Genomic DNA, 72,089 nt, shown 5'->3' with positions numbered 1-72,089 from the left:
CCTAGCACAAATTTCCAAGCGACTGCATAAAAGCGTGACTCCTGTGTATCAGAAGGGTAAATTACAGACTAGTATCTTTAACATCGGATTGCTGCAGAATTCTGGAACACTCAGTTCGATTATTATAACGTTTCCTCAGAAGGAAGAGCTCCTGTCCACAGATCAGTACAGCTTTAGAAAGCACCGCTCGTGCGAAACTCGGCTTGCGTTATTCTCGCATTGTATTCCGCGAACTGTGGGTGAAGGGTAAGAGGCAGATTCCATATTCTTAGATTTCGGTAAAGCGTTTCACATTGTGTCCCACAGCAGAGTGTTAACAATGATACGAGCATAGTTTCCCAGTGGCAAAATTATCGATCAACACGCAAGATTACTGAGATGCTTCGTGAACTCAAATGGGAATCCCTGGAGGGAAGGCGACGTTATTTTCGAGGAAATCTGTCAGCTGACTGTAGAACTAAGTGAAATTAGGGCTTGTACAGTTGTAATCTGCCAGGAAGTTTAATGAACTTTTCGCTGGTAAAAAAGTTATACACATCAATCCATACGCATCGTACAAATAGCACCTACTTGTGTCGAACGATCTCGCAGGAGAGCTTCTGTTAAGTTTGGAAGGTAGGAGACGAGGTGCTGGCAGAGGTAAAGCTGTGAGGACGGGGCGTGAGTCGTGCGTGGGTAGCTCAATTGGTAGAGCACTTGCCCGCGAAAGTCAAAGGTCCCGAGTTCGAGTCTCGGTCCGGCACACAGTTTTACTCTGCGAGGAAGTTTCATATCAGCGCACACTCCGCTGCAGAGTGAAAATCTCACTCTGAAAAGTTTATTGCTTCTGACATATTCTCTCGAAGAATATTGACCGTGAGAAGATGCAGACACACACTATCATTCCACACTGCATCTCCGATCGATCTACGTCACGTGATATCTGAAGAATGTTTGTCAAATCTTTTATAAATTAATAAACACACACCTTCAATGCGTATTATTTTCTTGAATTTGTTTATTGTGCCATCGACTAACTAAACATTCACAATTGAGCTTCATAGCGTCGCACAACAATAGAAAAATCTCTCCAACATATAAAACGTCCGATCTCCGTAATCGCTTCACACAGTCTTCAAATATACGTATTGGTTACTTATTCCAGAAAGAAGTCCCACCGCCACACCTTCACCTGCCCAAGTTAAGCAAAATTTTCTGCCTGACTCATGTAGTACTATCACCGTCAGAGGGTGGTACGGGACTAGAAGTCCCACCGCCACACCTTCAAAGTGAATTGCAGTGACGCAGTCACTGCCCAATGGAAATTTACTGCCTCACCAACACAGTTAGACCGCAATAGACTGGTGATGCTGTATTGTAACATATCACCCCGGAAAACACGCTAACGACGCAGCATTATACACCACTGGCCGCATTACTGACGCCGTCGTCGCCCGTCTCCAGCGACAGGTGGACCCCACTATCACCCGGTGCCGGACAAACTAAATAGCTCTCAAAGCCGCCGAATTAACGGCAGTTTACTTCACGAAACTGCGCCCAGTCCTCCGCCGCAATATCTCGATTGCAGGTGTGCAGGTGCCCTGGTCACCGACAACCACTTATCTCAGGGTCCAGATGGACCACAAGTTGCTCTTCCACTGTCATGCGGAGTACGTCACCAACAACGGGCAAAAGCTAACCAGGGCTTTGTACCCGCTCTTTCGCAGTAGGGAACCTAACCTGCGTACCAAGCTCCGCATTTACCGAACAATTATCCTGCCTGCCGCCGCATATGGATCCGCTGCATGGGCCACGATTAGTGTCACCAGGATGCAGACGTTGCAGCGCCTGCAGAACAAGGTGCTCAGGTGGAGCCTGCACGCCCCGCCACTCAGGAGAATTGTCACTTTCCACGAGGAAGCGGGTATCGTCCCCCTAAAGACGACCATACGCAACAACGCGCGGCGGCTCTATGAGAAAGTGGATGCCTTGTGGGACACTGTCTATGGGTTACGCCACGTCGGGACCACACTTCCACGCCGCTGGCATCGACATCCGGTTCCCCTAACCATCCCAGAGGATTCGGATTCCGACCATGGCTAACGATAGGTCTGGCACGCCCACCACGGACGCATCATTTGGCGAGGCTAGCCCCCTTTCTACGTCCAATACTTTCCAACCACACCCGCCCACGTTAGGCTAAATTTCCCTGCCTGACTGATGTAGTTCTGTCACCGTCAGAGGGTGGTACGGGACTACAAGTCCCACCGCCACACCTCCAAAGTGAATTGCAGTGACGCAGTCCCTGCCCTGTGGATAAATTTACTGCCTCACCAACACAGTTAGACCGGTGATGCTGTATTGTAACATATCACACACAAAGAGTTCATGTTGTTGAAATATTTACAATGTAATAAGCATTGCGAATAATGTCATAACAACGAAGTTTTCGTGTGGAAAGTGGCAGAAAGATTGAAAGACTACAATACTCCGTGGTTACATACCTGTACTACGAAATGTACAATGTAGGAGGCGTTGCGAATATTGTCATAACAAGCAGGTTTTCGTGTGGAAAGTGGTAGAAAAATTGAAGGACTACAATTCTCCGTGATTATATACATGTACTATGAAATGTGACTTTCATTTCGGTACCATGGCATTAAGAATGCTTTTTCAGCATAAATATGACTTTCATTTCAGTACCGCGGCATTGACAATGCTTTTTTAGCAATAATCACTCTTCTCCCTATTGCTTCAATTTACAAGATTTGGAAAAGCGCGTTTATAGTAAGAATCAAGTTTATAATTCACTCTGCAAAAGAAAATCGATTACATCAGTAACGCGGTTTAATTATTGGAAATCATCTGTTGCGACAACTACCTAGTAACTTTTCTAATGTAGACCAAATTCATGATCAATAAATAGGTCTTTTCTTAGATGAATCGAAGTCTGTGATGCACAAACATTAAAGAAAAACTTTGAGGGAGAGCTCCCATCCATTCAACATCCGGAATTCCACGTCACTTACACCTTTTCCATTTTGCGACTGAGTTACTGTTGAAGAAAGCTATCGGAAGATGTTAATACGACGGCTGTAACGTTATTTTATAAACCGATCCAGATTATCTGCTAAGCATACTTAATTCATGACAATATACAAAAACCTTAGTTTTTTCATGAAATTTCCGTTAAGACATTTTTGAAATTCAAGTCCATTAAAATACCAGGAATGTGATATGCATCTATACAGTCACTCAATTTCCAGTTAAAAATTCTGTGGCTAAGCAAACAGCTGCATTACAAGGTAATAAATCTCGCACAATGTCATTAATGTGGAAGGACAGCAAAGAGACTTTAGTGCCTGCAAATCTTATCATCTATCTGGACTTGTGCCAGCTACTTGTAATAATTTGTGCTAACTGATATCTTATCAGTGTGAAGTGTTATATATCACCGCACGTATCTAGAACAGAACGTCGTCAATGCAGTTAACGTCTTCCGACGGTAAGAGCAACATGGCTCTGCTATTTTTCCTCTGTCTAGCCGTCTCAGTAGTGTTTGGTAAGTTTCCACATTCATTATATTGACGGCAATGAACAAGATTATTAAGTTAGCTGTTAGGAGCAACTCGGTAGGTGGTTTTAATAGTGCCCTAGTTCCTCCTCTATCCTCTTGTGGTAAAAGTTCCGGGTTAATTTCACAACAATTGTACGTTTTAAAAATATACAACTTTTCAGGGAATTGCCTTGCTCTCTGTATGGAATCTTACCTTCCACAGAATATTTTCTTAAAGACTTTTCTATCTGGTCCATCTATTACAGCCAATCCCACAGCTTAGATCGTCTGATTTTGGTCGAGGTGCCCATTGTCAAATGACCTGTCATCAGAAATATGCACATGTCGTCCTTCCAGTAAGTGCATAGTCACATAAACATATGGATTGCCCTCATGTATTTTGAATTTAACGTTGTAAACAGTAACTGTCTTTGCTCACTTACCGTAGATGAACTTAAACGTGGTTTTTGAATAGGTGATAGTCAAATAACGATAGTCCGTTATCTGAATTGTCGCCAGCAAACATCTGCATTTATTTTCGGGTACAACGACTATCTGTAGGAATGCATTTCTTTACTTTTTTATTTTTATTTTCATTTTTTTTCAATGTTGTGCGCTTCTGTATATAAACCTGATAAATACCTTACGTGTACCACATTGCACTTGATTGATTGACATTTCGAAGCTCTTAGACGAATATATGTTAGTCATTACATTACAGGGTTCTAGACGACTAGAGTTACAACATAAGTTGCGAGACAAATGTTACACCATCTCTGGTTCGAATCTGACATTTCAGTAAAGTAGCGATGATTAATTTGATTTAATTTCAAAGAATGTGAGAAGTAGATGTGAAATAGCTACGATTCTCATCTGTATAGTAACAAGTAAGTTTACTTGGAAACTGTGTGTATGGAAGAGCCTTCAATTACATTTTACAAAATACAAATGGTAAAATAGGCTGGAAACGATATGAAAATGTAACAGCTAAGTAACTGAATATTTATGAGTACTAGTCATCAGTAAACATAAGTCAGTTGCTGTTAGCGCCCTCTAACCGTCAGTTTACTAGTCCCGCTGCGTTGTATATGTGCAGCGTTCACACAGTACGAGAGAGCCTGTTACTGTGGATGGTAGCGAAGATCACTTACTATCGGTGGACGTCAGTGGCGACACGCAATAATCTTACGAAAAACGTTAAACTGCTGCTCGGCAATGTATGTCGAATTTGCTTTCTTGATAATTAATTTATAACTGGAGCATCAGTGTTACATTATATCTGCAAATGTATAAACCTGAAAAGCAATTTTTCTTTTTCTGCTGTAGATCTAATGATGGTTCTTTATCAGTCAAAACTGTTCATCGTCTACTTTTTTGCGTGTATTGTGAACAAAGATATTAAAATTAGTAGTACTCAATCACATGATATCTTAATTCACGAACAGTATGGAGGCTTAACAGAAACGACTCGTTGGAGGAGAATAATTGCTATGGGTAACGACTGAGAATAAACAGCAAACGTATATAATATTCACAACACCTCCGAAATGTCATAACCACCAGCTATAGGAATTGCATGTCACCTTCAGGAAAATCAAATGTGCTACGAAACATCCATGACCGAAAAACGGGAAATATTTATGAGTTTTGAAATGTTCTCAGGCATTCAGCCGGATGTTGTCGTCCAAATGGTGTGATATTTCGGCAAACAGAATTGTTGCCATCTTCAAGCGGTCCTGATGACTGCTTTCGGCTGGGCTGAAGACGAGGCCACGGCGAACAGTCAGTCATCAGGACCGTTTGAAGGATCTTTAGTACCAGAGGTGCACATGTTCTTTAAATACCGGTACGAGAAAACAGAAAAGAAATACAGCTTTAATAGTGATCGGAACAAATATTATTCATGAACTACGGCGTTCTTAGCGTGGCTCGTTCATAAATAAAAACTTGGCTCAGTGCAGAAGCGCCAGTCTACGGATTGTAGTACTATTGTCCGTCAATTTACACGTCTTTCACCTACGGGTTATATGAAAAATGCCGAGATTGGTATTTAACATGTCTGTGAGGATTAACCGAACCAAACTGGGGGGTATGCACCAGTGTCCATTCTTGACATTCAGAGCATACAGTGTTTTTAAATCACAACGTACCAATGCTGTTAGGTCTCTCTTGGAGACAAATGTGTATGGCTGCTCATCAACCAATACTGGAAACAGGGTGATGACCCAAGTCTTTTACCGACTCGCCATAACCAATTACATCTACATCTATGCGGTTACTCTGCAGTTCACAATAAAGAGCCTGGCAGAGGCTCCATCGAACCACCTTCAAACTATTTCTCTACCTTTCCACTCTGCAACAACACTTGAGAAACACTTGAATCTACCTGTGTGTGATTTGATATCTCTTCTTATATTAATTCAGTCCCACGCAGATGGGCGTCAACTAAGTATTTTCGCATTCGGGTGAGCAAGTCGGGCCGGCCACTGTGACCGTGCGGCTCTAGGCGCTTCAGTCTGGAACCGCGCGACCGCTACGGTCGCAGGTTCGAACCCTGCCTCGGGCATGGATGTGTGTGATGTCCTTAGGTTTAAATGGTTCAAATGGCTCTGAGGTCATCAATCCCCTAGAACTTAGAACTACTTAGACCTAACTAACCTAAGGACATCACACACATCCATTCCCAAGGCAGGATTCGAACCTGCGACCCTATCGGTAGCGCGGTTCCAGACTGAAGCGTCTAGAACCGCTCAGCCACACCGGCCGGCTAGGTTAGTTAGTTTTAAGTAGTTCTAAGTACCAGGGGACTGATGACCTCAGATGTTAAGTCCCATAGCGCTCAGAGCCATATGAACCATTTGAGCAAGTCGGCGACTGGAATTTCGTGAAAAGATTCTTAAACAAAGAAAAACGCCTCTTTTTTATGTATTGACACACCAACATGCGTATCATATCCGTGAAACTCTCTCCCCTATTTCGTAACGATACATAACAAACTGCCCTTCTATGAAGGTTTTCGATGTCCTCCGCCAATCCCATCTGATGCGGATCTCATACCGTGCCGAAATACTCTAGAAGAGGACGGACAAGCGTAGTACAGGCTGTCTCTTTAGTAGACCTGTTATATCTTCTAAGTGTTTCTGCCAATAAAACTCAGCCTTCCTTCGCTTTCCCCACAACATTATCTTTGTGACCGTTCCAATGTAAGTTATTCGTAGCTGCAATCCTTAAGTGTTTAGTTAAATTGGTGGCCTTTAGATTTGTGTGATTCAATGTGAAATAAAAATGTAACGCATTCCTTTCGGTATTCGTATGGATAATCTCAAATTTTTCATTATTTAGGGTCAATTACTAGTTTTCACAACATACCGATATCTTGTCTAAATCATTTTGCAATTGGTTTTGAGCTTCTTATAATTTTTCTAGACAGTAAATGGCAGCATCATTTCGTACAGTCTAAGCAGACTGCTCAGATTGTCTTACGTATCTTTCACATCGATTATGAGTAGCAAATGGCCAATAGCATTTCCTTGGGGAACGTCAATCGTCACTAGGGACAAATTTTAATGACAAGTAATATTATTTTATGAACTATAGGGTAAGTTTTAGAATAATTTATACACAAATCCAGGCATTTTAATGTCGAAACATGTATTTTCATTGTGCATATAAAGTCATATTTCAACAAATTTGAGTAATATTGCGGCAAACTTTTAATATAATAGGTCATATTTCCGTCAACGTTTGCCAAATATGCATATGCCGTTTTTCTCGTATCTTACGGGACACACGAATAAGAAAATGAATATGTTGCTCACGAGACAATATTTAACGTGCTACTATGAAAGATAAACAGATAAATTAGTACATAGCTTTTTTTCTCAGGACTGTAGCATAAAATCTGTGTACCACAACAGTCGCTTCGCGAACATAAAACATTGTTGTGCAGAGTCGACAGTACGTTCTCAGAGCCAACAAAGGCGGCTTCTGCCGTAATAATCATTGCAGTCGCACAGGTGTTCCCAGTAACCAGTTTGGCCTTGTTCAACATGCCTAAAGCAAAGTGCTCCGACAGCGTGAAGTTGCGAGGATATGTACGAGAATTTGGAGAGAAGTTCTTTAGTACTGATGGGAAAATATTATTTTGTAAACTGTGTGAAGTTAAAGTTAGTGCAGAAAGGCGCTTTAATGTGCAACAACACAGTAATACCGCTAAACACAGCAGCTGTATGAAACGAAGTGCTGAAAATAACAGCAGGCAAACCTGTTATTTGAACAGGCAGGTCAATCGTCAACCATGCAATCATTCTGCAAGGATTTGTGTGAGATGGTGTCCTGCAACATCCCATTGGAAAAGCTGAAGAATCCACGCTTCAGACGGTTCTTGGAGAAGCACACAACACATCCAGTTCCAGATGAATTACACTGAGAAAGAACTATTTATCCGTATGCTACAATGATGTGCTCAATAAAATACGAATTACTATTGCTGAGCAAAAGATCTGGCTGTTGATAGATGAAACTGCGGATATTAGTGGGCGACATATTGCAAATGTTGTTGTTGGTGTTCTAAAGGTTGATGGCCCTGGAGATGTTCCTACTAACGTGTGAAGGTCTCGATAGAGTAAACAATTCGACGATTGCTATTTTGTTTGACAACTCTCTCAACCTACTGTGGCTGGATGGTGTGAAAAATGACAACGTTTTGCTGCTTGTAACAGATAGTGCTTCATATATGGCTAAAGCAGCCATAGGGCTTTAGATTCTCTACTCCAGTATGGTGTGCGCCACTTGCCTTGCACATGTGTTGCCAGAGTTGCCGAAGAGGTGCGATCAAATTACCCTGACGTGGATAAATTAATTTCCTGTGGCAAGAAAGTCTATGTGAAGGCTCCGCTACGGGTGCAGGAATTCAAGGAACAAGCACCTTCAACGCCCCTCCCACCTACACCAGTTCTTACACGATGGGGTTGTTGGCTTAATGCTGCTGAGTATTACTTCACCAACTACACCCAAATAAAGACAATATTCTGTGAGCTTGATAGCGACGAATCAAGTGATATCAAAATTGTGAAAGAAGTTTTTACAGATACATTGTCTCGAAACTTGGCATACATCAACGCCAATTTTTCAGTGATATCAAAAGCCATTAAATGACTGGAAGCTGTTGGCACTCAGCTATGTGAGGCCCTGAGTATTGTGCGACTTGTGCGGAGTGAGTTGGGTCGAGCTCGTGGTCATGTGGCTGACAAAGTGAAAACCAAATTGCAGAGTGTAGCCCAACGGAATCCTGGATATTCTACGCTGTGCAAAATTAATGACAGTCTTTCAGGGAGTGCAGCAACATTCGAAGATACTGAAACAAAGCTGAACTCCAGTGGCCTGGCTGCCCTCAAATATGCTCCAGTGACGTCTTGTGAAGTGGAGAGGAGCTTTCCTAGGTACAAAACTATCCTCAGCGACAACCGTAGATCTTTGACAATGGAAAACCTGAAAATGCACCTTGTGGTCCAGTGCAACTTTGCAGATACTGAAGATTGACATACGGTATTAAATAATGTGAAACGCGTTAAATACTATGTAGAAATAAAAACATTGCTTCACTGTTTCGATAGATGACCTTTTCACTGTACTTTGTGTTTAGAAAATAAAGCATTCAGACATTCAAAAAATAGGTGCAAATTAGCCACAAACCCTACATAAAGGAAGAACTATACTCACAATATTTTGAGAAGTGAATTTTGTACTACTTTATGGTGAATAAAAATTAAATAAACAAACAGGAATGCTTTAAATAAACTTCTATTAAGTCATATTTTATTTTTTAAGGTCATATTTATGTAAGTTTTAGGTCGTAAGTGCTGGCGTATTTCACTGTTTTTTAGGTAATTAAAATCCGGGCCCGAGTTATCACATGTCTTACGCGATGACTTTCCGTCAGTTACTCTATTTCTGACTGGAAATCACGAACACAGACGAACAACTGACACAATACTCCGTAGGCATGCACTATGGTTAGAAGCCACTTGTGAGGAATTACGAGTGAGATACATACTGTCGCTCTATCTAATGCCAATTTTGTCTGGGGATTTGTTGGGCATGGTAGTACACGAGGAATGTGCGGACTGCTCGTACTGTTTCCAGATTTTAGCTTCATTTCACATATTGTCCGACGCTAGAAACCCCCGTATTTTAATGACACTGTTAATTACAATTCGTGTTATACTAAAACCACATGTTCATTGCATGTTCATTACACTTTTTACTAGTTTGCACACTAATAGGATATTATTCCTGAGTGGTCCATTATTTATATGGATTGTACATGTTGCGTAACCGTTATTTATTCTTTCTAATCTTATGAGGTGTCTTTATCAGAATGAACGGTAACACCCATGCTATTTGAAATGATTTCTTCATAGGTGAGACCTTACACACATTACTATTTTTCAAATGAAATATTCTACCACGTGGAAGATAAGGGATCGTTCTAGGAGAAAAAATTATTGCTAGTAACCATTGCTTCAGTAGATAATATCAGCCAATTATTCCTTCAATTTTTCTCCATCAGTACAATTTTCGTAGAGTAAGCTAAAATTGTACTACTTATGTAGCAGTGTGTGAATTCACATATTCAAGTGAAAAGACTACCGAGTTACTTCGCATAACAATGGCACTTACCCCCCCTCCTCGCCCTCTCCACAGATCATTACTGAAATCGAATCACTTTAATTTTACCTTCACGACCTTTCCGCGGGATATACGCAGAAAGAAACATATTCGTTACTAATCTATCAATGTACGTTCTAGTCATTTCAACAGTAAATCACACCACGGTGCATAATTCTTCCCTTGTACCGTCTGCTACTTTAGCTGGAACAATATTTCTGTGATACTTGCCAGATTGCTAAACGAACCCGTGACGACACGCGCTGTTCCTCGTTGTATCATTCCTATCTCAAACCTAGCTTGTAAGGGTCCTGCACTGAGAATCAAAGTTCAAGTATCGGTTACATTAGGAGTAGCAATCTACCGCTTTCGTAGACGGTTACACTTCCTGACGAATCTTTCAATGAATCGCAGTTTGGCATACACCATTCTTATGGTTAGTTTTGTGTGGTCGTTCCATTTTAAATTGCTCCATACACATGTCCCAGGTATTTAATTAATATGACAGCTCCTTGTGATTAATAGACAATGGCGTAACCAGGCCTTTCCGGCTATTTAGTGAAGTACGTAACATCTACACTCCTGGAAATTGAAATAAGAACACCGTGAATTCATTGTCCCAGGAAGGGGAAACTTTATTGACACATTCCTGGGGTCAGATACATCACATGATCACACTGACAGAACCACAGGTACATAGACACAGGCAACAGAGCATGCACAATGTCGGCACTAGTACAGTGTATATCCACCTTTCGCAGCAATGCAGGCTGCTATTCTCCCATGGAGACGATCGTAGAGCTGCTGGATGCAGTCCTGTGGAACGGCTTGCCATGCCATTACCACCTGGCGCCTCAGTTGGACCAGCGTTCGTGCTGGACGTGCAGACCGCGTGAGACGACGCTTCATCCAGTCCCAAACATGCTCAATGGGGGACAGATCCGGAGATCTTGCTGGCCAGGGTAGTTGACTTACACCTTCTAGAGCACGTTGGGTGGCACGGGATACATGCGGACGTGCATTGTCCTGTTGGAACAGCAAGTTCCCTTGCCGGTCTAGGAATGGTAGAACCATGGGTTCGATGACGGTTTGGATGTACCGTGCACTATTCAGTGTCCCCTCGACGATCACCAGTGGTGTACGGCCAGTGTAGGAGATCGCTCCCCACACCATGATGCCGGGTGTTGGCCCTGTGTGCCTCGGTCGTATGCAGTCCTGATTGTGGCGCTCACCTGCACGGCGCCAAACACGCATACGACCATCATTGGCACCAAGGTAGAAGCGACTCTCATCGCTGAAGACGACACGTCTCCATTCGTCCCTCCATTCACGCCTGTCGCTACACCACTGGAGGCGGGCTGCACGATGTTGGGGCGTGAGCGGAAGACGGCCTAACGGTGTGCGGGACCGTAGCCCAGCTTCATGGAGACGGTTGCGAATGGTCCTCGCCGATACCCCAGGAGCAACAGTGTCCCTAATTTGCTGGGAAGTGGCGGTGCGGTCCCCTACGGCACTGCGTAGGATCCTACGGTCTTGGCGTGCATCCGTGCGTCGCTGCGGTCCGGTCCCAGGTCGACGGGCACGTGCACCTTCCGCCGACCACTGGCGACAACATCGATGTACTGTGGAGACCTCACGCCCCACGTGTTGAGCAATTCGGCGGTACGTCCACCTGGCCTCCCGCATGCCCACTATACGCCCTCCCTCAAAGTCCGTCAACTGCACATACGGTTCACGTCCACGCTGTCGCGGCATGCTACCAGTGTTAAAAGACTGCGATGGAGCTCCGTATGCCACGGCAAACTGGCTGACACTGACGGCGGCGGTGCACAAATGCTGCGCAACACCGCGGTTCCTGGTGTGTCCGCTGTGCCGTGCGTGCGATCATTGCTTGTACAGCCCTTTCGCAGTGTCCGGAGCAAGTATGGTGGGTCTGACACACCGGTGTCAATGTGTTCTTTTTTCCATTTCCAGGAGTGTATGTACAGAATTAACTGCCAAAAGTGGTCTCATAGAGATATACACGCGTTTACTTTATTCCTTACTGTGACTTCTTCCCATAAGACAGAATCATCCGCAAGCAGCCTCATGAAAATTCCGATATCCATTTGATAATTTATGTACCGTATATGGTGAACGTGCCAACGGCCTTGCCGCAAGTTAACACAGGTTCTCGTCGGATCACCGAGGTTACGCACTGTTGGGGTTGGCTACCACTTGAGTGGCCGTGCGGTTCTAGGCGCTACAGTCTGGAATCGGGAGACCGCTACGGTCGCAGGTTCGAATCCTGCCTCGGGCTTGGATGTGTGTGATGTCTTTAGGTTAGTTAGATTTAAGTAGTTGTAAGTTCTAGGGGACTGATGACCTCAGCAGCTAAGTCCTATAGTACTCAGAGCCATTTGAACCATTTGGCTAGCATGGATGGGTCACCGTCCAAGTCTGCGGAGTGCTGTTGGTAACTGGGGTGCACTCAGCCCTTGTGAAGCCAATTGAGGAGCTGCCTGACTGAGAAGTAGCAGCACCGGTCGTGAAAATTGACACCAATGGGCGAGCGGGCTGTTGACCACCTGCCCCTCCGTATCTGCATTGTGTGACACCTAAGGGCTGAGGATGACACGGCGTCGGTCAGTACGGTTGGGCCTGTTCGAATGGTGATTTCTAGTATAACGAACATGAATGGTAAAGTAACACTTGCTTCAAGTACGTTTGAAGTTTTTCTTACGTTTGAACATTTACCTCCATTAAAATGATATGATATGGTCTATCTGCTAGGAATTCTTCAATTCAGAGGTATTAGTTTCCGTTGTCGATGACACCATGGAACTTTATGCAACACCTTCTGTAAAATAGGAGACACCATGTCAATCTAAACGCCTGTATAGAACGTCTTCTGGCCCTGTTGTATGAATGAAGTGAGCTGGGTTAACATAATTATTATTTTCTGTCTCCACTGGCTCCTACCGAGTAGATATTCAGTGTACACCAATGTAATACATGAGCACGAATTGTGTTCCAAGTTGCTGCAGCTCACTGAGATCAGCGATGTAGGCGTACAGTCGTGTGCGTCTGTAAGGTGACTCTTCTTGAAAAATTTAAACATGAATGTGTTCACGTGCTAAAGAGAACATAGGGGACTGTGACAAAGAGTTACAAAATTGATGAAAATGGAAGATCGATGCTTAAATAGTTTGTAAGCAGGTTAAAATAGTTGTATAGTGCAAGAGCTGTTAAGGTATTGAACGACTTTCTCAGAACAGCGTCAAAGTAGATTTCTGACTGATGGCTACAACGATCATCGGTTTCAAACATTGTGATTAATCTTGATGGGCTACTGCGATATTTTATGCAATGTCTTTAGTGTAGCACGTATGTCTCACGTAAAGCAGACAAAATTGTGTGTAACCTCAAATACATTTGTGTCACTCAGAAAAGTAAATAAACACAAAGCGTAAGAAATTGATCATCACTTGTACACGTCAAGCTAATATCTTCTTAAGACTACTATGGCATAGAAAAAGGTCTCAGTTCGGAAATGGAAGAAGTTTCTGTCCAGTTTGTCATATTCACCCGAAGCTATTCACTTTCGATGAGATCCTGTACAGCAGGGCCGTCCATGACGTGCTACATGCACGCGTGCACGGAGTTCTGGTCACGTGCGGGCCATGGCTCGGCCTGTCTCGGCTTTGCTCGGTGCTTCTCGGAAGCGCCCGTAACAGCGACGCAGCATTTTTCGGTCGGCACAACTCTACTAAAAGGGGAACGTCCCCATCGCACCCCCCCCCCCCCCCTCAGATTTAGTTATACGTTGCCACAGTGGATAGGCCTTGAAAAACTGAACACAGATCAATCGAAAAAACAGGAAGAAGTTGTGTGGAACTACGAAATAATTAGCAAAATATAAAAACAAAGTAGTCCATGTGAAAGATAGGCAACATAAAGGAAGGTGTGAGCTGATGGCCGTCGTGGTCTCCCGTGGTTAGCGTAAGCAGCTGCGGAACGAGAAGTCCTTGGTTCAAGTCTTCCCTCGAGTGAAGTTTACTTTCTTCATTTTCGTGTTGATCTGTCCGTTCGTTCATTGACGTCTCTGTTCACTGTATTAAGTTTTGTGTCTGTGTTTTGCGACCGCACCGCAAAACCGTGCGATTAATAGACAAAAGGACGTGCCTCTCCAATGGGAACCGAAAACATCTGATCGCAAGGTCATAGGTCAACCGATTCCTCCACAGGAAAACACGTCTGATATATTCTATACGACACTGGTGACGGCATGTGCGTCACATGACAGGAATATGTTGTCGACCCACCTAACTTGTACACTTGGCGTACGGGTAAAAAGATTCTTCTACCTCGCCCGATTTAGGTTTTCTTGTGAATGTGATAATCACTCCCAAAAAGTGATGAAAACATAAGAGTTTGTCACAGAAACTGCAACAAATGAATGCAACAGTTTCACAGTAGCACAGTTTTCCCTGTGCTCTGTCAAAACTTATGTTTTCAACGTTTTCAAATTTTTCCATCTGTAGACCGTCAAATCCTGCATATGTCCAAACAAATCTGAACATGTCCTGGAATTTTGGAGAGCGAAGTTGATAATGTGTGAGTGCCTTAAACTTTTCACTCGAGGGAAGACTTGAGCCAAGGACCTTTCGTTCCGCAGCTGCTTATGCTAACCACGGGACTAAAGCGCTCTTCCGCTGACAGTTTCCTACATGTTCCCTATCTTGCGCATGGACTACTCAGTTTGTATATTTTGCTTATTTTTTTCATAGTTCCACACAACTTCTTCCTGTTTTCTCGATTGATCTGTGTTCAGTTTTTCAAGGCCTATCCACTGTGGCAACTTATAACTAAATCTGAGGGGAATGCGATGAGGAGGTTCTCTTGTAAGTTGTATAGAATCGTGGTCTCAGCGCTGTTTTCCCTTCACTATTTGTTATGGTATGAAAGATGTTCTCATATCCAGTAGCTGTTCGCACGAAAAGAGGCATCATCACAAGCCTTTAAAAATGAATGCGAATGACAGAAGAGAGAGTTGAGAATTCTCAATATATACTACGCAGCCACCAAAGCGCTAAATTTGCTATGAAAAGACATTACAGTCCCATGCAGAAAGAATATAAAGATTTAGTTGGCAACGAAAGACGAAAAATTACAACGATCGACAGACGGATTCATTGCTCTGTACACCCAGAAGTCCTTTGTGCAAAATTTGAGGGCAAGGGGCACCTGAAGAAATTGATTGTATGAGTAGCAAAATTTCTGAAGTTGCACGCATTATTCCACTGTCATTTGCAACAGTTTTCGACGTAATTGGACGAAGATTATGGAGACTTTATACTGTATATTACTGCAAAGCACGTTGGTTACATCAAGGGCGTGCCTGGAACGAGTATTCGATTTAAAATCGCTATTGTTGAATATATTAAGGAAAAAGACGTGCAGGAACTAAAATTAGAATGTTCGTAATGGATTGCCCTTTTAAGTGGATTTGAATGCACACTATACATAGTAAGACACTGCAACGTGAGAAAATTTGCCTGCCTCTGTCCATATGCCAACAGTTTGTAACAGGTAGCCGGCCGGAGTGGCAGAGCGGTTCTAGGCACTACAGTCTGGAACCACGCGATCGCTACGGTCGCAGGTTCGAAACCTGCCTCGAGCATGGATGTGTGTGATGTCCTTAGGTTAGTTAAGTTAAGTGGTTCTAAGTTCTATGGGACTGATGACCTCAGAAGTTAAGTCCCATAGTGCTCAGCGCCATTTGAACCAATTTGTAACAGATAAAAATTATGTCTTCAGCGCGGCAAAAATAATTAATTGATACTGGAAATTTTTTTTTCTATATTGTTGAGTAATGTGGAATAAAATTAAGTGGTATGCAGTGCAATCGCCCTACCACGTAAATGCGGCGCGTTCGCAGTTTCCCCTTCTTGCACCTCCTCGCGATCAGGCAGCCTAGCGGGGCGGTGCGGGAAATGTACCAGCCTGTATGAGCACTCTGCCACGGCACGGCTCACGAGCCGAATTCGTGGACACCCCTGCTGAACAGCGACCATATTGAGGGCATGGTGATTTCTACATTTGACCTGCTATTAAAAATGGGTTGCGACATTTTTTTTTTATGGAAGAAACATCGAGTGACTTAGTGGGAAAATTGGGTTGAAATGTAGTGTATAAATATTAATGACCAGAAGCGTATGCGTACAGTCCATTGACACAGCTGTTACCGTGGCAGAATAGGGTATACCACTGCATACTCAGCATAAAATTGTAGATGAACAGGCCACACTTGGTCACCAAAAATGTTGACATGAAGAAACTAGTTCATGTTCACGGTAGTACCCAAAAAATGGCCCAAGACATGGTACGAGGAACACCAACCAACAGTCATTAAATCACAGACAGCCTCCACACATTGCAGCATTAAAGGCCCTATTGCGCCGTCTGTACAATCGACGATTTGCGTCAGTTGGACAGGGTCGACACCCCAACTCGTCGGCCCACACTACAAGCCCCCAATCAGATATTATCCAGTTTCTATCTTGTGCGGCTCATTGAAAATGCTAAGGTTCATATGTCACTGTGAGGAAAGACGTATCGTGATGAACTCAATTACAGTTGCCTGCATTTCCCTTCGCAATGTTCGCTGACAGCAGCAATAATGGAACCGTTTCTCGTTGACAACGTGTGATCCTCATCACAGGACCACTGTTCTCACACCATTTTATACGTTTGTGTATCGTAAAACAGTCTGCACTGATAAACTAACAAATCGGACATCTTCATTAACAGTGTGCTTATGGCCGTATTCAAAGACTCAAGCTCCACCCTCCTATTGGGTCACGTCTGGACGTCGATCCACGTTACAGTGCTGATGTAACACACCGGCTACCCATACAAGACTCTACACCGGCATGACTCACGTCAGTGGTGGAGGAACTGATCACTGTCTTCTAACAGATCTAAATCATCCAAAACGCTCCAAAGCGACTAGTGTGCTCTTTTAAGGCAGTGACCAGTATGTTGTTCTATGAGCTTTGCTGAATAGGTAGTGCGGTTGGGCGTTCCAAACATTATCGTTTTAGAGATACCAGTCAGATATTCAGGATGCCTGTGCATTTTCATTGCTCTTTCTATCACCTTGTAGTCTCGGCACTTTTAGCTCGTTGCGAGAACCGGTTGCTGATATGCGCTCACTGATGATTGCGCAGGTTTGCCGGAGGACCGCATAGTAGGCGGCGAGGACGCAGCTCCAGGCGAGTTCCCGGCTATCGTGTCGCTGCAGGTGGACGAGAGCCACAACTGCGGCGCCAACGTACTCGACGAGCAGTGGCTGCTCACCGCCGCGCACTGCGTCGACGTCGAGTAAGCCTCCCAGCTTCTGTGAGAGCGCGCGCGCGCGCGCGCGCGTGTGTGTGTGTGTGTGTGTGTGTGTGTGTGTGTGTGTGTGTGTGTGCGCGTGTGTATCGGAGGTGTACAAATTCGTGTTCCAGCCTGCCTGCCACTATCTCCACTGCAGCAATTAAGGCAGCTCGAACCTGCTGCAACGGAGACACACTGGTACATTTGTGCACTGAAGCGCAGTGGTTAAAGCAGGGCAACTTTGGTTACCGCTAGCTTGCTGCAGCTGACAACAGGTTGCGCTATCAGTGCAACGGGACTAGCCATGTATATGATTGCGTAGGTAATTTCACTGCAGCTCTTTACTGACAACGGTGGGAACACAAAACTTGGCAGAAGAATGAGGAGAATTTAAGAATTGGGGAATATATACCAGTTGCAACAGAGCGCAGCTCCAACAAGTGAAAAGTTGTCCTTCGTTTATATGGCAACTTGAAATAAATCGATAGGTGTCTCGCAATGAAACCTGTGTAAAAAGTTCTTAAGCACCGATTCGGGAATCTCAAGCATGTTACGACATGTCTCACTTACACATACTTTGAAAGAGGACAAGGACTTAGTAGTTGACAAGTGTGTGCAATTGTGTGCTAAGGAACTTAGGCCATATAGCAGTGTATAGGCTTTTCAGATAGCGCAAACGTTCTCTGAAATACGAAAAAATATGGCTCAGTGGATATTAAAAACCTCATTCTGGTGGTAAGGATCATAGTGCTGAGAAAGCTTCGTATCAAAGAAAACCTTTTTCTTTCAGACGCGTACTATTTAGATTAACATAATAATATTAATAAACGAAATTTGCGTTTGCTAAAATGTGTTTGGGAAATATAAAATGAATGATTGTGCCCACTTAGAGTGAATTCAGAGAACCCAAAACATACATCCAGGAGAAAGTAATTAAAATTCGTATAAGTGGTGTCATGTTTGGCTGGAAACGTTGTTACTGAAACTATACTTCGACAACCATTGCTGTATAACAGCCATCTTCAGGATTTTTGGTGCAAAGGATTTCGGCCTTCGGAGATGGCTCTCATTACAACAGAAAATATGTATTAGAGGTGACCTAATGAGGGTTAGAATTGAGAATAGCTGGTACAAGTCGAAAAAGGGTAAAGTTGCAGAGAAGTGAGAAGGAAGAGAAGAGAAATAAATAAATAAGCCCAATATGCGTCGAAAAGCGGGAAAAAATTTAATCAACCACTTTCTGGCATAAAATGAACCAAAATAAATAGATATCTCATTGAGCCTCGTCTTATGATACTGGGATATTTTAATCAACTTACGAACGCTACAGTGAACGCGTACAGAATAAAGTGCTGCGTACCGAAGCGCAGCGGGAAGATGGGCAGACAAGCAAAACTCCTTTATCCAGCATAGTATGACTTGGCTTGTCTTGGGTAGAAGTAAAGCAACCTGCCCATTCTGCTGATAACGTACGGCAGCTTACCTGTCTGACTAACAGACGGGTATGGGCAGGTTGAAAGCGGAATGTGTACACCCGTGGTGTTTAACACATAGTGAGGTTGAATGAGAACAGGAGATAGCTTCGAACAGGGGACTGTATCATGATGACACCACTACAAACTGTTTGGAACGCTTTCCGTTATTGCTCTTAGTTCTGACGTTCTACATTCGTTTTTTCTACTACAAGATTAGGTCTCCCAGCCCAGTCTGACATCTAAATATACGTGTTTAGTAAGTTAACCCTACAATTTGTATAGTAAGTAGGCACAGGAGTGCAATGTGACGCAAACGTTGGTACATCGTGCCACGCCAATACTGGGCGCCAATGACCTGCCCCATGAGGTGAGGCAGCTACGCAAGTTTCTTAACGATTACCAAATGAAGTGATCTCAAATAAGAGCTGCAGTAAGGCCACCGACGAAGAGCAGGGAAACATTTGAGCAGTTTTGCCAGGCTGTGGCCCCAAGTCGGGTAAGACAAGCCTCCTGCCGAAAAGACATAAAACCAAATCGCTCTTCAGGTCTCCTCGGAAAATTTGGTAATTACTGTGCCCAGTTAAAGACGCTGCAGGTCTTGGTAATAGGTGTTTACAAAATACCCTGCGCACGCCGTCAGTCTTTCGTTAGACAAACAGTGCGCCCTGTAGAACAAGGCAGGAAGGATTGAGAGGGGTTTTATTGCCTGTGCTACATCGTAGAGTCTGCTTTCGGAGAGCATGCTCTAGGAAAAGAAGACTTAATTCATCGACACCTCTGTCGTGGCTGGCATTAGCAGCTTCTGGGACTCTGTAATTAAAGAATCCGTTGGAATAAAAATCACTGACTACACTGTCAGTAGAGGTGGTACCCTTGAAGTCAGCTCGGTAAGGTCGAACCGGGCGCATCGAACGCGGAGGCAACGTGGGCCCATACATGGTGATATCGTAGGACCCAGTGACGTCACAGCCGGTGGCAAGAGTAAATAAGGGCAAAGGGTACCAACGGCCCATAACCACGGCTAGAGAGTACTTGGTCGATGCTTCTGGCATTTTAACCACTTCAAGAGACTGGAAGTCTCAGAACACTTCCTTCAACCTTGGGTATTAGTAACCGCTTCAGCGGTATTTTCGTCCTTTATTACTGTACAACTACCGGTTTTGTGGCGTTAAAGCGACATATGATTAAAACATTAGAGTCGAGAAGCTCTGAATCTTTTTTCCCAAGATTCGTTGTCCGCCAAAACCAAACACTACTAAAAAAACGGTATGTCATGGATAAAAAACTGCCATATTCCAATACAGTACGCGGTTCCACATAGGTCGGAGAAGCGATCATTATGGTACGAATTGTTTTGGACCCATCCAATATATTGGAATTTTGGACCGTCTTTTAGCAGTGTTTTGTTCTGACAGACAACGAATGTTGGGAAAAAATATTCCGAGTTTTCCCGCTCTAATATTTTAATCATATTTCACCCGAAGGTGTGGCTTTAACGCCACGAAACCGGTAGTGGTACTGTAATGAAGGACCGAAATACAGCTGAAGCGGTTATTAATACCCAAGATGAATGCTCATAGCTGTGGTTGCCCCACCTACAAGGTTTTCTGCATTTTCTTCAATGCTACAGCCTCTAAACTTTGCCTTCCACATTGCGACAGTAATGTCTAATGGTTACGCGCACCTCTCTGACATTAAAATGAAGCATCGTTGCATTTCAATGTCTTCTTTTCCGTGAGCCCACATACAATTATGCAAATGATTGAGATCTGGGAAATGTTGAGGCTACGGAAGTGTTATCTTTTACATATCCATCTGCTGTGACAAATATTGACCAATATAATTGAAGAAATTCGACTGAAATTTTCAATAGCTATTTCCATTACGAACCATATGAATTCAAACATCTGCCATAAATTCACGCTATAGAATATATGGAGTATTATGAATAAGATTCTTGCAGACCGCTAAAAGACATGCAGTTACCATATTCTGTATAATGGGTGTTTCATGTATTTTGCAGCTCTCCTAGCTTCAAGAAATGGAAAAACTATACTCAGTCGCTAAGCCCATAAATCTGTCAGTCCTAGCCGGCACCGTCAACATATCCTCTGGCGGCACGCGGCACCGGGCGAACAAGGTGGTGGTGCACAGCCGGTACAGACCCGAGGACTCCTGGGTCAACGACGTCGCTCTCATAAGGGTACGTCTGGCTGGCTAGGCAGCCGCTTGATCTCCCACACATGGGTTTTCGTACTCATTTGGTTTTCATTTTGCTGAGCCCTCCCATCGTCTTAGGCCAATACATTTAAGAGTCTGTCAACAGATATATGTTTAGATCTAAACGCCTTTTGAGTAGGACAATGTTTTTATGACACAGGTAGTGATGATACGGATTCTAGGAAAATTTTTTGCTACCTGTAATACTATAGGGCGAGCTTATGAATTCTAAAAATGGTGGAGATTAGAATATTATCGCCAGCCACTGTGGCCGAGCGGTTCTAGGCGCTTCAGTCCGGAACCGCTCTTCTGCTACGGTCGCAGGTTCGAGTACTGCCTCGGGCATAGATGTGTGTGATATCCTTAGGTTAGTTAGGTTTAAGTAGTTCTAAGGTTTAGGGGACTGATGACCTCAGATTTTAAGCTCCATAGTGCTCAGAGCCATTTCAACCATTTTTTAGAATATTATCAGCTTTAAACACAAGGAAAAACTCAATAAATTTGCACTGAAAGCATACTGCAATGAACTGACTCGTGACACTAGCGCCGTACCTCTTCTTTCTCTCTGTCTGTAATACTCTGCAACCACAGTATGTATTATCTTCCTCTATTTCTGGTATGGATATGTGTGTTTTCCTTAAGGAACTCACACTCAGAACAATAAAGTTTGGATAAAAGTGTCTCATCCAAGAATGTAAGAGAAAGAGGAACTGCTGGTTATTAGAGAAACTGTTAAAGACGGAGTAGTTTATGTCCAGTTCTCTGGAAAATTGGCATTCACTGTTCTTTTCTGTCTGTTGGTATTCAGTATTTGCATTCTCTTTAAGGATTCGGTGTTCAGTATGGTAAAATTATCGTCTACATAAGGGTGGCTCCTATTTCGCTGAATCTGTGTTCAACAAAAAGTTTGCAACTGCAACTGAACATCCATCATCAGAAACTCTCAGTAATCAAGCCACACGATTATTATTATTATTATTATTATTATTAGTAGTAGTAGTAGTAGTAGTAGTAGTAGTAGTAGTAGTATTACTCATTCCTTCTGCCAGGAATAAGTAACAAATTACGGACAATGAGGTGATGGAGCTAAGATTTTGCAGGAACAATTAGAAAACATATAAACATGATGTCGTTTTCTCTAGACAATATTAGGCCACTGTGGTCTATTGTCAGGTCTATGGCAGAACGTGTTTCTGTAACTCTGCGTTTTCAGCTTTTCTATATTATAAACAATGTCAGTTTCAATATATTTGTCATTCTGTAAAACAAAATACACACTGTAAAATATAATCCAACGTTTTAATCATCTTATAACAATTCTCTTTACGGTGTAGAAACCACTGGAAATTGAGGGAGATGACCTCTGTACATGACTACTCTTTCAGGAGTTTATTACCATGATTGCTAATTTTTATAAAACATTACCGTTTCAGGCACGTTTTGCCAACGACAGAAATGTTAGGCATATTCACATAATAATGTTTTGTATACAGTTAAAGAAAATTGTTTTGTATATGTTAGCGTCGATGTTACGCCAGTTCATATTAGTCCTATTTCACCATTCTTCTGATACCTCAGTTTTCGAGATAAACTTGACCAGTCTTCATCACCAGCTTCTCTGTTCCCTCTCTTGCTCACAGCATAGATAACTAATCTTCTTCTTATCGATGTTGTATTGTATCACAATTATTATTACTTCATGATCCATTATCGATAGCTGTTATTGGTTTATAGTATCAAAAACATGCTATAAATTCGAATAGAACATCAACATTCATGAATACTTCAGTCTTGGACGACATTTCCCGCTTGCTAATTAATTCTTTGGTCCGTCCTCGTGGTCTCGCGGTAGCGTTCTCGCTTCCCGAGCACGGGGTCCCGGGTTCGATTCCCGGCGGGTCAGAGATTTTTCCTGCCTCGAGATGACTGGGTGTTGTGTCGTCTTCATCATCATCATTCATCCCCATTACGGTCGGAGGAAGGCAACGGCAAACCACCTCAATTAGGACCTTGCCTAGTAAGGCGGTGCGGGTCTCCCGCATCGTTCCCCTACGCTCTGTAAAGAAGCATGGGACTTCATTTCCATTTCAATTAATTCTTTAGACATGGGACCATAAAATCCTGTACACTGCTTGGCTTTGTTTCGGTTACTTCCTCAACAGAGTGTTCTCGCCCGACCAAGTCTGTAGACTCCTAACGACTACCGCGCTGGCACGCTCTCAAAAGTAGACTACCGTAAAACTCGTTGTCGAGTCTGGAAACGCGTAACCGCGCGTTGTCGTGCCTCACGCAGGCACTTTTTGTCGCGTCGATCGTGTTGACCTCACAAACTTCTGCAGAAGCAACCTCTCCTGTGCTTTGTAGACAAAACATGTCAGAGAGATAGGTCTGTAACTTGTTGAATCATTCTATTTGCCTAGTTACACATTGGTGATGACCTCAAGCTTTCCTAGAGAATTTTCATACTCTTCACGACCTGACACAACTGTCCATGAACTACAGAAATCATGTCTTTGGAACAAGGCCGAAGATCTAGATCTGCTCTATTCTTATGTAATCGATGGCTGTTGCTTTCATCTTTTTTCCACTTAATAAAGTAAGTTCTACTTCTACTACAATAAAACGGTGAGATGCGTAGTGGTTTTCGTGGGTGCGTTGCTTGCATAGGAGTCCGCAAGGGAGGGTAAGAGTGACGTTGCCATCCCCTCTCCCCCCTCCCCCCTCCCCGTCCCTCACATGGATTGTGAAGTACAGGCTTTATCCATGTACAAATACTTAGTAGATCACTAATTTTCTGCCATATAGCAACTTTCTGTGTCACCTATTAAACTTAGTTCCTACGGCATGTCTCCAGACTGACCAACTCCCTTGCGTCTGCCTTCCCCTCCCCCCTCCCTCTCTCAGCTCACCTGTAAAGTTTCAGCGGGTGACCATGATTGCTTGATAACAGTTTACTTCCCTACATTGATAATCATGGTTGACTTCCATTTCAGTGGAAGTGCCGAACCATTTTGTTAGCCTTCACATTAAAATGTGAATTCGTTTGGGAAGGACTGTTGCTGCGGGATCTTAAGAGCTTAGATGTCTTGTAACTATTCGTACTCAAGTTCACTTACGTCATCAGCTTCAACATCCGCTCTTTGTTAGTCTAGGAGAGAAAATGCTGCGCACAACTGGGAGTATTCTCATGCTAGAAGGAGCTTCATGAAGAATGTCAGCACCCATCGTAATGGATTGTTACTGTTGTTATAGCGGAGACTGGATCCCGCAGCCACTAGGGCAAAACAGCAGTGAGTAGTATTGCACTAGGATACTTAACAGACATTATTCTTCACGGACTCGTACAACTGACAATTGTCGACTACGTATCCGATGTGAAATAATTGTCAAGAAAAAATAGATTGAACGTGGAACAAAACGTACGATTTGTTAGTGGCTAATACAGCATTACAGAAGCATGCCTTAGTTAAGGGAAAGTGAAAATCATTTGAATAAGTGCATCATGCATGTTCGAAGATGAAGCAAAGAAAAATGAGAAAAGATTTTCTGAAAACTATCTATCTGTGGTTTACCAGGACTAAGGACCATCAGCTCCAATTACAGGTACGTTATTTATTGTTGACAGATTTTATATATTATTACTATGTTATACGAACAAAACTTCCGACCTTTTTAGATAAAAGATTCACAGCTACTGTGCAGCTGCATCCAAGAAGATAATACAATTATATCCCAGATGTTGTTACTTATTCTTGCATACATTCTTCACGTTCTGCAAAGAGGAGGATGCTACCATTCCAAGAGGGTGCATACAGGTCATGGTCCAGGTTCTTGAATATCACTCTATATTTTGGATGCGCCATTACTCCACTGAAGCGCAAGACGTGTTTAATCTGATGAGTTACTATTGTCTTCTTGTCCGAGTTTCTCACCGTACTACTGTCGTCCCACGATTTTGTACACGGAGTTCATAACGCCTCCACACAGCCCTCTTTCTGGCAAACAAACACGTTTCAATATTCCGTCATCAGTGTCTATCAACGCGCCTGTAGAATCATGAAATAGACGCGGCTGTATCCACAGATAAGTGTGGCCGTCGCTATTCGTGGTCCTAATGCAATATTCCTTGACTTCTTGCCAACGCTCGCCCTATGACGCTGGTTAAGTTCAAATACAAAACGTCTGCTGGAGCACACTGATTGTCGATATGTTTGAGCTGTGGCGTTCCGATAAAGCCTCTCGCAACAACAACAACTAGTCCCTACACTCGCGTGAATCCAACGCTCGCTGCCGTCCCTTATTGTAAATTGTCAGTGTCCTCTGCAACTAGGTCGATGAACTACGGCGGAACCCACCGTTTACAGGGCATATGAGGACGAGTCGTGTTTAAACGTCGACCTGGTTTTGTACCGCATCCAGCGTTCTAATTACAAGGCATCGCCATTCATAGGCTAAATGTTGGCCTCGAGCCATCTAGACTACTGTCTCTTGCCGCAGCGAGCGCGCGGAGCTTTACAGTCTCAGCGGAGGGCCTGCGTGGCAATGCAGTATCGGGCACCGTGGGGCAGTTATGACTTCTGCTTCACTAGTCTTGAAACGTCCCCTTAGAAAACTCAATGAATTACTATGCAGATAAACCTCTTACATTATCTGATTTTCAAACAGCTGAGCAAAACTGAACGTGCTCAGACATTTCGCTCTTTACCTATTCTGATCAACACTAAATTGACACACAATATTTTTAGCGCAACGCAATCTGACTTTCAATAATCCCTACAAATAATGGCCCTGACTAACATTAACCTATACCTTTCACAAATCACTTACCTCACAAAAATCTTCGTTAAAGATTCAAACTACTGAAGGCACTAACTACTGATAGGCAATGAAAGATTATGATAGAGAACAAACAATGTATTTACCTTAATAGTGTTCAAAAATCACAATATATATATAGCAGTTCATTACATCCAGTCTTACAAATTTACTGTCTCTGATGGACACACGTCCAGATCATCCTCTCTCTAAACTCCGCCATTTCACTCCCCACATCCACCACTGCGGGCGGCTCACCTCCAACTGCGCAACGCTACGCGCTGTTAACAGCCAACTGCCCAACACTACAATAGCGACTGTTTCAACAATGCCCACCAGCCACAGACTGCACACAGCACAGCCAGTGATTTTCATACAGAGCGCTAGGTGACGTTACCAACATAAAAACCTAAACAGCCTACTTACATAGCCCCAATGCTCCCCACAAAAAATTTTACAAATAGTTTTGAGCCATGTCAATACAGATTTGAAAAAAAATTTCATAATTACAATAACAAAGATATCAAAGGCACACACTTATTGGTACAATGTTGGTCAAAAGCTAAAATTTTCTCACAGACCATAAAGACAGTCCTGTTCATTCATCACAGTAAAATTGCAGTGTTTTTTCCTCAAAGTCTGAGCAGTAAAAGAAAATGCACACGGAAGTAGTGGATTTCCATGCAGTCTTGAAGAAGTATTGTTGTCCTTCCAACGGAAAGACAGTGCTCACTCTTGGCATGCAGACAGGTAATGGGCCATAGCGGAGTATGTTCAGTTTTGCTCAGCTGTTTGAAAATAAAATAATGTAAGAGGTTTATCTGCATAGTAATTCATTGAGTTTTCTAAGGGGACGTTTCAGTCTCTGCAGTGATATCATTATATGGATTTCAAGCTTTTATGTCTATCAGTTTATAGACCTTTAGAGATTTTGGTTTCAATTTATGTGGCCTATCCGCTATATATTTCATAAATTATTTGAGAAAATTGCTACATGGGTGATAATTAATCCCTACATGAAAATTCCAGCTTATTTTTCAAGCGTTCTACATGCGTGGTACACCGTTAGTGGAGTAGCAGGTATTCGAGAAGAACCACCAAGTTCGTCGTTCGTGTTCATAAACAATATAATCCTTTCTGTCGTGTCCCTGGTTTTGTCATGTTCGCTTGGTAGAAATTTCAACGAGTGTTTACCTCGGTCCCTCTAAACTTTTAATCTATTACACCAAAAAGTAGTTCTCGTAGTTGCTTTGAGTCTTCTTTTTTCCGCAGTCACAGTTATACAAGTTATATACGTTAAACATCGTCTTTTGCGACTGTAATAAAGTCTGACTAAGACAAAACGCGTTTCACTTTATTCCATGGAATCTTCAGTGGTCAGGTTTTCTTTCTACGTCATTCTTGACACATTAAAAAGGTGCACATAATGGCGAGATGACAGAGGTTCTTCACACTGAAAAACGTGACCAGATTTAGTGCTAGTGTAAGTAGTATGTGCTGTAATATATTACATGTGCGTAGAAGAAAATCAACGAAGATGTAGGAAACCAAACACCTGACCACTTTGAAATAAAGTGAATCGCGTTTTGTATTAGATCTGATTACAGTTGCTATTTAACCTACATAGCTTGTAAAACAATTCAGTTCTTTATCAAAATGATGTAGGAAATCTGATGTGATCTTAAAACGGACTAACATTTAATGGATAACAGTGTCCATTCTGCTACCCTGGCAGTAAAATAACTCTTGACGGATGGAGCAAGGAGGACATCAAAAGCAGACTATCACTGCAAAAATGGCATTCCCGGCCAAGAGAAGTCTACTAGTATCAAACATAGTCAATAATCTGAGGAAGAAATTTCTGTGAAATTTCTGTTTGGAGCCCAGCATTGCATGGTAGCGAAAGACAGTGAGAAAACTAGAATAGAAGCATTTGTGATCTGGTTCTACAGACGAATGTTGAAAACTAGATACACTGATGAGGTAAGGAACGAGGAAGCTCTGCGCAGAATCGGAGAGAAGGTGGTTCAAATGGCTCTAAACACTATGGGACTTGACATCTGAGGTCATCAGTCCCCTAGACGTAGAATTTCTGAAACCTAACTAACCTAAGGACATGACACACATCCATACCCAAGGCAGGATTCGAACCTGCGACTGTAGCAGCAGCGCGGTTCCGGAATGAAGCGCCTAGAACCTCTCGGTCACAAAGGCCGGCTCGGAGAGAAGAATAATATATGGAAAACACAAACAAGATGAAGGGACAGAATGACAGGACATCTGTTAAGAGGGAATAACTTCCATGGTACTTGAGTGAGCTGTGGAGGGTAGAAACTGTAGAGGATGACAGATACCGGAATACACTCAGCAAATGATGTAGTACGTAGGTAAGTAGGTAAGTGCTACTCTGAGATGAGGGTGTCACAGGAGAGGAATTTAAAAAATGTGTGTGAAATCTTATGGGACTTAACTGCTAAGGTCATCAGTCCCTAAGCTTACACACTACTTAATCTAAATCATCCTAAGGACAATCACAAACAACCATGCCTGAGGGAGGACTCGAACCTCCGCCGGGACCAGCCGCACAGTCCATGACTGCAGCGTCTTAGAGGAGAGGAATTAGTGGCGACACGCATGAAACCAGACTAGTATGACCATGTCACGAATATGAGGAGCACAATGATTTTAATTTCCCGTAAAGTACAAAAGAAACGAGAGCCATAATGAAATATGATTAAGAGATTAACTCATATCTATCCTCCAGTGCCCTCGCTTGTTTGTATATCTATATATCATAACTTTTTCGTGTCAGTCTTCTGACATCCTCTACCGTCCCAACCTCTTCACCTCAGAGTGTCACCTGTAGTATACTTACTCTGTTGGATATATCTCAGTCTTCCTCTACATTTAATTTTAGCATTTTGGGACTTTGCTCTTCCTTATTTCCTCTCTCAAGCAGAGGCTATAAAATTCATACATGAAGAACGTAAAGTGTGAAGGTGTACCTTTTACAGCAAAACACTCAGAGGCAAATAATACAGGAAAAAAATTCAAGGGCACAACTGTCAATTAAACAGAAAGCTTTAGTCTTGTCTCAATATTTTCTGAGACCGCTCTCTAATCACCTTGTCATCGGTACGATGTTTACACACAAATCACCGTCCCTTCACGTCCTCAGGTGAGTGCTTACATTTTTCAGTTCGCTACCCATTCATTGTGAATTTCCCTGAGACGATGAGAAAGTCACTCAGTAAAATAAATGAAGTGGTTGCATCACTTGTGAGCTGAACGCCGTCGTGTGTCCACAGGTGGAGCCCGCGCTGCTGATCGACAACGTGACCGTGGCGGCTGCCAGGCTGCCGGAGCAGTGGCAGGACACACCTGCCGGCACTCCCGCCGTCATCATCGGCTGGGGTCGGCTCTGGGTAAGGACTGGAACACACCAGGTGCTGCATGTCGGGGATCCTGATGATAAGGACGTTATCTGCACTGCCAAGTACCGAGAGCTGCTTTCAATGCAATCAGTGATTTAGTTACCTTTTGCATCCATCGCTGACGATTGTTATTACCAGTAGGGTGTCCTTCGTTCGTTTTCATGTCTCTCCACTCAGCACGCGGGTTTATTTGTTACTTTAGATCTTTGTTTTGGCCTCATCTGTAAATAGTTTACCAATAATTTTTGATGTGATTAGTTTCAAATTAGTTTTATACATGACTTGCAATACCTCTTATGTTTGCTATTTAACCCTTGCCTATATTTGGCAGTTAAATAATACTTCTTAACTCACAACTCAATTACGGCATCTGCTGTGTCCCTGCAGACACTTGGGGCACACTTGTGTGTGTTCCCGTCCCCGGTACTATTTGCATACACCAAGCATGAGCAACTACATCTCCAAAATATCTACATGATGATAGGTGTATACTGATAAGTGATAATATTATGATCACTGCCCACCATGACGTTTGGTGTCGTCTGGTGGCGTTGCTTGCACGTGATTTGGTAACAAAAGTATGTAAGCGGAGCAGACATAGTCGGGAGCTCACCATGGCGAAGATATGGGCTACAAATGAGGAAATCCATTCAGATAAGCGACTCTCACGAAGGATAAATTATTATTACTCAGAGCCTGTCGATGAGTATCTCGGAAACAGCGAAGCTGGTCGAATGTTCACATGTTGTTACAGGAGCAGGTAGAAGGTCCGTGAAACTACCACTAGGCACCAAATGGTTATACGTCCACGACTCTTCAAAGAATGTGGGGTTCGGAGGCTTGTCTGCTCTGTAAAGTAGGACAGATGCTGATCTGTGGCATATCTGCCGAAAGACCACACTGTGCTAGTGCACGCGTAAGTGCTTCAGAGCACAGCGTTCACCGCAGACTGTTGAACATGGAGCTCGCAGCAGACCAACCCTACGCGTTCGATGTTGACTCGACTATATCGTCAATTATTATTGCAGTGGGCACGGGACCATCGGGAATTCGACCGTCGATCAATGAAAACGTGTCGCCTCTTCAGGCAAATCACAGTTTTACTACACTAAGTCGATGTTCATCTCTACAAAGCTGTCATCGAGGTGAACGGCTGCACGAAACGTGCAGAGTGCCACGGAGACACGCTGGTGGGAGCAGTTTTATGCTATGAGAGACATTCTCCTACTCTTGCATAGGACCTGTGGTAGTAATCGAACACGCTGACAGCTGCGAACCACCTGCATCCCTTCATCCTTGATATCTTCTCTGACAGCGATGCCATCTTTTAGCGGTATAACTGTCCGTGTGTCGGAGCCAGAACCGCGCTATAGTGATTTGTCGAGCTTCATAGGGAACTCTCTTTGATGTCTCGGCGACCAAATTCGCCTGATGTAAATCCAATGGTACCCATCTGTGTCACTATCGGGTGCCATTACTGCTTACCCAATTAAGCGGCCCGTTATTTACGCGAATTTCATGACTTTTACGCAGACATATACGCCACATACCTCCACAAACATACGAACAAAGTTTCGGACTGCTGACACGCAGAATCTGTGATGTATTTCGATCCAAAGACTGACAAACAATCTATTAAGCATGCAGTTATAATGTTTCGGCTTATCAGTGTGTACTGGCCTGATCACGTCTTGCACAACAATGCTTGCCTCAACAGGCCAATCTCATGTATTTTATTTTCTCATGGTGTACAATATATATTTTTGTGTTGGTTATCGAGTTTGAGTATTTTGTGGCTACATTCCATCCTATTTGTTTATAGGATATCGCGCAATGTTTCCAAAATTTTGATTGGCGCAGTTATTTTCTGGAGCGTTTTGTATGCTTGATATCTCATGTGAATAACACCATCTAATATGAGTAAGTCGTGCTGCAATTTCATGCCAATCAGTCCAGTTTTGCAAAATGAGGTCATGTTACTTCCAATAAAATATGGGCTGTATTTTTGTACAGCCAATCTGAAGATGACTGATAAATAAATAATAATTTCAACCCTGCAACGAAGACTGTTCGTTTCTTCGTAACGAGTTGTTGTGACATCCCCGCTATGAGTTTGGAGAAGTATTTTAAAGCAGACGAAATATTCTATAAATTTGTGACATTTTTTTGTAGATCACAAGTCACTGTAGTAGATAAAGTACTAATTTTTCTACTGTCATGCCTGCTGCTTCAGTGTTACCTTTCAGCAAGACGAAGGTAAACTTGACAAAGAAAGAAAACCGCCTACCAAATTGTAATGGATGACAGATCAAATCTTCAGTGAGTCACTTGATGATCTCCAATTGTTTGCTATTAACCATAAACTTGTTTAAATGTTTCAAAAGATAATATTACAATAGGGGAGCAGGGGGTGTTGGGAGAGTGTTAGCTCAGAGCGGTATTGTACAAAGGCATCAGATAAAGAGAAACTATGCTGCAGCACTGGCACAATTAGTGTTCATTGATTTGCTTTATATGTGTGACAAATGAGCATTATTCGGGTTTAGGCTGATATCTGAGTTTAATTAATCTCTAAGATGCTAAAAAATGTATTCATTATAAACATTGATGGATGACTTCTGTGCCATCATTTGTTAGGGCGCGAGATAACGCACTTTATCAACTGCGTGTTGTTAATATGTAACAGTTGTGCGTTTCACCAACAAACTGACATGAAAATCAGTTTCTCCTCATTACTCCATACAAACGTATTATGTTTCATTCTCCGTTAAAAAGTGCGATCAGCTTTCGTTAGATACGTCGAAGACTCAATTAGACACGTATTTCTTCACTTCCTCAGTTCTGCGCGTGTCACACCCATAAAAATATCAATTCGAACCTCTGAAAGTGTATGTACCAAACCTTTTAAGTATGGAGTCAAACAGACAGGTAAGATCCTTTAACCAGCCCTTAGGCTTAGCTACCGTTTGACAGATATAGTCAAACATTTATCACAAGTAGTGCAGTACAGACTCATTTTCATTAATTCACTCCGATCTGTAGCTATCACGCTTTCTGTTTTGAGAATTTAATAGACAGATAGACCTCTGACGCTGAATGTGTCACAAGACTCACTGCATGCACTAGCTAACCTATAGACGTGCTGCTACAGCAGCGGTTGTACAACATATGAATTGTTTACAGCAAAACGGAGACCTACCCGATATGCTGCAGAAGGTGGACACGGCCATCGTGGACCAGCAGGAGTGCTTCGACGTGTACGCCTACAACTACACGATTCACGACAGCCAGATCTGCTCGGAGGTGCCACTGCCGGACAAGGGCGCCTGCAACGTAAGTACCTCCTGCTGGGGGACACACTTATCTGCAACAAGCATCACGCTTACATGTTTAAACGTAAGTTTGCAAAACAATAGAGATTCCTTTGCACAGAAAAACCATTATTTTTGGGAAGAACAACGGTTTGTCGTCAAAGAATTTTGTTTTCACAGCATGCCGGCTCTGCCGCCAGCAGTGTCGGAGGGTAGGGGGAAAACAAAATATCTCGCTGAAAAAGTAACTGGACTTGTCCTCTATGTTGGGAGTCGGGCACTTGACTAACAACGCGTCTCACGAAAGGGAAACCGCTACGAAACGTCAGGAAAGTACCTCGGGTGAAAATGGAAAAAAGGAACATCGAAAATGCATTACGAACAAGGATCGACTTTTTGGAACATGGAACATAAGAACTTTGACGTACCATGGGCTCATAATATTCTTCCAGAATAACTCGACAGATATAGAATGGATCTACTCGCACTTCAAGGAACAAGATACCCAAGGACAGGAACGCCGGAAACAGACGAATCCATATGACACTACAGTGGACAGGAAGATGAAAAATTGCTAATGGAGGAGGTTTCACTGTCGGTAAAAGAACAGCAGCGGCAGTAACTGATTTTTAGTCAAGTGGTAACAGGACAGTTCTTGTAAGACTAAGACATAGATTCGTAAATGCAGAACTAACATTGATTAAAACGACAAACTGCAGGGACGGATTCCTGACCGGAAATGGAAGAAAAAATGTCCTATGAATACGAGTCTGGAAATGAACAGTGTGCGTGCAACGACTACAAATCGGCCTGGAACGCAGTACAGAGCAGCATTGCATCCACGTCACAACAGATGTTCAAACTGGTCCCCATGGGATGCAATGTACGGTTTCACTCATCGCATCGTGGATTGCCGCATTCTTTCACACGTTAGGCCTCTATCAGAGGCGTAGTGAATACTCTGTTGAAGAGCCTACACATAGGAAACTGGTTCAGCATACACTACGCTTTCCAGATGCCTCCAGAGGTAAAAATTCAGGTGAAGGCCGTACTACGGGTCTCCGCGACCTATCCAACGTCCAGGGAAGATGATGTTGAGGTGTCTCAATATCCTTCAGAGCTCGGTCCTCCAGATCCGCCGCCTGCCTGCACGTTTGTCTATCTGATAGGACCCACGATCATACAACCACTCAAACAGGGGTTAAAATGTTGTGTGATGTGGTTGCTGTGTATGACGGTACTCATTTTGGTACAGCCGTGATACCTCTCAATCGTTTCCATTTGCTTGGCCATACATAAACACCATCTCGGTTTCTTTCCGACATGAATACCGAACCAGTACGCTGCTTACAGTACGCCACGTCAGTCTCACAGCCTGCAACAGACAAGGAACATACGGAACGTGGTCAGGGGAACTTTCACTCGTGAGCGCCATCTACCATGGCAACGACACATGTTCATAGAATTTTTTTTCCCCTCCATTTCCCGTCAGGAATGCAGTTTGTCGGTTTTATTAATGGTCACCCTGTATAACAACAACTACCCTAAGTGCCCAGCCTGAGATAGCAGTGGATGAAAGGAAATAATTTCCATGAAATATTTGGAAGAGGTAATCAGTAAGGCACAAGGATGTGATGCGAAACTCATTCCTTGAAACGCCAACAATGAAGTCGGTAAAGCAATCACGTGGAAGGGAGTAGCAGAGACAGAAAGCTTGCACGCTGAAAGTAATGATAATGGAGTGAGATTTCTTCGCTGCAGACGCAGCCAACCTAAGGATTATGAGCACACACTTTCTTTGGAAGAAACATTCAGAAGGCAGATTGGATATCACCAGGTAGTAGAACAAAAATACCAAATATACCACGTTCTGGTAGATCAAAGACACAAAACCAGCGAAATGAAGGAGAAAACCATAAGAGGCAGGCACACACTACTACCTAGTCATGGCAGACGCACGGTAACGAATGACTATAGAAAAACCAATGGGAGGGAATTATATGAAAGAATGGACTATTGACGCGGAAAAATTGAAAGATAATGAAAAGGCATGCGAATTTGTCATTGAGCCTCAAAACGTGTTTGAGGTTCAAACAATGGAAGACAACCTCTACACTGAAATGGTAAAAACTAATGAGGAAGACGCAGCAGTAGAAGTGTGCGGTTAAAGGAAAAGGAAGCAAAATCCATGGTTCTCGGAAGAATGTGAGGCAACAGGTGAAAGAAAGAAGAGTAGCAAAAAAGAAAAAGACACTTACAGGATCAAGAATGAGATTTTCACTCATCAGCGGAGTATGCGATGATATGAAACTTCCTGGTGGATTAAAAATGTGTACTGGACCGAGATCTGAACACGGGACCTTTGCCTTTCGCGGGCAAGTGCTCTACCATCTAAGCTTCCCAAGCACAACTCACGACCCTTCCACACAGCGTCAATTCTGCCAGCACCTCGTCTCCTACATTCCAAACTTCACAGAAGCTCTCCTGCGATTTCAAAACTAACATTCCTAGAAGAAAGGATATTGCGGAGACATGGCCTTGCCACAGCCTGGGCGATGTTTCCAGAATGAGAAATTCTGCAATGCATTTTTGTTCAAGGGGTTTATCACTGTACAACGCATCTTAAGAACGTAAGAGAAGACTCATCTGTATGAAAGGAACTATAAAATTCCTGTTAATAACAAATAAATTATGCTAATATAACATTGGGTCTAAAATAGAAAAAAGCAAAAACAAAAGAAACGAACACAAACTGGGAAATACAGTTATCAGAGAATAACTTAGCTCTTCAGCAGTAGAAATTAGATCAAAATTGAATATTTTTGTTCGTTTTCTAGCTATGCGAGCACGAGGTCGTACGAACTGGTCGGACGATTTTGGTTGCTGGAATTCATACTTAAGACATCAGGATGAAATACATGTCATCTGAAGGTGTTTGGTGAGCATGAAACGAGCCCGGCCATATTTAACTGGAGAGAGCGTTACCCGAGAAGTACGGCACAGGAATCCGGTTTCGAGACCTGATGCGACACATTCTTTTAATCGCCCCAGGGAGATTAATTATGCACACTATGTCGTTTTCTGATACAGTCCCTACCTTCTCAACACGGGAAATTACATTTCATTGCTGCTACTTCTCTTGGGTTCCCAACTCGTACTTGATTTGACCGTTTAGTAAGTTGGTAGTTAATTGGAAATCGCTCCTAAATCGAAGGATACCATTTTTTCTCCGATTTGCGAGGATACTAACGTACTCTCCTAATGGTTAAAGAGATTCAAAAATCTGTTGTCTCAAGCATTTATGCGAGACTATTATCTTTCACTGATTTATGTATCAGATGAATGGCAAACATTTCTCCATGTTAGGCTGTAAAGATTTAGCAATGGCACAGCGCACTTTGTGTTAACGGAAAGCTATATCATGTAGTCGGAAATAACAGTATTAAAATTGTGGTTACTGGATACGGCGTTCAATGTACTGTACTTAGTACCGTAAATTATTTCATACTGTTACTGGTCCGTTCATATACAAATATAAATTATGAAAATTTTTGCTGTTGTTGACCTTAGCTTCATTTATTCAAATTTTGCATGTTCATTATATTCAAATGCATATATGAGTACATCTTCCATTTACTCATCAAATCTAGAGTTCCTAAATTTACTTTTAAGCTACTCGATTATATCTAGTGAGTGTGTGCGGGTTTGTGTGTGTGTGTGTGTGTGTGTGTGTGTGTGTGTGTGTGTGTGTGTGTGTGATTTGTTATTGATGCCTCAAGTGTCCTGTGACAGAGAAAATGACGCAACATACCTCTCAAGACCGGCCATTTACTCTAAGTAGAAGACCAGAATTTTCCTTTAAACACAGTGGACTCATCCTAATCGACTGAGAAGGAACTGGGACTCTAAATGAATTCCAAAATCTTCAAAAGAACGCACAGCTTATATATTTTGAAATGTATATGTATGCAACTTCAGCTTATCTGCTCAAGACGTCTTGCCCATTACCAGAGGTTGTAGAAAATTGTACACTACGGACTACCCAGATGGCTACGTTCTAAACGCACCACACAAGTGGCTGTACCACTCCCCGGAGATCCTCGTCCATTTCCTCTCATAGGCTGAAGCCGGTAGCGGATCTGCAGGCATACTCCGAAAGCCACCGCAAGTACACTATGGAAGGAACCTTGTCTTTACTTTTCGTGTTCCGCTCGCTACCACAGCGACGGAAAAACGACTGTTTGTATGCCTTCTATGACCCTTAATTTCTCTTGCCTACCTGGTCCTTATTCGAACTGTACATTGACGGCCTTAGGATTCACTAAATGTTCTCAGTAGCGTTTCGCGAAAAGAACTGTCTTCGCTCCAGGTATTCCCAGCTAAGTTCACGAAACATCTTCGTAATAGTCACGTGTTGATCGGACCTACCGGTAACAAATCTAGCAACACGCCTCTGAAATACTTCGATGTCTTCTTTGAATCCGATTGGGTGGAATCCTAAACACTCCAGCAGTTCTCAAGAATGGGTCACACTCGTGTTCTATGCGGGGCCTCCTTTGTAGATTAGCTACAGTTACGTAAAATTCGCCCAATAAAACGATCCCGACCACTCGCCTTCCTTACTACGGTCTTCGCGTGCTCGTTCCATTGTAAATCGCTTTGCAGCGCTACACTTAGATATTTGATTGACGTGACTGTGTCAAGCAGTACATAAAAATGCTGTATTCTAACATTACGGGCTTGGTTATCCTACTCATCTTCCTTAACTCGTTTTAGAGTGACTCGCCATTCATCGCACTAAGCAGAAATTTTATCTGAGTCATCCTGAATCATTCTACAGCTACTCAACGAGGAGATTTCCCGTACACCACATCGTCATCAGCAAATAGCCGTCGATTACTGCTCACCCTGTCCGTCAAATCATTCAAGTATACAGATACACTTCCCTGTGGTAATCTAGCTAATACCCTAGTCTCGGATTAACATTCGCTGTTGAGAACAACGTACTGTGTTCTGTTACTTAAGAAGTCTTCGAGTTACTCATGTATCTGTGAACCTAACTAGGGGTGGCCTCGTGTGGTGTAGATGACAGAAAATTCTGGTATAAGAGGTAGGAAAGAAAGCATTTCGGTCGTTTTGAGGTGGCACTTGATCGACTGTTTGGAGATAATTTGTTTTCCAGCAGAACCACAACAATTTTAGTACAAAACTGACGGACCGGCCGTCACTGGCCATCTTCAGAACACGAGATGCCATAGTTCAGTTCAACATCTGACGGAATCATATTTTCAGTGTAGTTTCCGCGGCGATGGGATTGAACCAGGGACCTTTTAACCTGAAGATAGCCGCTGACTCCGGTCCAGTAAATTTGTACTGAAGTTATGAGAATATACTATTTTCATAAAAAAAATAGGATGTATTAAATTATATTTCAAACTTCCCGACATAAAATTGTCTAACAGTGATTCTAAATTTGAGGTTGCGCCATGGGCACACCTTGTCCTCTGGGTAGAGTGGTTATTTCTGTTCCATAGTCCTGTGTTCTTCATAATGACTGTAATTCTTCATTTGGTTATTGTGGAATGAAAACCGCTAAAAACTCTATGCAAGACTCTTTATTTGGGACGACAACCGGTCTCTTAGTTATAGGCACATTTTCCCAAAAGGGAGAATATTTATTAAAAATCTGCATTTTACTCCAATCCCAAATGACCGGAATTGCAAACAAACAGTCACATAACAAGTGTCCAAGTAATAGCAATACGCCAAATGAGCCTACTATCGAACTATACATGTTGCCGTAAACAACCTCATAAAATCGGAATGGAACCAACAATCGGATCGGATCGAAGATAAAAACGACGAAATGTACACGTAAGAATGACATCTTCAGTGTTGAAAAAACCTACTAAAACTCAGGATAGAGCTCTCACAGTACCGTATGAGTTCTCAGCAATACGATGTTAGCACTAACCCTGTAGGAACAACCAGCAAGCAAGCTACTCCGTGCAGGCATGCACCGCGCCACCGTAGTGTTACAACACGGACTACACGTGGTCTCACGCCGCATTCTCGTGTCCGGACATGGGCAGTTGGGTAACTTCTTTATAAAACCAAATTCGTTGTATCAGTAAACGTCGACAATGGGTTGTTATTTAGTTATCAATTGACACAATATTATTGCCTTATAGCATTTCATACCTGAGTAAACACCTGTCCATCATAAGAAATGTAACATGCTAATAATATAAAATAATTCAGTGATATCTATCTAAAAGCCGCCTTCCTCCTCCCCTATCACTCACCCTAGGGAAAGCCAGTGATACTTGAAGGCAACAAGATATAAAAAACATAAGAAACGTAAATGGCAATGGATTCAACTCATTACGTAGGCACTGCGAAACCTGTTAGTCCGTTGAGAGACAGATCCACCCTGTAAATGCAGTCTGTGTCAAGGCCAAGTAAACCTGTAAAAACCACTATAGATGATTTCGTACAAAATAATGAAACAATAATAGTAACAGGGAAGACCAAAGAATAACAACAAAATTAAAAGGTAATGTCAGATGACACTAAGGAGTTGACGGTAAACTATAACTGTGCCTAGAAAGTGAGGGTCAAACCTTGAGAAGAAACAAAACTAGTGCTAACATGTAACAATATTACAGGGGATGTGGATCTATCGAGTACTGTTAAGGCAATCAAAATTAGCTAAGATATTGCGATGTCTCAGTTCTATCTGTCGACTGAGTTCACGTTGGTGAAGGTGATTTATGAAACTCACTATCTCGAATTTTTCCAGGATATTAACAATGAGCGCTTTCTTCTCCCTGTGCAGTGTCTTTTACAGTATCATTTGTAACAGTTTACCCTTTTGATCAAATGCGCACTGTGTCAGTTGTTGGCAATCGCCGTAGTTGATCAGGTAAACATATGAAAACACACAGGGGCAGTAAAAATAATATAGCAGAAAACCAGCAAAAGAAAACCTTGGCTAAGTGAAAGCAGAAGCAACTGTACTGAGCACAACAGCAAATCATACTTTAAGCTTTGGTTAACTGTGTTTCGCTAAGTGCAATGTGGTGACACTCGATTACAAAGTAAAATTTTAGTAGGACGACGTTGAAAGAAACTGAATGTCATAAAAGAGTTAAGCACTTCTTGAAAAGTGCATTATGAAACCGACTTTTAGCGATTACAACAATCTTTACAAAATTCACATCTTATAAAAATAATAGCTCTGTTACGTAATTCGTTAAAGAAGTGGTAAAGCAGCGGTGAATCTGTGACTTAGTACAAGCCGTGCGAGAAGGTTATTCTCTTTAACCTGGTCTCGACAATCGCATTTATAGACCAGAATCAATGCAGAAAAATTTAATGACAATGGTTATGTATTTGTGATAAATATTCAAGGTTCCTTTACACTAAACCGCCAAACTGCACATTATAAAACAAGCGTGTTTCATTATTAATTTGTAAGTTATTAACGATAACACCTCACTCCCAAAAGAGCACTCTTATGTGAAGGCATTAACCATCTGTAAGTAATTACGTTGCATTTTATTATAGCGATAATTATAATAAACCATTCCAAGAATAGCGTGTTTCTGTGAATCTCCGGTGCGCGCTCATGAAAACTTGTGAGAGCCTCGAATTGAATGCTAAAGAAAATTGATAGACAATCCTGTGCTCGTCGATATTGTCAAAATGAGGTCTCTTCTGCGGGAATAGTTGTGAAATTCTCGAATGCTACACTGGGTATGATAATCGTCGACCATATATAACACAGACCATGCACGTTCGTATCTCTGTCGTGTTAACGCTTGAAACCAACATATAACAATGAGTCACGTGACTCGGCGCAGAAAGCTGAGTTCGTCATTATACGATGAGCGAAGTGGAGCTGACAGATACAGTTTCTCTCATTTATAGCTGAAATCAAGCATTGATTTTGACATTCAGCGAACCTTTCTCCCCTCGCGGCTTAGCCGCGTGATCTAGGGCGCCTTCCCAATGGTTTGCGCAGCTCCCCCCGTCGGAGGTTCGAGTCCTTCCTCAGGCATGGGTGTGTGTGTTGTCCTTAGCGTAAGTTAGTTTAAGTTAGGTTAAGTAGTGTGTAAGCCTAGGGACAGACGACCTCAGCAGTATAGTTCCACAGGAACTTACCCTCAGATGTCCAGATTTTTTCCTAATTTCTCTGAAATTTCCGATAACAAAGCAGTGGTTATCGTTTTTACATGTGGTCAAGTTAGACCATATTGACAATTCTTTTAACAAGCGACGGAATGACTGTTCTTTTAGTAAAAAAGGTTTTTTAGCACTGAATTCATGTAGTGCACCGCATCCACAGGAGTGGAAGACAAAATAACAATTTCGAAAGCAGCATTAGTTTTCTAATGGTTCCACAAGAGTATGTGAGAGATACTTTAGTAAGCTTCTGTAGGAAAGGAAAATCGTTTATGTGCATGTTGTTGTTGTGGTCTTCAGTCCTGAGACTGGTTTGATGCAGCTCTCCTTGTTACTCTATCCTGTGCAAGCCTCTTCATCTCCCAGTACCTACTGCAGCCTACATCCTTCTGAATCTGCTTAGTGTATTCATCTCTTGGTCTCCCTCCACGATTTTTACCCTCCACGCTGCCCTCCAGTACCAAATTGGTGACCCCTTCATGCCTCAGAACATGTCCTGCCAGCCGATCCCTTCTTCTAGTAAGTTGTGCCACAAACTCATCTTCTCCCCAATCCTATTACGTGCATAATATCAGGTATTTACACAAAATAAGCACATATGTTTTCTGACTTTTCCTTAATTCAGTACTGATACCGAAACGATATTAGGATAGGTAGCGTAATATATTACAAAACGTTGATTATACTGGTGTAGTGCTAGATGTTAACGATATACCGTCTCAAAAACTTAGTCATTCACCAAGTTTTACATCCAAGGACCAACATCAATCCTAACTTTCAACTTATTGAAATACCTCTGCAAGTATTTTAAAGTAATTCACTTTCAGAAGTGAGATTTTCGTCACATTACGTAATCTGTAGGATACAGAACAAGACTCATCTGAGCGTATGTGAAGGTCTTTCCTCCTGCACCCAGTAAAAAGCTCAATATATGATTGTTACAAAAGTGTCATAAATTGTTCACCATAAATGCGTAATGACATACTCGGCTTCGTGTACCGAGTCACATGACTTAGATGTTGGTTTTGGTAAAATGACGTCGTGCGCAGTCTATTTTATCTGTGGTCTGTGATGATAATTCTATAGACGACCAAAGATCACATTGACAGGATTCAGAACCTTTGTGGTGTGAAATGTCTATTATTAAGGACTTTTGTCTGAAGAATATCCAGAGTACGAGAGTTCGAGTAAAAAGAGAACTGACGTTACACTCATCGAATACCAAAACCAAACTAGAGACTTTACATCATCTTACAAATGAAACGATACGTCTAAAATACAGTAAAATGGAGTATGAAAGTGACATTTTCTATCTATACAGTACTTTAATATATTCTTTGAAAAAAAATCTGAATTTTGTATGAGAGTGGAGCAGTCCCCTCAGCAGTTACGACCTACTGCCCATTTTCTCTTCGTTCTTACCGTAGTATAGTTTATACATCTGTTTTCTTATACCTTGTGTGCAGGGTGACTCCGGCAGCCCGATGCTGGTGGACGGCATCGTGGTGGGGCTGGCGTCGTGGCAGCAGGGCTGCGCCCTCGAGGGCTACCCCACTGTCTACACCAGGGTCTCACACTTCGTCGACTGGATCGAGGAGAACAAGAAATAGGCAACGCACCTTTTCACCTAGAAGACTCACACTTATAGGCCTACTCCCTGTTATTTTCATCTTTGGGTGCTTATCATATGTTAACACATTTTTCAGGAGTCGCATGCTTTTTTCCACGTCCTTTATCTGACTGTTTCCCCCTACCGTTTTATTGTGACCTTTCATTACAAGAACAGTGGTATGGTAAGTATTGTTCGAAGTCACTGTAATTAGTATTTCAAATATACAAATCAGTAATTTTATATGGAGGCGAAAAGTATCTTGTGTTTGACTTCATTTCGCATGTACTGTCTTAGGAAATTAAATGAAATTCTGATAAATTCTCAGATGAATTTGGTTTACTTCATTTATTTATTACCGTAGCTGAGTGGGCAGTGCGACGGCTCCTCATGCCGTGGGGCTCGGGTTCGATTCCCGGCTGCGTTAGAGATTTTTTCCGCTCAGGGACTTGATGTTTGTGTTGTTTTCATCATCATCATTTCTCATCCTCATCGACGCGAACGTCGCGGAAGTGGCATCACCTGAAAAGACTTGCCCAGGCGATCAGGTCTACCAGACGGGAGGCCCTCGCCACACGACATTTCATTTCATTTGTTTATTTTCATTTTCTTGAAATTTTGTTCGTTCACTATCAAGTGGTAGTTTTTCTGTCCACATGCAGTGTTAAAACTTGGCGACAAGTTTCCACTTGTGTTTGCAGAAATTGATCACACAATATGTTAAGACATTCAATTAGAGCTATTCGTCTACAGAGTGAGGTGGTGAAGTAGTTAAGACACTGCATTTCTAATCAGGAGAAATGGATTTCAAATTACTGTGCGTCAATAATAAAACAGATTTTCTAAACAAACCGATATATTGTAAAATGTTATCGACATAACGTTTTAAAAAAATTATTTCCAAACACAATCACTTTTTGTTTTCTCAGCTGAATGTGAGTCATTTCATCCATAGATGGTTATCTTCAAAAACGATAAAGATATATTATTTGTCGCGTCTCTATTGTGATTGTAACTGATATTAACATCCACCTCTCTCAATCTTCACGAGTTATTCCCGTTTTTGGAGTTTCTGTTGAATCTATATTTGCTCATTTCCTAAATACCAGATGCTTTCTTCAAAATCTTTTCGAGTCTTTGAATCTGTACTGCCATCTATTACATTTCTGTCTTTGTCGAAAATTGTATGTCTCCTACAGGGTTTAATCTGAATTAGTATCAGTAAAGACTAAATAGAATGAAAAAGTATTAAGTTTCGACATGATAATGTTTCTTTCGATATTGTGGAAGACGATATGGTCAAAGTACTACACAACTCTTCGTAATCAATCCTTTCAAATTGTAAGTGAAGGCCACATCTGTATCTCGTCATGTATTTTTTGATAGTAACAGAAACGGCAACGAAAAAATTTCTAATTCCAGTGATAACCATCATGAGACTATATTTACAATGTCCACTGTAAATACTTGGTTTTTTATTATTGTGGGAAACGGAGATTCCTTCGTAAAATAACAATGAACATATTCATATCAATTTTTTAGTAGGCACTTGGCATAGGCAGCACTACTATTTCTAATTAGCCTACTCTTTAAAATGTAGATACCGGAGTATTCAGTAATGGAACATTTTTCAATTAAGTGGCTGTTTGGTTTCATGAGACTTCTCTGCCATTATGGGTGAAAAAGAGTTAATCACTGTTGTGAGTGGTGCATACCTGATCTATATAAGATAAGAGAGAGCGTTCCAACTTTGAGTGAATTATTGCAATGCCGTCACACAACTCGTTAAAGTTGTGGAGCTCATTGCTCAACATATTTCACATAAAATTTAGTTTGACGTTATAATCAACGTTCTACAGGAACTGTAGATTTGTTGTTTGCAGTTCTTTGTTTCATAATAAACAATCCTGTGTGTGTGTGTGTGTGTGTGTGTATTTCGAGAGTCCGATAGCGAGGTTATTAGCTGTAATATTTTTTACTACAAGAAAGCAACAGAGTTGTGTTCTAACATTCTGTGTGTTTGTACTATATCGTGTCTCCCTACCACTTTCGCGCAACGACGCTCTGAGCGTGTTTTTTAGGGAATTGACTAGTTTGAACCTGGGACCTGTTGCTGGTAAGGAGACGTCAGACCACACATGACATGTAGAGTTCAGAAGAGTTCAGTGAGACTAGCGATGATATAACCAAATACTCAATGATTTCAGCGTCAGATCCACTGCACTCCCTGTAAAAGAATCTTAATACTAACTAAATTTAGTGGAAGGGGTTCAAGGCTTTCCTATTTTTAGTTAGCTGGTAAAATAACGTCGAAAAAGCAGTAAAGTTTACCATTGGAAATTTAATTCTACTCACAAAACATTGTTTATGAATTGCACTATTGATAAAAGGAAACGTTTTAATACAGGATGGTAAAAACCAACTGCGTTCAACAAAAATGTGAACGAATATTCTCGGAATGGGTTTCCAAGTTCTACAATGGATCGAAGGATGACCTATGCCATAGCACATCTATAATCTAGGTTTAAAATAAGTTTCACAAAAGAGAAAACTATCCAAATGGTCTACAGTGACCCTCAGTTATCCTTAATTACTTATCTAACTTGTCGTAAACTACAGTGGCTGATGTGGCTTCTCAATAATTATATAACAGAAAAATCATCGCATTTCAGATTTTAACTTACGTAGCAAATGTGAATACCATGAGCTTCAATTGACGATCGACACTAGTATTACGTAAAAAGGGGATGTAACAGATGAGACTTTTGTAGTTCTGAGTGAAGCCTTATGCGCTCAAAAATGCGACATCGCGTGCGTTCATTACCTTGTCGGTGTTCATCAGGGGGCGGCGGCAGGCGCAGCTCTGTACAGCTCGCCGTCACCGAAGCAACTCTTTCCTGACTTCTCCTTACTACAATTTACCGAAGTTGGTTTAAAAAAAACTATCTGGCTGTGTTTTCATCTGACCAATCAGGGTCTCAATGTTAACCTTAAGCTCCACCTACAAAAATTCTGTCTATCCAATGAGAAACGTTATACTCTTCGTGGTAGGGCAATGTTTTTAAGGTCTGCAACGTAACAGAGACGCGAAAAAGTCTCACGCTACAACTTGCAGCTGGTGTGGTCCTTTTAGTGTTATCATAAGATCTATACTGTTCTTCTGGAGGGCTCTAGCTTTTAACATGGGCTGGGGGCTGGTCCTAGCGGTTAGATGGCGACGTGGGTGGCCGTCCCTTATCGTAGGGCCTTCCAGGGCTGGGGGCTGGTCCTAGCGGTTAGATGGCGACGTGGGTGGCCGTCCCTTATCGTAGGGCCTTCCAGCTAAACACGGTTCTGCTCTCGGCTTCTGTTCTCGTTTCTCCCCTCGGAACTGCGTCTGTCTCACGGTGGGAAGGTATGACATGCATTTAGGCATTCTTGTGTTAGTCTGTGGTATTTCATTTGCTCACTCGTTACTCGTATTACTTTGGTTAATTTAATGTCACGATTTATTCGGAGCTATGTGACATACTACTGGATTTGCTTATCATGTCAGGGTTTTCATGGAAGGAGTTGGATTTGCCTGACACCTTACAGTGTTAATGACAGGGAAGAGATTACAGTATCAACATCGAAATTTAGTTACATAGATATTTCATCGTTTTTCAGTTTAGGAAATCACCGTTTTGCCACAGCTGTAGCTACAATTAGCACATTGCAGTCCTGTCTTATAATGGAAACTTCCAAGAAGTACAGAGTTGCTTCTCAGCTAATTTGAATGTGAATATGGCTTACGTTGCTTATACAAAACGACACAGAAGTTTCTGATTTTTGTTGAAAACTGCATTTATAAACTAAGTTTATCATTGAAAACTACTGTTTAAATACGATTTTCTCACTAAAACTTCGGAAATGTATTAAGTGAGGTAAGTTTCAAGGAAGAGACATAATTACCTTTCTAGGTTCTGAGAAGCTCATCTGCGGTTTTAGGAAACAGTGGTCACGCGAAACACAGCTGGCCCTCTTTGTGCATTATATACAAGAGGCTCTAGATACTGGCTCCCAGGTTGATGCCATATTTCTCGGCTTTCGAAAGTCGTTCGACTCTGTTCCGCACTGTCGCTTGCTCCTAAAAGTGTGTACTTACAGTATATCCGGTGACATATTCTGTTGGATAGCAAGTTTTCTAACAGACAGATAGTAATATGTTGTTCTGAATTCGGTGACCTCAACAGAAACAACCGTAACTTCAGGTGTGCCGCAGGGCAGCGCAATAGGTCCACTGCTTTTTACGATTTGCATAAATTATCTGGTTGATGGTGTTGACAGTGGCATTAGACTGTTTGCGATGATGCTGTAGTCTGCAGGAAAGTAGTATTACACGAAAGTTGTGAACAAATCAGTGAGGATTTGCAATAAATAAATGAGTGAAGTAATGACTAGCACTTATCTCTCAATATTAGTAAGTGTAACCTACTGCGTATAACAAGGCGAAAATCCCCATTCCTGTACGAGTACAAAATAATTGCCCGGCCCTTGGAAGCGGCAACAGCCATCAAGTATCTGGGTGAGACTATTCGAAATGATCTCAAATGGAATGACGGAAATGGAAATGAAATGAAATGTGCGTTTGGCGTCATTGGCCGGGAGGCCCCTTACGGGGCAAAATGGAATGATCAGATTACACAAGTAACTGGCAAGGCGAACTCTAGATTGCAGTTTATTGGTAGAATCCTGAAGCGATGCAGTCCTTCAGCAAAGGAAATTGCTTACAATACGTTAGTTCGTCCAGTCAGTTCGTCTGTATGGGATCGTTATCAGCTGGGTCTGATTCAAGAGATTCAGAAGGTCCAAAGAAGAGCGGCAAGATTCGTGACTGGTACATTTAGCCATCGCGAGAGAGTTACAAATCTCATAGAAAGTTCGAAGTGGGACACACTTGCAGATGAACGACGCGCTAAACGGAAGGGACTGCTCACTAAATTCCGAAATCAGATCTTCGCCGAGGATGTAGAGCATATATAATTACCAGCCACTTTCAAATCGCGCGATGATCACCATTCAAGATAAGGGAAATTAGAGCTCGTACTGAGGCGTTCTGACAGTCGTTTTTCCCTCGTTCGATCCGCGAGTGGAACAGTGGAAAGGAGGGGTGAGGGTGGGGGGGCGACATGGCTTTGGCGCGAATTGTGCCCTCCGCCACACACCGCCTGGTGGCTACCGGAATATATATACATAGATGTAGATGTAGAAGGCAGTTGAAGTAAAGTAATAGCTTTACCTGAAGCGGGCCTCCAGCTGAGTTGGTCTACTTTGATTTGCAAATCGAACTTGATATTACAAGTCCATGTATTGTCCTGTTAAGATACAACAGAAACATATGCCGCGTATTTTGGACTGAGAGTGTACTCGCAAACCACTACTTCAACTTCATCTCATTGTCTCCGTTCAAGGTGTTTCTTCCAAATTACGATAACGCGGAAGCAATAGGAAAGTAGTCAGTTTTCACTTTTTTTTTCAAACGAAAAATATACGACTTTCAGGGGGAATCTTGTACGTATAACAATTCTTGTATTAAATCAATCGGCATTATATGTTGTAAGCTGTCTAACTTCTGTTTAAATTCAGATTACAAGCAAATATTCACCCAGAAACATGCTCTGAATAACTGCCGCTTGTACACGAAGTTTAGACTCACGAAATTTTATGTAATGCTGTGTGACTACAACATTTAAATAAACGAAGATATTGAAGGATAGGAATAACTTAATGTGCACAACGAAAGAAGTTTGAGCATAAATGGGCACATGATGGTATTACATGATCGTACTAACTTGTAATATGTTCTTAAACCGATTTCAAGAACGTAAAGGACACTCACAATGTGGGCAAATTGCGTGCTATGAGCATGTGATGCTCAATATGTTTATCAAAATTTTTATATTTAGGACTCTGAAATCTAAAGACATACATAAGGTGATGTACACCCAGCTCTCTCTACATCTACATGCTGACTACATTCTAATCACAAAAACATGCAAAGAAATAACCGAAGCATACTGCTGACTGCAGTCTGTTGAAACGTATTAACTGATAATAATAGTAACTCACCAAGACTAGTGGGAGACTAGTCAAAGGCAGAAGGCCTAAAGAATTACATCTCGTCAATCGATGTAGGTTGCAAAAGGCACACACTATCGTGGAAACAATAGAATCTTCACACAGCGGCACTTGGTTATTATATTATTTAAAGCTTAATCATTGTTATAATAAAGGATACAGTCATCCACGTATGTAACATATGGTATGATAGACCATCACTAATGAAAGAACTGTATAAGAAGAATCCTACATGCATTAGAAACTAATGAAAACATTCCACTAATTTAGGATGCTGCGAATTTAATGCTCTTACTATTTGGACGGAATTGTGTGTACCCAATTCTGTACCGTACTTCGAGAACTGACCACTTCATAGAAAACTAACATTAAGTTCCCACATCGATAAATTGTACACTAAAGATCTGGAAATGCTGTGAATAATGTTACGCCAAACTGTGCGATGGGAGGCGTAACCCACTCACACGTTTCTGACAAGCAATCTGAGAATAATCAACATCAAAGGGCTTCAGTGCAGCGGCAGCCCAATACATTACTAAACCACGGTTGCCCCGCAGCAGCCGGAAAGCGCTGACAGGATACACGGACAAGATCTGGCCATACTTCACTCACACCGAGTCGTTTAAACGGTCCGTTCACAGTGAAGCACTTGGTGGCGCCCGCTTCCCATTGGCTGCCTCATCAGGAAGTCAAATTGAGCTATACGTCTTAGTTTGTCGCCGTGTGGAGTGGCCGCGCGGTTAGAGGCACCGTGTCACCAATTGCGTGGCCCCTCCTGCCAGAGGTTCGAGTCCTCCCTCGGGCGTGGGTGTGTGTGTTGTTCTTAGTGTAAGTTAGATTAAGTTCGTTTAAGTAGTGTGTAAGTCTAGAGACCGATGACCTCTGCAGTTTGGTCCCTTAGGAATTCACACACATTTGAACATTTTTGATTTTCTAAGTTTGTCAAAGAGTGTGATTGTTACAGTGATCAGTTACCTGGTACAGAAGCATCTTTGTTATATGTCTACATTTTTACAATGCGCGGACGAAAAAACTACTCTGAAAGTTGCCATTGTGACAGACAACATTCAGTGTATTGAACAACAAAGTGTAGGCTATCAACTGCAGAAAACATCAACGCATGGTTCATTAGCCGCATGACATCATTCGCTGTAAAGTGTTTCTCCCATTGTCTCTTTGTATGCGTTCTCCTCTGAAGCTGCAGTCCACTTGAGAGCATTGGTCATCGTATCCACCACTGGCTACGATGATTTCCCGTTTTATAAATTCATAGTGCTACACACTCTTTCAGTCACCATGTTTTTCTCTGTGCGGTGGAGTACCTGACACTAAACTCGTAGAAAGTGGTTTTCATTCCACATGTGAGTTTTCTGACAACCAGGATTCACTGCAAGCTGCTATTTTCCTATTTTCAGGTCAAAATGTTATATGCGGTGCGAAAAGCTGCAGCAGAAATTTCTCCCCTAACAACCACTGATATGGTCTCATTTCGTCTGTACATCAAATTTACAATGAGGCGTCATTTTCAAATAATTTTCCCTCCAGAACTCAACACCAGCATAGCAGAAGGCAGTAGAGAAAAACTTTTATCATTTAGGAACTATTTCCAAGCTGAGGGAGAGGTGCTCATTATTCGAGAAACCATCCAACTTAAAAACTTATCGACGACACAGAGAGCAGCTTTATTGTTGCCGTAGGACTGTGTGTTTCTACTGCACTGGACAGTCGCTCTCGATTGGAAAGACATACAATGAGGAGTGTTGTGGCATAAAATACATTAATGTTAAGTGAAGATATTTTAGAATTTTAAGGATATACTTGCATGTATTGCTATCTCTGTGCCGGCCAGTGTGGCCGAGAGGTTCTAGGCGTTTCAGTCCGGAACCGCGCGACCGCTACGGTGGCAGGTTCGAATCCTGCTTCGGGGCATGGATGTGTGTGATGTCCGTAGGTTAGTTAGGTTTAAGCAGTTCTAATTTCTAGGGTACTGATGATCTCAGATGTTAAGTCCCATAGTGCTCAGAGCCATTTGAGCTACCTGTGTATTTTCCGAGATAAGGAAAAATTGAACATTGGTAATAACTTAACTGTTGATATGAAAGGTCAACGTTATGTAAAGAATGTAAACATAATCTACGATCTAGCAGCGTATAGAATTTGTAATGAGGAGAGATGTGATCTGAGTTCTACGTTGGCAGAAGAAATCAGGATGGGCATGCTGGGATGTGAAGCCCACACCTCCTACCCAGTAAACAATCCAACTGAATTGCTCACCCAGAATTAAACAAATGGATCGATGGGAAGTAAAGACATGAAACGGCATGAGTGATATTAGGTAGAAGTGCTGACTCTTCAAAGGAACGAACGTTTAATCACTACTCTTACAACTTGTCGCAGCCAGTGCGTGTCTCACATCTGTCTCACAACAGTTTTTCTACGAATATGTCTTATAAATAGTCGAAGGAGATTACTGAATAATTCGTTCCTCAGTTATTTCAATAAAATTGTCGTTCTCGTGTAAATAAAGTCGAAGGGCAGCTACTCTGTAGTGTCAATGAAATACTGTAAGCCACACGGGTTTGTCTCGCATCGTGGACCTTGAAGGTATCGTTACAATCTGTTTAAGGTAGATAAGACACTTAAATGTGATAACGCCTCGCCAACGTATCACTTGACAAGTATAGGCTGTTATACTGATAACGTGGTGGCTCTTCACGTGATGATACAGTATCACGCCATTGAACTTTCTACCAACACTATTTTTCTTGTATTGCGCAACCCCCTCATCAAAAATTAGGTAATGACTACAGAATTCACACGTTATATAACGATAATTTTGTAGTTCGTACTTATCTTACATATATAAGAATATATATTCATACACAGTGCGATTTACTTGTGTAATTCTAACATTAACAACATAATGTACAGAAAACTTTCTTAGTGGAGTGATTACATCATGTTTGTGGTCACCGACAACGGCCATTACTGCTTCGCTTATGAATCCAATGCACTCTACGTACTATTCCCGTAGGATAGATCGCCAGTAGTCAAAAATATTCTTAGCTCTCGAACAGTCGCGAGATGTTCCTCCTTCCAAATGAGTACCGCACATGCTCTGTAGCACCAAATTTGTGGGATATGCAGGTCGTGGGATTCGACGGGATCTCTGAAGTGGGTCACCCGAGCTCCACACGAATAGAACCTAGTATATTTTAAACATAATGAGGCCAGATAGCTGCGGAGCACAAGTAGTAGATACGCATACCAATATTTCCAAGGATCCGGAGAATCGTTCCAGTTAATATGGAGGTTCACGCGCTCGCATGAGCTGATTACCGTTCTCACCACAATACCTGCACTACAATTTAAGAAAGTTTCGCACGTAGAGGTAAATTTGAACTCAATTCCTTCAGTTGTCAGGCTCCATACTAAATCTCCCCTGTTTCACGAAAGGTTCATTAGGACTTCCCTTACTCACTTAGCAAACTTTATAGCTCATACGAGTATAACATCTGTTGTGTTTGCAGGTAGGAACTTCACCAGTTTCTACCATTTAGACAATGTGAGCTTACCTTATGCTTACATTAACTTGTGTTCTTGCGATGTTAATAACGTACATATGTTACGTAGACAAATTTATTCCCGAAATTCCATCACTCTACATTAACTATATTTTGGTGTTGCGATTTTTTTCCGGTCTGTGTATATTACAAATTATACATTGTGCTGTAACTTATCGACAGAGGCTCACTGTGTCGCAACCCATACTCTGGTTAAGCTAGTGGCAGAAAGAACTCATCGTCGTCACCCAAACCGAAATGAAGCACATAACTCCACTATGACTCAGGTGTTTCGTAATATGTGTAAAGTTTTGTGGGATGGCGCATCTTCTATTCTTAATGTAATATTGTCCGACACGATAAAAATTTCTCCCCGGAATGCCATAGAAAATCCCAACTAACACTAAATTTCTTAATATATACACTGAAGTGACTAAAGACATGGGATAGCGATATGCACATGTTCCTATGGCGTTAGTGTGACGTTTATAAGATATGAAAGGGCAGTGTATTGGCGGAATTGTCATTTGTACTCAGCTGCTTCACGTGAAAAGGTTTCCGATGTGATTATGGTCCTACTACAGGAATTATTAGACATTGAACGCGAAATGGTGGTTGGAGGTAGACACCTGGGTCATTCCATATCGAAAATCATCAGGGACTTCAATATTCCGAGATCCGCAGTGTCAACAGTGTGCCGAGAGCACCTAACTTCAGTCATTATCTCTCTCCACGCACAACACAATGGCCGTCGGCCTTCAGTTAGCGACCGAGAGCAGAGGCGTAGAGTTTGTCAGTGCTAACATAGAAGCAACACTGCGCGAAATAACCGCAGAAATTAATGTGGGGCGTACGACGAACGTATCCGTCACGACAATGAGGCGAAATTTGTCATTAATATGTTATGACATCGGTCTACCGACGCGACTGCTTTTGCCAACAGCACGACATCGCCTTCGTCGGCTCTCCTGTGTTGTGAACATATCATGACTAACTGAAACCCTCAGCTGCCGACAGGTGTTGTTGGTTTACCTCGATGTGGACAGCTGAAAATGTGTGCCCCGACCGGGACTCGAACCCGGGATCTCCTGCTTACATGGCAGACGCTCTATCCATCTGAGTCACCGAGGACACAGATGAATAGGGCGACTGCAGGGACTTATAGCTTGCACGCTTCCCGTGAGACTCACATTCCCAACTGTCCACAATTCTACATATGTAATGTACCTATAGACATTTGCCCATTCACTCATTACTCGCGCACGCTTTGGCGATTCCCGTAAGAGCGTGCGCGAGTAATGAGTGAATGGGCAAATTTCTATAAGGTACATTACATATGTAGAATTGTGGACAGTTGGGAATGTGAGTCTCACGGGAAGCGTGCAATGGATAAGTCCCTGCAGTCGCCCTATTCATCTGTGTCCTCGGTGACTCAGATGGATAGAGCGTCTGCCATGTAAGCAGGAGATCCCGGGTTCGAGTCCCGGTCGGGGCACACATTTTCAGCTGTCCACATCGAGGTATACCAACAACACCTGTCGGCAGATGAGGGTTTCAGTTAGTCATCATTTATTCCAGGGAAAAGCTGCACGGTCAACAACAGTAATCTGTTCTTTCGAGAACAGTTACTGTCCTCATATATATAGTGAACATATCAGTTGGGCCGTTGACAACTGCGCCCTGATCTGATGAGTCCCGATGTCAACTGGTAACAGCTACTAGCGGGGTTCGAGTGTGGCGCAGAGCCCACAAAGCCGTGGCCCCAAGTGGTCAACAAGGTGGGATGCGAGCTGGTGGTGGCTCCATAATGGAGAGGGCTGAGTCTACATGGAATGGACTACGTCCTCTGGTTCAAGTGAACCGATCATTGACTGGAGATGGTTATGTTCACCTACTGGAAGACCATTTGCAGCCAAACAACGGTGAAACTTTTATGGATGACAATGCGCCATAACAATGAGCCACAATTGTCCGCGACTGCTTTGCAGAACATTCTGGATAATTCGATCGACTGATGTGCTGCAAAGTGAATCCCATCAAATATTTATAGGACGTAATGGAGAGGTCAGTTAGTGCATAAAATCCTACACTGGAAACACTTTCGGAATTATAGACGGCAATAGAGGCAGTGTGGATCATCAGTATTTCTGCTGAGGACTTCCAACGACTTGTTGAGTCCCTGCCACGTTGAGTCGCTGCGCTACGCTGGACATAACGGAGTCCGACACGATATTAGGAGGTATCCCACGACTTCTTCAGTGTGTAACATCTAATTTTTATTTCTCCTTCGCGATAGCTAAATGCACTTCCAGGTTAATCTCAGTCTCATAATCGGATAGATAGAATGGATGATGAAGTATAAATTGCTTATTTGGCACTGCTGCAAGTATGTATTAATTCTATATTCTTATACATCTTTCTTCTCCTATCTATATACTTCATTCTTTCCAATTAAGGATAGCGCCAGGTCAACTCCCTCTCACTTCACTAGGCAGGATGCCTCTGTTGAAACAGGCAATATCACCTCATATTTTTGTATGGGACATAAATTTTCAGAAATAAAATATTAATGCGACAGTTTCGATCACGATTTTAAGAAGGTAATGCGAGGCATTCAGGCAACTACAGGAACTGGAAATATCACCCGAAATATTTATATCGGGATCCGGTGAATCCCACTGGCATCTAGACTGATAGTTGGCTGCAGTCCACAACGGGTCGGATTTCAAACAACCCACACTACTTTTCTGGATAAGGAGTTAAACTTACTAGAAGCAGAAACTGTAATTATACGATTCCTCAGCTAGGATGCAGTCGGATAAGCCCGTATCGTCTCAAATGCCAAACGGTACCCATTACAGTGTGAAGCGGTTTTGTATTTTTCGGAAGCAGGAGCAGCAGTATGCGTGGCATTAGACCAGTGGCAGACTAAGGCACTAGGGCGTCGACACAAACTGCTCCACATCCGTGGCAGTGTTCCGGCGTCGAGCTAACTCTCTTGATGATCGAGATTTGCACTGTCGCTTTATGAGCGAAGTACGGACGAATGGAATAACAGATAAGCGTTGGCTTTCTGGGAGACTGATGATTTACAAGTTCTTGATTTTGCAGTCTAGTTTTCATTTTCGCTTTACACGTTGTTTCCCTAGCTGTCTTCGTCAGGTATCGACCGCAGATTTCGTTGCTCGGTGTCTGGACTCAAATAAACACCGACCAATGTAAACTGGGTGCCGCTTGTTGTTAAACGATGAAAGAATGCAGCACCACAGCTACGCTCATCCAAATCCAGGGGCAGATGCTACCACCATAATAAGCCTCATATGATCTTATAGCTCTGGCGTTTCTCCTGGAAGTGTGGACACCTCGCAGTTTCAAGCATCGCAGCGCCCGAGGGTATCGTTGCTGTGCGCCACCCTTTTGCACCATTACAGGGGAAGTTTGTGGCCACCTTCGAGCCAAATTATAAACTTCTGCGGCGCAATGTGAGACAATTGTTGGGTTCCAAAAAAGTGACCCTTTAATTTTGTCATGCAGTGTAGTGTAATCATGGGAAATATCAGACTAATAGTAAAGAAAAGAATCTTCACGAATTCCAGTCCACCGACGAAGGCGATAGGTTACAAATTCCTCGTGCACCCTACGCTTTAATATTTTTTTTATTTTAGTGTGGAACCCTTACCATGTGAGATAGAAAGAGGAAATCGGGAGACGTTGCAGTGTTGCATTCCGTCCCTGAAATTGCGAGTGTACAGTGATCTATAAACAGTCCATGTAACTGCAATTCCCATTTACTGTTCCAGTTAATCTTTGACTTGAGAGTTCTAGGTTTTTCCATGGTTTTCATCACCGCGACTTGTAAGCTGTTCTATACTTCCTATATATAGAAATAAATGTTTGGTTGTATCTGATATCTACACATATGATGACCCCAACGCGACTGCACTGTACTATGCTGGCTTCGGCATACCACGCCGCATCACAATGTGAACTTCTGTCTTTTCCGCGCTAGCAGCGCCACCCTCGTTCTCGCACACCAGTGAACAATTCGCCAGTCACCACAGAACCAGCTACGAGCAGAGCAGTTATTAGGTTTACGATTAAAGCACCGCCGTTCTGGCTACAAACAACTCTACTGTGGCGCACGCAGCTGCAAAGCCAGTCCGTCCTTACGCAGATATCAGCAGACGAGACGAAATGTAGTTATGTGGTGTCAACGCTTACGGAGGACCTAGTCATAAAATTACAGCATATTCTAGCGGCATAGCCGGACACCGAGCTGTATGAGTTTGTCAAGAACGCGCAGGTGACGCGCCTGTCACAATCAGAGGCGAAGCGACTAGAGATTGGGGAACTCGGCGATCGCATCCCGTCACAAATTTTACGCCGTTTGCGCGCATTGGCAAACGACATGGCGAGTGACGACGCGCTGCGCAATACTTGGTTTCTCCCAAGGGTCGATCTGTGGCCCCATCTTCTGGGAAATCACATTTGAACCGCTCCTACAGTTACTAGAGGGACACGAAAAGACGGATGAAGGTGCCGTCTATGCAGATGACTAATGGTGGTAATATCTGCGAACAATAAAGCCCAGCTAGAAGAAAAAGCCAGTGGAACACTACGTACCTTTACACACTGGTGCAATAAAACTCAAGATAGCGAAAAATAAAACAACATACATTTTGCTAAAAGGGTTCTTGCAAAGTAACCCACAGGTAAAATTAGGTGACACGAACATAAAAGTATCAGCGTCACAACTATCTTGGGGTACAAATTGATGACAAAATTAAATTTCTAGGAACACTTAAAGGTCACAACGCACAAAGCTTAAAAGTTACAAGCTGGCAAGGCAAAATTCAGACAGCCGACCGCGGTGGCCGCGCGGTTTAGGCGCTGCAGTCCGGAACCGCGCGACTGCTACGGTCGCAGGTTCGAATCCTGCCTCGGGCATGGATGTGTGTGATGTCCTTAGGTTAGTTAGGTTTAAGTAGTTCTAAGTTCTAGGGGACTGATGACCTCAGATGTTAAGTCCCATAGTGCTCAGAGCCATTTGAACCATTTTTGAAAATTCAGACCATTATACCATCCCCTTGTCAGCCACAAGAACGTACACTGGTGCTCTGTCCGAGACAGCTTTGAAGGACTTGAGATCAAATAAGGCAGGAGAGATAGATAACATCCCATCAGAATTTCTAAAATCATTGAGATAAGTGCCAACAAATCTACTATTCAAGTTGGTGTGTAGAATGTGAGTTTGGCGACATACCATCTGGCTTTCGGAAAAATGTCATCAACACAGTTCCGAAGACTGCAAGAGCTGACAACCGCTACAGTCAGCTTAACAGCTCATGGATCCAAGTTACTGACAAGAATGATACACAGGAGACTCGAAAAGAAAATTGAGGTTGTGTTAGGTGACTATCAGTTTGGCTTTACGGAAGGTAAAAAGCACCAGAGAGGCAATGCTGACGTTTCAGTTGATAATGGAAGTGAGACTAAAGAAAAATCAAGAGACTTTCATAGGATTTGTTGACCTGGAAAAAGCGCTCGACTATGTAAAATGGTCCAAAACGTTCGAATTTCTGAGAAAAATAGGGGTAAGCTATAGGGAGAAACGGGTAATATCTGATATGTACAAGAGCTAAGAGGGAATAATAAGAGTGGAGGACGAAGAACGAAGTTGTCATATTAAAAAGCGTGTAAAACAGGGATGTAGTCTTTATTGTTCGCTCTCTATGTCGAAGAGGCAATGATGGAAGTAAGTGAATGGTTCAGGAGTGGAATTAAAATACAAGGTGAAAGGATATCAATGACACAGTTCGCTGATGACATTGCTATCCCTAGTCAAATGAATACCCAATATGGACTGAGAATAAATTGAGGAAAGACGAAAGTCATGAGAAGTAGCAGAAATGAGATTAGCGATAAACTTAGCATCAGGATTGATGGTCACGAAGTAGATGAAGTTAAGGAATTCTACTACCCAAGCAACGAAATAACTAATGACAGACGGAGCAAGGAGGACGCCAAAAGCAGACTAGCTGACAAAGAGTTCATTCCTGGCCATGTGGAATCCATTAGTAATAAACATAGGTCTTAATTTGAGGAAGAAAATGGCTCTGAGCACTATGGGACCTAATGTCTGAGGTCATCAGTCCCCTACAACTTAGAACTTAAATCTAACTAACCTAAAGACATCACACATATCCATACCTGAGATAGGATTCGAACCTGCGACCGTAGCTGTCGCACGGTTCCAGACTGTAGCGCCTAGAACCGCTCGGCCACCCCGCCTGGCTTGAGGAAGAAATTTCTGAGAATGTACGTGTGGAGCACAGGATTTTATGGTAATGAAACATAGACTGTGATAAAACCGGGATAGAAGAGAATCTAAGCATTTGAGATTTGGTGCTATAGATGAAAGCTGAAACCTAGATGGACTGATAAACTAAAGAATGAGGCGGTTCTGCGCAGAATCGAAGAGGAAAGTTGTATGTGGAAGGCACTGACAAGGAGAAGCGACAGGATGATTGGGCATCTGTTAAGAGATCGGGGAATGACTTCCATGGTACTAGAGGGGGCTGTAGAGGACAGTCTTCTTGAATTCTCTTACCTGGACCTCCTGGATATCAGATAGTTCTTTCTTTCACTTCTACACTTTTACCCTGATCAGTTAGTGCAACATCATTCCCGTGTAATCTCTCATCTAATTTCGTTCTAGTTCCGTCGAATCTTTCAATTAAGTCACTTACGTTTTCTGCCAGTGCTTTAGTCATGGCAACATTTTCTTCCTCGCTACCTCTACCGTACTCCCCCTTCTTGACAAAAATGAAAAATGATGAATCAAATGCAGGGATAGATGGGCGATTTTCAAAAAAGAAATTCGTAGCTACAGTACACCCACAGATAAAAACTGCGTGTCATATTAATGTACAGTTGTGCAGAATACAAGAAATGTGTTCGTGAAAATAAGTAAATGATTCTTCTACAAGAGGAAACTCTGGTTCTGTTCAAGCCAGGAGTAAAATGACAGATTAGCATAAAGAGATGATTCGTGTACAATTTTCATGGAGATTATGTGAGCTATTCCTGTTCACTTCAAATGCATGTATAAAGCAGTACTGCTGTTGGACTTAATTACTGTCTTTTTAGTATCAGGTGGCTTGAACAGAAATGAATACCCAAAATTCCCAGCAGCAACAATAGTATACTTCATAATGCTATTTTGAAATTTTATATAATCCTGCTGACATTTGCAGACTAGTTACCTATGCAAGACATGCTTCGAGCGAACTGCACCTCCCCTGCCTCGTGCGGCCTTTCTGAAGGGAACCCCCACCACTATCATTGTCTCCTCCCCTACCTCACCGTCTGCAACCTCTGTTACTTTTAGTATCTCCACGACACTGCATCAGTATCACTTTTTTCAGCTGTTTCACATAAATCCATTACCTGAGCCGAAGATGCCACTTGATCAGCGGTAGCAAATTATACTTAGCTCTACAGTTACTGAACACAACTTTGCAGCTTTGTCCAGCATACATGCCATATTGCGTGCGAAAAGTCAATGACTCTTTACGATTCATGGAGAGCACAATCTGTGCTCATGTATGTGAAATATATATGTCACTTGAACGAGAATGCGTATGAGTGCTAAAGTGAGACATAAAGATCTAACTTTGCAGCGTTACTGAGTCAGCCACAGATAACAAGAACATAACAGTGTATATCCTTCTGCTTCAGCATGCGTGATCGTAATGGTGGTTACATGACATGCTCAAAACGTAAAAGAAAGTAATAAACAAACAAAAACAAAGCGAAAATAAGAATCGGAACATTAGCCATACTTTGCCTATGATTTTAGTAAAGGTCAGTTCTTTTATGTTCCCCAACTTTCCTCGTCATATTTTCATATTTTCCTCACAACTAAATATGATAGCCGACATATTTTGAAATGTTTTCTATATTCCTTGACTACCCCTAATATTTTCTCCTGTGCCATTCATTTCAGGTGACAAGTTAACTACCTATTGATGCAGTAACAGACAAGATATGCGCTTCGTAAAAATATATTTTCTGTTATTATCAGTGTGCTGGACACGGCACACATTCACTAGGTGCTAAACGGTTCAGTGCGAAAAGTAGGTTCTCCTATTAGTGCTGACATTTAGGTGTGACAGCAGCGTGTAGATTATTTTAGACAGCTTATGATGCAAAAATCGGCGCTCTCAGACCAGTTGCGGTGACGTCAGATGTAGCGAGCGCGTGTCTACCCCTGCCGCGGCAGCCGTCAGCACCTGCCTGTCAGACCACCGGCGCAGACACGGCTGCGGTCACAGTCGCAGCACGGGACAAGCGGAAGGAGTTGCCCGCAGGCCGCTCATTAAAAGTTCGCCACGCCCTGAGCCGAGCCGAAAAACTGCAGAGCAGCAATAATTACGTGAAGCGCAGGTAGCGCACCGTGACAGCGTCCGAGCGCTAATGGGCAGCCGGCTAGGCATTCAGATTTGCAAGTTCTCAGTCATACTGCTTGCTTAGACCGTCTAAACTAATTTAATGATACAGATGATATTCTCTGAAGACAAGTCAATGAGCAACTGCAGATTCAGAGCTGTCCCTCGTGCATAAAAGATATAATTTTAATTATATTATGGTGCCTCCAATCTGCTGGACGTGCTTTTCAAGAAACTTAGCAAACGTTACGAATATAGACTGTAATAACTGAGGCAAAATAAAGACACTCAGAAAAGAGTATTACGAAATTTCGTGGCGAGATGGTGAGATGCATAGAGGGAAAGCTCCTATGAATAACAGTACGCAAAGTCTACTGCTGTTCCATTACAGCCCCCAGGATAATTCGCAAATATTTTATTTTCTACCCTTCACAAACAAATGACCGCTTTATAACGGCAGTCTCATCACAAATGCATCTTTGCAAGTGGCTACAGACAAGTTTAGTTCCCTGCACCTTATGTACGCAGCTAAAAGATTGTCCAACACTAAGCACAGAAAATTTATTACAGCTTTTGATTATCACTAATTCTGTTTTTTCCTTTTTTTTTGTAATAACAACACACAAAATATGTACACAAATATATTATGAAAATGGTCAAAATATTTGTCCAAGACTCAAACTCGGGACCTTTGCTTTTAGAAGGCACCGGTTCTACTGACTTTTTTGCCTTATCCATCTTTTTTCGTAAAAACAATTGAAGTACAGCAGTCAATCAGAGGCTGCTGAAGACAGGCTGGGCAGAGGTTGTGAACCGAGGCCTGCCCACAATGCCTCCCCCTCTCTGTCCACGAATTGCCACCCCCCCTACCTTTCTCTTTCTTTATGTTAAATTCCTTATTTTATTTTTCCCTTGATCTGCTAAATTTGGGATATAAATTTAATGCAAATTATTGGTGTTACAGAGAATTCATTGCAAATAATTAGAATAAAATAAATCACTTAAACATGAAATTAAATTTAACACATGTCCTTTGGCACATCAGTCTTCCACCATACCGGTAAACCCAAACCACCAAAGAACAAATAAATGAAAATCACTGTAGTTATATTGCTCAGATAAGAATCATACGATCGAGGGAAATAAAAATAATGATGTAAACAAAAAATGTGCGCTATCCCATGCGTGCTTCCCATCTGTGGGCAGTGTTCATTAGTACCAAGTCGAGAACCATTTTGCCTCGTGTCAAGGTCTCGAACTGTGAGGAGTTTACAAAGATACTAAGCAAATAATTTGCAAAGAGTTGTTGAGGCAGTGTTCATTAGTACCAAGTCGAGAACCATTTTGCCTCGTGTCAAGGTCTCGAACTGTGAGGGGTTTACAAAGATACTAAGCAAATAATTTGCAAAGAGTTGTTGATAGCAAGGGATGCACTCAAGTGTGCTATCATTTTCTTGGAGATGCTACCAGTTTTCTTGGAGACACCGCCAGTAGTCAAGATCCGTCTTGTCATCGTCTCGGAATAAACAGAAAATGAGCATTCTTTGAAACATCTGAGAACGTGAGTCTCGGTGGTCGGGATGTACAGGTAAGTACCCTCCGGTTTAGCAAGAGGCGGGGCATTAAGGTAGCAAGCGAGCATTTTCTGCATCAGTATCCATAAGTCAAACGCACATCCACCTGTTAAACGGTATTCTTCAGTATCTGGGTGGTGGCATTGCGGCTGGAGGGGAGAATATCTCAGTCCGATTGCGTCCAACCTGTATCTCGTGGCATATTTGTGGTTGGCCACACGGTGTTATGTTGCTTGTAAATGTGATGGGAGGAAGAGCTGTTGGACTGATCTCCACACTGTTATGCTATAGTGTGGCCAGGCCTTTACTACCAGTCACATTACGAGGGACGGACCTCTGCAGCAAACGATACATGTCTGGCGGTCGATGTGGCCGAGCGGATCTAGGCGCTTTAGTCTAGAACCGCAGGTTCGAATCCTGCCTCGGGCATGGATGTGTGTGATGTCCTTAGGTTAGTTAGGTTGAAGTAGTTCTAAGTTCTAGGGGACTGATGACATCACATGTTAAGTCCCATAGTGCTCAGAACCATTTGAACCATTTTTTTGATACATGTCTTTCGCCTTTGGAGCTCGAATGGTGGATAGATCGGGCTGCACATAACTGTATTCGAGAGGGAGGATGTGTGCAGTTGTAAAGTGAGGGAGGATAAATTTTGGCATCAGATCCTCTAAGAGATGGCCCATAAGTGAGTTATGTTGACGGGTCCACAGTGCACACAAATATAAGGCTGCAACCCTCCCTCACGAGGAGGGAGAGCGAGGGTTTCTTAGCGGACTTTAAACAGGAATGCGGCCCGCTGTATGTGTCCCATCGCTGTCGGTAGTGGGATAACCAGAGTCACGTGTATCATCTTGGTTGCCACATGAAGCTACTCTAAATGCTGTAGCAGGTCCATGTGTCCATGTAGATTCTGGCGAGCTTCCATGCGTATAGCCTGCGGTAGTCGTCTATAGTTCGTGGCGGCCGTGCAATGCACGTCCCATCTAAATGTAATGCCCAAATATTTGATAATGTCAACCTATTGGAGTGTCGCCATGCAACCGTCCTGGAAGCCCCTTCCAATATACCTCACCACCGACTTGGCTATATTCATGTGGCTTCTCGCCACCACTTCATATCACTTGCTCCAGTCAAGCGTAAAGTGCACCTCATCACCTGATGGGGCCAGCGTTAGATGGTCATCAGTATATGCTTTGCGGTGAAAGGTGTGGCCCCTCAACGTAATCCCTGAGAGTACGTTTTAGGCCTCCTATGAGCAGTTCCGGCGCAACTGTGTAACAAATGAAGGAGTTGGGGGGGGGGGTTAATTGTCGAACCAAACGCCAGGTCAGCAAGGGATGAAAAAAAATGGCTCTGAGCACTATGGGACTTAACATCTGTGGTCATCAGTCCCCTAGAACTTAGAACTACTTAAACCTAAATAACCTAAGGATATCACACACATCCATGCCCGAGGCAGGATTCGAACCTGCGACCGTAGCAGTCGCACGATTCCTGACTGAGTGCCTAGAACCGCTACACCACCGCGGCCGACAGAAGGGATCCGCTGTTCATCTATTCACCCGTATACAGGATGATACTCCAAGTAAGAGGCGCAAAGCGACGTTGAGGAAGTCGGGTGGTAAGTCCGTACGAGCCAGAAGTGAATAACTTGTGGTGCATTCTGACTCAAGCGAGGCCCATGTCAGTTGAGATCGCAGCGCTCTTAAGCGACAAGATGTGGTGAGAGGTATCAAATCCGTGCATTTACTAGTGGCCGGATGCATTTTGTTCTCTCATACCTGTTTCGTTCGCCCCAATGTAATACGAATAGTCCATGGAGGAAGACAGTTGGCACACAAAATCCGGGGGACATGAGATCCCGGCATATGGTGATCCAATGGGGCATCATCAGGGTACGGAAAGTGTGACAGAATTTGAATAGTAGTCCGGCTGACCCGGGTGACCTGTTAAGCGCAGCCGTGCCTAGCGAAGCTTCAACATCGTCCTGCGTAATCTCCGCTGAAGGCGATGCTGCTGCTTTGACGTCGAAGGTGTTTGACACGTGCAGCAAAGTGTTGTTATTGTCGCCTTTCTCCGTATTCTCCTACTGCTAAAATCGTCGATAATGGTTCGCAAAGGCTGTCGTTAAGGATCGACCACCCGGCAAACTGACATCTCTGAGTAGCTGTCGCTGGCGTCGGCGGCTATCAGGTACGATGTGCTGCATAGATGGGATTTAGCCGTTCACCCGGTCATGACAACGCGACTGAACAACGGTCCCTTCCAGTTTTAGCAGCGTAAGAGACAATATATCGTTCTGCGCCCAGCACGCCATCGGAAGATCGTGTCGTAGATGTGGTCAAGTTGACTGGCCTAGTGACTGGTAAGATATGTGTGTTCGGGATGGCCACCTTGCACTTTTACCAAGTATCGAGAGAAGTAGGTCTCGCATCAATATCCGAAATTCTTTGCAAGTCGAAAAATTTGGAACTTGATCTTTGGGGTGGAGCACACCGTTAAAATGGCCGTCGAAGGCATATTGATCGTAAGGCTGAAGAAAGGGGGAGGTGTTTTCTCCGAGCACAACCGCGATCTCTCGCTGCGTTTGTCAGCTTCTGATGGAGCATAGATATTAATATTGGGTGTGCCTGGTGCTGTGATCGCCAGCCCCCTGGCTGAGGGGAGGTAAGTCACGGGTTGGATTCTAATACCGTCAAGCAATAGTATCATCGTACAGCTGATCATCCAGTGATATATATGTCCCATAGCTAAGGACGTCGGGGAGGGGGGGGGGGCGTTAAGTGCATTTCTTGGAATGAAGCAAAGTCAGTATCTGATACAAGAATCATCTCTCGCAGCATTGGATATTCAGCGTTCTTCCAGCCGTATTGTTAGTTCTGTCGATACGCAAGCTTGTCGTCGAACTGAGGGTGCCACGTTATTCATTAGGGCGAATATGTCTAACGAGCATTAAGTTGGGTCGTCGCCTCTTGGCACCCCTATCATCTCGGCTGGAACCGTTCCTAAAGTGCCGGAGCCACTGGCGCATACTCTGTCGGTGTAGCTTGAACCGCGCCATCGTCCTCCCTCCACACCGTTGAACGCGGAGCGAGACCATCTTCCATCGACATCAGCGCCAGAACTCCGGCTTGTGAGGAGTAGCACGCGCCTCGCTTGTCGATGTCTCCTCGTTCAGTTGCGGATACGTACAAAACTTCTCCACTCTCATGCTGTGTTCCCACGCTGCAGCCGGTGCCGGCTGCCTCCGTGGGAGCAATTTCTTGGGGGTAGAGTTATCGTCTTCCGGAGGCTGGTTCTCGATCGGTTCTGAAGATTTCCTGCGTCATATGCTTACGGTGGTTTGGGGATCTTTGCTTTAGTCTGTGTTATTCAGTGTCAGATGAAGGCAGCGACTCACAACGCTCTGGCACAAAGGCCGTAGGTGGCACGATTAGCGTCGTTCCATAGTCATGAACATCGCCATTCGTCGACATGATCGGCACTGCCGGAATGGAGTCCGCGACATCTTAAATGGGCGTTTCATCAACCTGCTGCATCAGAGGATGCTGCGCTGGGTCACCAGGGAATGTCGGAAGCCGTGGGGAAGTGGGTCGTGAGGATGCAGCCTAAGTCACGGAACGGCACGGCATCCACCAATATAGTGGTCTGAGGCAACACGTCGCTTATACACAGTTCATAACTGGCGGACTCCTTTCTGGACAGGATATGTCCGCAACTGCGTCCATATTTCTGCTACTTGTCTATACACTATCCCGTAGGGGCGAAGAGCCGACTTGACGTATTCCATCTGGAGTTCGAACGGAAGTTCGAAGATCCTAATTGTGCAGAGGCCCAAATCGGCATGATCAGTGTCCACAGTACCCACAGTGCCATCAGCGTGGCAGAAACGGAGGCCCTGTTTCATCTCCTGAAGTATCGGTCCAGAAGTTAAATCACTGATGATTATGACATAGACTGTGCTGTTCACGAGAGATAAATGTTTTCTAATGATATGAACCGCTGCGATTTTGACCGCTAATCGTAAAAATCGTTCTACTTCTTGGGCTTTTGATGGTGCAAATCCGTTTCGGAACGAAAATTTGAGCGTCGATTTACTGTATTGGTTCACCGTTCTGATGTATATGATTAGAATGGAGTGCACAAAACGGCCAATTACAGAGTAAGCAACACGAGCGTTCACTCTGCAGCGAGGGCGAAAGCAGCACGTTCGCACCGTTGCCCACCAAAGGCAAACTGGGTGAACTACCCAATCACGACTCACATCCCCTCCTCACAGCTTACTTCATCCAATATTTCATCTCATAGCTTTCAAACCTCACAGTTCTTCTGAGAAAAGTACAAGACTAGCACTCCTGGAAGAAAGAATACTGCGGAGACATGGCTTAGCCACAACCAGGGGATGTTTACAGAAAGAAATTATTATTGTGGCCGTGGCTACCCATGCTTCCGCAATAGCATATCTTCCCGGAATGCTAGTCTTTTAAGTTTCGCATGTGAATTTCTGTTCAGTTTGGAAGGTAGGAGATGAAGTTTTGCTGAAAGTGAAACTGTCAGAATTTTGGTAAACATTTTTGGAATACAGTGATCAATAGATTATTATATTTTGACTTAAGTTCAGTCTTGATCACACCATTTATGTTTCAATGACATAGGTACCCGGTTTCGGTTATTTTTACATAACCATCATCAGACCCATGGCTCCCTTAGGATGGTAGGCGGAGCTCTCCTCAGCTGCTACGAAGTCAGTTGACTGATCAAGACTGAAATTTAGTCAAAATATAAGAAACTGTCAGAAGGTGTTCGTGAGAATACTTGGGCAGCTCAGTCGGTAAAACATGTTTCTCCTACGGGAAAACGTCCCGCGTTCAAGACTTGGTTCAAAACGCAATTTTACAACTGCGAGAAAATTTCATATCAGCGCCACTCCGTTGCAGAGTGGTTCATTTCATTCAGTTAAATTTCATGTTAACAATTTCTTTTTATTTCGAAAGGCTATTATGTGCTAAAAAAATTAATTTCGTCACATCTGTTTGCTAAAATGTCCATAATCACCAAAATTACTAAGGTACCTCACCAATCTTTAATTTTGAAGCACAGTGAGCAAGCAGATATTTCTCCAAATTCTCTGCAGTCATAAAAATCTCGCCGAACAGAAATAATGTTTCCGTAGGACGAAAATGATGTCGTCACATCACAGGATGCTGATTGTCTAGACCTTAGAAGACGGAATATTTCTGGAGGGATGTCCGTTTTAGGGTGTTCTTCTCGTCCACTTAGGGTACGACAACCAGTAGTAAAAGTCGATTAGCCTGGATTTCTTGCCAAAATAACGTCAAAATTATTCACTAGTCTCTAAACAACATCTGCTATAATGTCAGTGGCCTTACATTCCGTATTTCATTCGTTAATGTTGCTGTCAAGGAAGCCGAACTTATTCTTGTACGGCAGAGCAGTTTAGATTTTAGCTTCAGTGAAAGCATTTTGTGCCCCACATGCTGAATCTGAAGATTCTCTCGGAAATAAATCAATCATAGACCTGCCGGCCTGAAAACGTTCATTATAAAAATCTACATCTTGAATCTACTCCACCACTTTAGAACATGCGCAGGCGGCAAAGCAAGGATCGACAGCAGTTCTCATTAGTCATTAGTAGGCGGCAAACTTCGCACCTCTTATCTTTTGTTCGCCTCACTCGTAGCAGCACACGAACCCTTCACCACAGACAAAAGCAGCTGCTACAAAGCAACACGCGGCAGTGCTTTCGTTCCTGCTTTACTTTTGAGAAGTGATATTTCGAAGCATCTCGTCCACAAGATAACTCACAACGCATTTCATTTTATTCCATTAAAACGTGATTTTAAGAGATAATTTGCTTCTTATCTTTAGATTCTTATGGTAGGTCGGAATCGGATATTTTTTGGGGGTTGGGGCCTACTGAGGATTTGGGGAAATATGAAGGGTGCTATGAAATCTCATTATCAGGAGAAAGAAAACTGGCGTTCTACGGATCGGAGCGTGGAATGTCAGATCCCTTAATCGGGCAGGTAGATTAGAAAATTTAAAAAGGGAAATGGATATGTTAAAGTTAGATATAGTGGGAATTAGTGAAGTTCGGTGGCAGGAGGAACAAGACTTCTGGTCAGGTGACTACAGGGTTATAAACACAAAGTCAAATAGGTGTAATGCAGGAGTAGGTTTAATAATGAATAGGAAAATAGGAATGCGGGTAAGCTACTACAAACAGCATAGTGAACGCATTATTGTGGCCAAGATAGATACGAAGCCCACACCTACTACAGTAGTACAAGTTTATATGCCAACTAGCTCTGCAGATTACGAAGAAATTGAAGAACTGTATGATGAAATAAAAGAAATTATTCAGATAGTGAAGGGAGATGAAAATTTAAGAGTCATGGGTGACTGGAATTCGGTAGTAGGAAAAGGGAGAGAAGGAAACGTAGTAGGTGAATATGGATTGGGGCTAAGAAATGAAAGAGGAAGCCGCCTGGTAGAATTTTGCACAGAGCACCACTTAATCATAGCTAACACTTGGTTTAAGAATCATGATAGAAGGTGGTATACATGGAAGAACCCTGGAGATACTAAAAGGTATCAGATAGATTATATAATGGCAAGACAGAGATTTAGGAACCAAGTTTTAAATTGTAAGACATTTCCAGGGGCAGATGTGGACCACAATCTATTGGTTATTACCTGTAGATTAAAACTAAAGAAACTGCAAAAAGGAGGGAATTTAAGGAGCTGGGACCTTTATAAACTGAAAGAACCAGAGGTTGTACAGAGTTTCAGGGAGAGTGTAAGGGAACAATTGACAGGAGTGGGGGAAATAAATACAGTAGAAGACGAATGGGTAGCTTTGAGGGATGAAGTAGTGAAGGCAGCAGAGGATCAAGTAGGTAAAAAGACGAGGGCTAGTAGAAATCCTTGGGTAACAGAAGAAATATTGAATTTAATTGATGAAAGGAGAATATATAAAAAATGCTGTAAATGAAGCAGGCAAAAAGGACTACAAACGTCTCAAAAATGAGATCGACAGGAAGTGCAAAATGGCTAAGCAGGGATGGCTAGAGGACAAATGTAAGGATGTAGAGGCTTATCTCACTAGGGGTAAGATAGATACTGCCTAAAGGAAAATTAAAAAGACCTTTGGAGAAAAGAGAACCACTTGTATGAATATCGAGAGCTCAGATGAAAACCCAGTTCTAAGCAAAGAAGGGAAAGCAGAAAGGTGGAAGGAGTATATAGAGGGTCTATACAAGGGCGTCGTACTTGAGGACAATATTATGGAAATGGAAGAGGATGTAGATGAAGATGAAATGGGAGATACGATACTGCGTGAAGAGTTTGACAGAGCACTGAAAGACGTGAGTCGAAACAACGCCCCCGGAGTAGACAACATTCCATTGGAACTACTGACGGCCTTGGGAGAGCCAGTTCTGACAAAACTCCACCATCTGGTGAGCAAGAGTTATGACACAGGCGAAATACCCTCAGACTTCAAGAAGAATATAATAATTCCAATCCCAAAGAAAGCAGGTGTTGACAGATGTGAAAATTACCGAACAATCAGTTTAATAAGCCACAGCTGCAAAATACTAACACGAATTCTTTACAGACGAATGGAAAAACAAGTAGAAGCCGACCTCGGGGAAGATCAGTTTGGATTCCGTAGAAATACTGGAACACGAGAGGCAATACTGACCTTACGACTTATCTTAGAAGAAAGATTAAGGAAAGGCAAACGTACGTTTCTAGCATTTGTAGACTTAGAGAAAGCTTTTGACAATGTTGATTGGAAAACTCTCTTTCAAATTCTAAAGGTGGCAGGGGTAAAATACAGGGAGCGAAAGGCTATTTACAATTTGTACAGAAACCAGATGGCAGTTATAAGAGTCGAGGGACATGAAAGGGGAGCAGTGGTTGGGAAGGGAGTAAGACAGGGTTGTAGCCTATCCCCGATGTTATTCAATCTGTATATTGAGCAAGCAGTAAAGGAAACAAAAGAAAAATTCAGAGTAGGTATTAAAATCTATGGAGAAGATATAAAAACTTTGAGGTTCGCCGATGACATTGTAATTCTGTCAGAGACAGCAAAGGACTTGGAAGAGCAGTTGAACGGAATGGATGGTGTCTTGAAGGGAGGATATAAGATGAACATCAACAAAAGCAAAACGAGGATAATGGAATGTACTCGAATTAAGTAGGGTGATGTTGAGGGTATTAGATTAGGAAATGAGACACTTAAAGTAATAAAGGAGTTTTGCTATTTGGGGAGCAAAATAACTGATGATGGACGAAGTAGAGAGGATATAAAATGTAGACTGGTAACGGCAAGGATAGCGTTTCTGAAGAAGAGAAATTTGTTAACATCGAGTATAGATTTAAGTGTCAGGAAGTCATTTCTGAATGTATTTGTATGGAGTGTAGCCATGTATGGAAGTGAAACATGGACGGTAAATAGTTTGGATACGAAGAGAATAGAAGCTTTCGAAATGTGGTGCTACAGAAGAATGCTGAAGATTAGATGGGTAGATCACATAACTAATGAAGAAGTATTGAATAGGATTGGGGAGAAGAGAAGTTTGTGGCACAACGTGACCAGAAGAAGGGATCGGTTGGTAGGACATGTTCTAAGGCATCAAGGGATCACCAATTTAGTATTGGAGGGCAGCGTGGGGGGTAAAAATCGTAGGGGGAGACCAAGAGATGAATACACAAAGCAGATTCAGAAGGATGTAGCTAGCAGTAGGTACTGGGACATGAAGAAGCTGGCACAGGATAGAGTAGCAAGGAGAGCTGCATCAAACCAGTCTCAGGACTAAAGACGACAGCACAGCAATGAAATCTACAAATGTGATAATCAATTTTACGTAAATAAATGTGTAAATATATCTTTACTATCTAGACGAATAATGTAATAAAAGAGACAGCTCTCTCGTATACACAAACTTACACAGGCTCTTCATGATGAAAGCTAGACATACACTCGAAAAATTCTTCTAACGTAAAGGCGAACTGGGAAAGCTGATCTCGACAGAGTAACAGATTGTGTTAGTTGACGCAACGTCAGGGAATGAGGTTCTCATGATTTTTAGATCGTTTGAAGACGTGAGGGAGGCGACGAATCATGAATACGCCCCGAAATATGAAGCGGGAACCAAACGTAAAAAGTAGTTACGCACCCACCTCAGATTCAGCAGCGGTACGTCTGTAAATCAATAGAGGACATACCTTGCAATGTGGCTTTCGCTATGTCATAGGAGACATCTACTTCTTGTTCTACGTCTCTCTCTCTCTCTCTCTCTCTCTCTCTCTCTCTCTCTCTATCTATCTATCTATCTATCTCTTTAGTGTAACTATATTCTTTTTTCATTGGAACTGCAAAGATATTTCCAAGATATAAATTGTGTGGAAGTTGGTCAAACAGCTGGAAGGTAAACGCGCACGAACCATTGCCCCACCGCCAGGAGAAGAGGTCCCACAAAACTGCTCTGCTGTACCAACCATTGGCAAACGCCTAACTGTTAGTCAGGTCCTGTGGTTATTATGATTATCATGCCAGCTGCTCAAAATGTTGACTCGAGCACTGATACATGACTGAATGTGATTCCGGACACTACAAATTTCATGTCGACATATCACAGCACAAGCCCATGTTATGCGGAATTTCGTATCTTCGTGATTCGTCAGTATTGTATTGTAGAGCTCTCGTTTTCATTTTCCCGTCAGATAACAGTCCAAAATTGAAACTTCCTGGCAGAT

The 72,089-nt window shown here is 42.7% G+C and overlaps 1 protein-coding gene across 1 annotated transcript; it reads left to right on the top strand.

Moving 5' to 3' along the window:
* Positions 1-21,082: 21,082 nt before the first annotated feature.
* LOC126102585 (trypsin-3-like) lies at positions 21,083-42,910 on the top strand. Its single transcript, XM_049912326.1, has 4 exons — positions 21,083-21,244; positions 29,385-29,501; positions 32,694-32,843; positions 42,475-42,910. Exons 1-4 carry the CDS (start codon positions 21,083-21,085, stop codon positions 42,616-42,618), a joined length of 573 nt encoding a protein of 190 aa, XP_049768283.1. The 3' UTR covers positions 42,619-42,910.
* The last annotated feature ends 29,179 nt before the right edge of the window (positions 42,911-72,089 follow it).

Source organism: Schistocerca cancellata, chromosome 1 (genome assembly GCF_023864275.1).
Source record: "Schistocerca cancellata isolate TAMUIC-IGC-003103 chromosome 1, iqSchCanc2.1, whole genome shotgun sequence".
In the NCBI taxonomy this organism is placed as follows: domain Eukaryota; kingdom Metazoa; phylum Arthropoda; class Insecta; order Orthoptera; family Acrididae; genus Schistocerca; species Schistocerca cancellata.
Note: the sequence above shows the minus strand (reverse complement) of the source record. Positions and strands in the feature narration are given on the sequence as shown.

Bases quoted from the DNA above. Each gene is read 5' to 3' on its own strand.
- LOC126102585 (XM_049912326.1), top strand. From the start codon at position 21,083: ATGGAAAAACTATACTCAGTCGCTAAGCCCATAAATCTGTCAGTCCTA. The intron at 21,245-29,384 runs GTACGTCTGGCT...GTGTGTCCACAG, and splicing joins ACGACGTCGCTCTCATAAGG to GTGGAGCCCGCGCTGCTGAT. The intron at 32,844-42,474 runs GTAAGTACCTCC...CCTTGTGTGCAG, and splicing joins CGGACAAGGGCGCCTGCAAC to GGTGACTCCGGCAGCCCGAT.